Below are 72089 nucleotides of genomic sequence, written 5' to 3'. Positions count from 1 at the left end.
CAAATATAAATTCAATCAATAAATTACATTATTTTTGTTTGTGATACAGTATAACTGAATTTGATTGTGGTTTATTATTTCCGAAATTCTTTATTATAATATTAAATATTACAATGGTTATAAGGAAATAATTATTTTTTCAAATTAAAAACTTAATTTCTTACCAACTTCGAAAATAAAACCGAAGTACTATTAATTAAAACATGAAACACGACATGATTTGAATACCCGAAAAAGGTATTTCAAATATAATTATAAAAATATTTAGAATTAACTATTAATGATATTTATATAATACGATATGTATAATATTATGCAATTTCACTGACGTAATTGACAATAATTGTATAATATTTTTTCTTAATCAAAATATCATTTTAATTAAACTAAATTATTATAGAATATATAAATTAATTTCTCATCAGTTATATACTCCTATTATTTTTCTTCGTTGTTTTAAGGAGTGCTAATTATATATAAAGTATAATTAATTACTTTAGGAGAGATAAATTAAATAAATGAAAAAGAACAAAAATAAAGGAAAAAAAGAGAGAAAAAGAGTATACGGTACATTGCAATGAAGATTTCTACTTTATACACCTGCCTCATTTTTTTTTCCCGTATAATTCTTTTTGGTCTAATTTTTTTGTGAATGCAATTGTAGTTTTTTGTTATTAATTTGAGTTGGGTATATACGAGTAAATATATCTTATAAAAGAAATATACGTGTGCAATGGGAGTTTTTGTCGGTCACATCTTGTGGCAAACGTATATACTATATATATAGGTGGTCAGTCAAATATTTAATTATTTGTATGGTTTAGAGTTTATCTAAACTATTTAGGTAGGTCCATGACGGCTAATGGATTAGGTGTGACTTCACGAGAAAAATGAAAATGGCGATTTAATTACTACTACTAGCTAGTTTAAGTGGTTTAGTATATGTATATATATACTTTCCCAATCTTCTAAAAATAGAAACTATAGAGATATCATAAACTTTAATACAAAATTCATAAAATAAGAGAGAAATTAAAAAAAATGATCAAGTATTAATAGTCCAGAATGACATAGGACTAAGGAGCATTTCATAATAGAGAAAATTAGCCAAAATAAAAGTATGACTAATTTTATGGAATTGAGCAAAATGACAAGGATTTTTTTGTCCGAATGTGGTAAGACGTACTCCATCAAATAGCTAATTACTAAGTAAAATAATTAGCTAAATACAACTTAGCATGTGATATATAGTAAAGAAAATGTAAATAAATACAAAAATTAATTATTTGAAATCGCACAAGAAGTTTAATTTTATTTGTAATAAAGAGTATGATTATGTGCAAATGATTTACACAAATTAATTATTTGAAATTGCACAAGAAGTTTAATTTTATTTGTAATAAAGAGTATGATTATATTCAAATCCACTCCTTATTGCTGAATTGTAGAACTAGACCAAATTAGAATTTTTAGATCTAGTTTTTCATAGATAAGATCTGTAAATGTATAAATTATTTTCGCCTTCATCTGGCTATTTTACTTCACTTAGGGCAAATAAGTCATACTCATAACATATTAGGAGGGTTTAACTACATTCCGAGATATTACTTCATTCCAATATTGATTATTACTTCATTCCAAGACATCTGAAGATTTCTCGTCGTCAGTTTGTCTCTCTGCAATGTCTATCACTTTGCCATAGTGCTAACAATAAATGGAATAATAGCCTAATTGAATGGTGTAATAAGCACATGAAATGATGTAATAAACTATTTGAATGAAGTGTGTGTTAAGCATTTGAAATCCGATGAAATGAAGTAAAAATTATGTCTAATGAATTAATAACGTTTGAATGATGTAATAAATCTCTGGAATAAATTATTTGTTTTAAAGTGAATAAGTTCAATGAATTCGAATGAAGCATGTGTTGAATCATTTAAAGCACTCTTAAGTAAGTAAAAACATCTTATAGTTTCAAGGTATTAATTACCGGAATGAAGTAATAAACCTGCTAGAATGAAGTAAAATGAGTTTGTAATGAAAACCGAAATAATTTACACATCGCAAAATCTCATAAAAACTAGATCTAATGACTCTAATTTAGTCTCTAGTTCGTCTTTAAAGTTAGTTGAACATTGATCACAACTCGCAAGGATTATATATAATTATACGAGCTATGCTATCAAGAAGTGATAAAATCGCACAAGAATTTCAATTTTATTTGAAAAATCGTGAATTTCTAATATTTATATTACTCTATAATAATAATCACATATAAATCATCCTACTTCAAAAATGGAAATATTTTGTAATTTATTATTTCTAGTACTCCCTATATTAGGATACGCCACAAGTCCACAACAAGTAGTCAAGCATAAGGATTAATATTAGCTCTAAAAAATATTAAAATAATTTTCTTTTGCAATGAACCATAGAAATAAATAAAGGATGAAAACGACATTTATCAAATATTGATAGAAATGTAATCTCAGCCTTATCACAATAAATATTTCGATTTCAATACATCACTGTCATCACCACAACACCCCAAATATCCAATCTATACCATTCTTGGAATATTACTATTACAACAACCAAGCCAAATTGTCTCAAGAAAGTTCGAACAAAAAGCAATCACTACAACAAATTTTTATTTAAAAAACTTCTCTTTAGAAAAATCTCTCTTAGGTCTTCTGGTGGTGATGTGCGTAGGATTACGGTGGGTTTTTCAGTGGCCGGAGCTCGACTTCTTCAACGCAGTTGCAAGCTCCCGGTGGCTTGATGTGTCGGTCGACGACGTTTTATGGGCTGTGGTTTATGTGTTTGAGTCGTTAGGTTTGGCTACTATGCTTTGTTATTTCTTCTTATTTTGTGGTTGTACTTTGTGAATACTTATGTGTGAATTAATATATTTCTTAATAGTATAGTTATTGGATTTAATTTGGGTTTTTAGTTCAGAATTTAAGACGAAGTTATATTTTCGGTATATACTTTAATTTCCCAACAAAAAGCTCAAACAGAAAGATTGGGTGAGCAAAATTTATTTCCGGTGAGACTATATAATTCATATTTCATGTTTGAAATGGGAAAGAATAAAGTTTCTATAATTTGTTTTGATGATAAGGGTTTTGGTGAATCAGTGTTATGATCTATATTTTGTGCTTGAAATGTTGAAAGAATAATTTTTCTATAATTTGTTTTGATGAATCAGTGAAAATGGATGCTTGGCTGGTTCTTTCATTCTAAAGCTTGTTGGCTTGACTTTTCCTCTTTTGTGTTAGGTTTTAATTTGTTATGATCTTTTGTTTAATTGGGTGTTGTTAATTGTTATTGCAAACTTGCAATGGTGTTTGTCTCTATAATATGATGATTAACAATAGGTACAAAAGGTATTAGTGTTGTCGGGCTCTATATGGGTAGTTACAGTAAGCCCATTAGAGATTAGTTTATTTTATAAAGCCCATTATATATTAATTTATTATAGGAGTATTATATTCTTGATTCGTGTCCTATTTGATTATGCGTCAAGAATCTACCTTATTCCTCAGCTCTTTTGGCATATACTCATCAAGTCAAGGGCTGTTTATAACTTTATGTAATGTTTAGTATAGGGAATCAACAATAATTTCAACTTTTTAATAAAAAATTAAATAATGATACAATATTTTTTACTAGTACAATACAGACATTTTGTTCTCACATAGTATTAGACATGTTTGAAAGATGTGATGATTTTCGGAAATGAATTGTATTTTTTGAAGTTCTGGCCAGTTTTACAACTTTTATTAAAGTTCATGCCATTTTTGTATTATCTAAAGTTAGAGCCATTTTTATCTTTGAATGCATGCCAATTTTGTTATATATTTTGTGATTTCATGCTATTTTTACAATGACTCGAAGATTTAGACCATGAATTACAGTTAATCACAAAATTACTTTGTTAAATATAGCTGGCTCCGTTGAGACGAGTAGAGAAATAATACTATATTTCCATATCAATAAACTTGTATGAGTGCATTACTAAATTTATTTGGATTAGAAACTAATTGGCTGCACATGAATTTAAAAGTGGTACGGTAGTTCGAAAAATATAAGAATATAGTAGTATTTTTTAAAATGTGTTCTTTTGTCTATGTCAAAATATCTCACTTTCTTTTATGAGTTAGTCTCATTTTACATGTCCTATTTTCATATAGGAAATAATAAAGTTTTTTAATTGTGTAAATACCGTGTCATTGCCTATCAATTTTATTTCTCTATCACAGAACACCTGTACCCATTTTATTTTAGGAATTAATAAAGTTTTTTTAATTGTGTAACTAGTGTGTCATTGCCAATCAATTTTATTTCTCTTTCACAAAACACATTATAATATTTTTTAATATTCGTTTTAAAAATATACTCTTGCAGTGAAACAATTGAGTAGTATTATCGGTGATGAATATAATGAACACAGAGTGGATTAACAAGATAAACACGATTTTAGAACAAAAGACGACTCTAGCATCATCAAGGCGACACCGAAAGGGAGGCAATTCGCCTTCCTCCGTGGTTCCAACGCCATCAAGACGATGCGAAAAGAGATGCAACTCGTCTATATCTACGATCACAACAACATCAAGACGGCACCAAGGCACCCGACTAACTCACATTCAAGTTCCACTATACAAACGCACTTCTCATCACTCAATTAGAGAGCTAATAGCGTAAAACACGCTTCAAAGCGAAAGGGTGAAGATGTCCTATATACTAAAAACGGTTTAATAGAACTTAGCTATGACGCCGTGTCTCACACTCTCTCCAAGAGGCAAGAGCGTCTCGACCTTAATGTACAGATTTCTCCGCATCACCTCTTGCTATGTCTGGACCAAGAACCGGTTGCATAATAACACTGCAAGAAAATCGCGTAGGTATGCTTAGTTACCTCAAAAGTATGGAAAAAACTGAGTCATGCTTAGATAAATCGAGGAAAATGACATACTCGGGAGATCCATTGCTGGTTAAAGGTACACCTGCACTTGAACTCGACTGCAACGAGCCATGAGTAGCAACGGTTGAATTACTCGAATGAGCCACACCAGAAGAGTGGCAACCTATAAATAAACACAACATGGTTCACATTTGAGAACATTCACAACAAGTGCATAGACGAAGGCCTAAGAAATAATGAGCAATCACGCTCTTTTAACGAGACAAACTACCTTGAAGAACGACGACAGCAAAAAAGATGAAGGTGAAAAGCAGAGCCATCAAGCTTCCACTGGATGATGCTGATGAAGACGACAACGCCTTTGCTGCTCTCATCTTCTTCAAGACCTTCATCCTCTCGATCTTGGCACGTTTAATCATGGCTAGCTCGGATAACTCTCTGATGAGCTTCTGGTCGGCTGCATCTAACGAAGCCCTCTTGGAGGGCGCGGAGGCTTTGAGGACTTCTTCTTGCCCGATGACCTCCCCTTCTCCCGTTTACCATTCTTCCCCGTCTGCGGTGAAATCTCATCAACCGCTTTCGGATTCTCGTCCACACTCACAGAAATCGAAACCACATTCCCTAGATTCTCATCTGCAAGAGAAGAAGCTCCTCCTTCTGTACTCGTATCGATGAATCTATCTATATCAATCACAATTTCCCTCTCTTTTGCTGAGATAAAATCCATTTTTTAGCTTCTTTTTCCCTTTCTCCAAAGCTAGGCTTCCATGAACTGTGAAATTAGGTAGAAATTCATCAAGATTTTGAACTAACTAAACTAAGAAATGCAGTCTACTTTTATAAAGCCATAAACAAATTCTAGCTAGAGACAGCCACATAAACTAAGCTAAATAAAAAGAACAAAAATGATTAGTAAGACAAAAGCATTATTAGTCTACGATGAAATAAACAGTAGCTTACAACAATGAATTAAGGGCAAAGAATACGACATTTCATAAAAATTCCACAAATAATTGCTCAGAAAAGAACAAAATGGAACTAGATTTTTAATTATTGATGTGAAGAAGAGAAAAATTAGCAGTCAACCATGTCCATTAATCGGCAAATTCATCGAACTAATCGAAATGGGATTAACTATTAAGACAATCAGATTCAAGAATCAAAAAAAAAACAACATTTGAACTAAACAAAGATGGAAAGAAATTGGATTCAGTAATCAAGATTTGAAATGCAGCTAAATTACAGCAACACAAGAAAATCACTGAGAGAGAGAGAGAAAGAGCACTTGAGCTTTCAAGAACAAAGAGTACCTTTTTGCGAAAAAGCAAATTCAAGAAGTCCCTGATCCAAATAATACAAGATTGTCACATGTAACTTGAAATAATTGAAATCTCAAATCTTGGGGGCTTTCAAGATCCAATTTTTCTCACTCCCTTTCTCTGGAAATGCCAGCAAATATTTCAAGACTCGATTTTTAGCCTCCTCTCTCTCAGTTTCACTTCACCCTTTTGAGCTGCTTGAATTTCCCAGCGACTTTGACCGCAGAAGTAGAAAATTCAAGACGGCTAAAGCCAGATTTTAATACTCTCTCGCAAAAACAAGCATGAATTATTGTTGTTGGTGAGTGTACAGATGAGTTGAGAGCACATTGTGTGTATACATATAAAAATGATAAACAAATATATACACGAATGATTCATCAAGGTCTGAAAGCGACATCCCATCTGAACAGAAAGTGGGATTCTGTGTCTTTCGTTAGAAGTTCAGTTTTTTTGAAACGAAACGACGTGATTTGGCACCGACACATTGTTATTAGCAAAGTCCACTAATCTTGGCGGTCTGAATCTCATCATTCTTCGTATTACTTTTTTTATTTAATATGGAGTATTATTTTATTACGTTAATAATATGTGAATGTAATGTTATTGTCCATGTACACATAACACATCTGGTTTGTGAAAATATGCGTAGCACGTTATTTTAATTTTAGTTTTTGCGACATTTGGGTAACGTGTATTAATTTTTTCATATAGTATGAGTAGGATGTTTGATGGAATAGTTATCTACTACTAGTATATAATAGTAAGAGATTAAGAGATTTTACTTTATTTTTTTATGCGTCATATATAGATAATATTTTAATTTAATGTCAGTTTGGTTGGGGTTGTTTCTAAAATTATTTGGAGTGTTTCCACGAATCACTGATCACCATGCGGAGATCGTAAAAGCAATATTATCCGATAAATAATAGAAAGTAAATAGAAATTAGATTCGTATGAACAAGTGGCCCAAAACAAGCTAGAAGTGGTATTATTTATGTGATTTCTTTGTATGTCGCTTTCTTGTTTTGTCTTGCACTAGCTTTTGTTAAAAATCCAAAATAAACCAATTTACTTGCTTTTTAGTTAGATACATAGTTTTAGCAAGCATCCCTTCTTCGTGAATACCTTTTGTACTACATTACAGCTCAAGAACCGTCGGTTGTGGTTCGGAACCGCGGTTCATGATTCAAATTCCTTGAACCGAATCACCCGACAAGGTATTCGCTGCTCTGCTCGGTTCAAAAACCACCTGTTAAAGTGCATTCAAAATTGCCGCTTTTGGGCCAAACCTACGGTTCGTCCGGGTTCGACGGTTCATTTTTTTTCTTTTTAGTTTTTATTTATCTACAAAAGGCGCATAAATAAAATTCAAACAATAAGGATGATAGTTGCAATTTATTGATATAAATTTCAATGAGACTACAAGTTACAATTATAAGTTATAACGATTGCAATTTACGAAAGACTTGAAGTCCTGAAGTATTAAATAATAAATTAAAACATACTTGTAAATTTTAACAAGACCCTACAAAAAAGACTTGAAGTTTTGAACAATGAATATATAAGTATATACTCTTGGCCGACGAAGATGTTTCTACGACTAAATCAGGACACCTTTAGCAATACAACCTTAAATGTTGAGTTTAGTCTAACAATCAATAACTATGGTAGAATTGTCAAAAGTTTCAAGGATTTAGTCTTATAGAGAAGTCTCATTCATCGACTAGAGTATATACAAATACAATTATTTAATTATATTTGCATATTTTTTAAGTTGAAACAAATGTAAAAAAAGAAATAACGGAAAAGGACTTGAGTTCAACTTAGATTTAAAATTTAAGTTAAGGTGCCTACGTATCCTCAATGCTCAATTGTATTGGGGAATCAAAGCTCACGTAGTTCTTTTACCCGACTTGCCTAGTTGGTGGTAGGGGCATGCCATATTCGATCGTATGAATTATCTTCATATGACGTATGAGAGACGATATCCCCCACCATCATTAAATTTGTAGACTTTGTTGCGTAGTTACAACATGCATTAAACTCCGATGTCATCTCGAGATACGTACGCTACTAGACACTATTGAGACATTCTTGTAATGTTTAACAAATATAGACATAGTTGATGATAACTTAGACTTTTTACCGCTTTGTGGTACGGGTGGAAGAAGGGGATGCATGTCCTCATCACAATAAGAAGACATATTGAAATTGAAGTATGAGAATGAGAGTAGAAAATAGCATTGAGAAGAGAAATCTTTGTCAACACATGAATGAGGTGAATAGAAATGACGGGAAGGGGGTATTTATAGGAGAAAATTGGAAAAAATCATATTTAAAAAAAATTGAAAATTGAAATTTTGGCTTATGATCCGAATCGCGTAACCTGCGGTTTAGTCCACGCTTATGGCCAAAACCACCGGTTCCGACGTAAAACCGACGATTCTCACCACTTTTATGCAACACTACACCGAAAAAGTTTACACTCTAGCCCGAAACCTACTTAAACTCGTTGAACCGACGGTTCAAACCGACGGTTTTGATCCGCCATTTCGTTTCTCAAATTCTTTGAATCGAACCAACCGTCTAACGGTTCGGAATGCTGCACCGGTTCCACTCGGTTATGAAGTGACGATTAACCGCTGTTCAATTTGGTTTTCTATTTGTATACATACAGAAATAGTATCGTTAGGAAATTAAATTTTATTTTATGAAAATTCATTTACATTCTAAAATCTACAACATTGGGCACGATCCGATTCCCTTTATGATTAATGACACTTGTACTTTTTCAATAATTTTAATTAAAATTTAATTAAAATATATAAATACAAATAGTTAGAATATAGTGATTAATGACACTTGTACTCTTTTTCAATAATTTTAATTAAAATTAATTAAAATATATAAATACAAATAGTTAGAATATAGTGATTAATGACACTTGTACCTTTTCAATAGTTTTAATTAAAATTAATTAAAATATATAAATACAAATAGTTAGAATATAGTGATTAATGACACTTGTCTTGTACCTTTTCAATAATTTTAATTTAATAAGAATATATAAATATACATAGTTAGAAATATATACCAGTAGAACAATAAAGATAAAAGTAAAAAGTACTCCCTAACAAAATGAATAACATATGTGAAGTGCTCAATTATATTGTAGTTCGATTGTGGAAATATAAATATAGGTGTTAAAAATAGCTTTGATACCCAAGAATAGCTAGTGAAATTTTAGAATATAGATTTTAATTCGCCGATATTTTATATTTGGATTAAATTAGTAGATCATTCAGAATACATAATCGAGGTGCACGAAAATTTTAGAATAAAGATTTTTTGGCTTTTTACATTTTTTTTCTCTTCTTTTTCTTATTGTCTTTACAAAATATATGATTGGACCAAATTACCCATTTATGAAATCCAATTAAAATAAGCCATAAACGTATATTATTTCCCTCACAAAAATACACACCCTGCCAATGGAAAAAATAATTTAATAAATTTTTAAAAAGAAAAATATTGCATTACACGGCCACATTCTCCCTAAAAATACACGTTTTGCCCGTGAGAAAATTAATTTAATAAATTAAAAAATGAAAAATATTGCATTGCACCACCGCATTCTCTCCAAAAATACACACTTCAATTCTCACCGAAATATACGCGTATGTAGGTCGCTTAATTGGTTCTCCGGTTCTCGGGTACCCGAATCGAATCGAACCGACCGGTAATTGAGAAACGGGAATCAGCTCACGGTTCCGTCCGGCACGGCTTCTAATGTTTCTAAAAGTTTCGGGTTCACTACCCGTAACCGACCGGTTTACCCGAACTCGAATAATAAATCAATTTTAGATTTTCAATTTTAAATTCTAATAATATTATGAATATCAAATATAAATATACTACGTAACTTTCGAATAAATAATAATATTATAGGATCTTAATCTTACTGGTAAGTTTAACTAAATTACTCTTATTTATTATCTTATTGGAATATTGGTTGTATACTAGTTAGTATTTTGTTGTGTTGATTTTATTTTTTAGGTATTAATTGAATTATTATTTTTAGGTATTGGATGATAAATATTATTATCTTGTTGATTTGTATTTTTGTGTGTTTATTTGAATTTGTAGGTATTAATTGCTATATTTCTAGATGTTGAATTATTTAAAAAAAAAAATCAAAAACTATAAATCAGATCTGTTCAGAACGGAATCGACTGTTCTACCCGGTCGGTTCAACTGAACGACTGGATCCGGTTCCGGTTCCGATTCGGATTCATGAAAATTTGTAACCGGTACTGGTCAAACCGCCCGGGATAGAACCGTAACCGCGTTAAGGCCTCTACGCGTATGACTTATTTTAAATAGATTTCACAAATGGATAGTTTGGCGCATTCATACATTTTTTGAAGGAAATATTATTAGAATGAAGAGGAAAAAGAATAAAAACAAAAAATAAAATCCTTATTTGTAAAAGTTCACGTAACACTATCCTATATTCGAAAGATAAACGAATTTAATCTTAAATTCTAAAATGTCGATAATTAGGACTTATATTTTAAAATTCTCAAATAACCAAAAGAGGTCGGTTCACTTTGGTAGAAAATGAGCATTCATATTAATACACACTATATTAAATGAGCTACTCACCCCTTAACGCTCATAAGTGAGAGTTATCCACACTTATATGATTAGATTTATATTATTAGATTGGATCACAACTAAGTCGATGTGGGACATAATTTTTAGAGAATTTAACACGCCCTCACGTGGCGGAAAGGACATCGTCTTCCAATCGAGTAAGATACAGAGTAAAGAGAAAACCATCATCGACTGCCCATTTCCCATACTATATTAGAGATGAGCCACTCACCTCTTAAAAGACCTCATAAGGTGTGAGAGTTATCCATACTTATATAAATTAGATTAATCATTCCAAGTCGATGTGAGACATAATTTTTGAGAATTTAACACACTAATCGAATGTAAATAAACATCACTATATTATTTTTGTGTAAACATCAAGCGATATATTTTTGTAAAATGTTGAAATGCATATTTTTTCTTCTGACATGAGATATTAATGAAAATGGAATCCACGGTCGTTCCATTGGCCAAACACATATGAATATGCATTGAATTATGAGGGACATAAATTATTTAGATATGGCGACAACATTATTCTACAAAACGTATAACATATTTGTATTTAATGAAGGCTAAATCATGCCTTGTGGGTGAGGGGATTATTGGACCCATCACTTCAATTATGTGATGCTCATCAACATAGCACGTGAATTTCATATCTTTTTATTATTTCATCACATAAATAATTTTGGTTGTACTCACAATACATGCACACCAACAATTAATTAATATCTCGGCCCCAAGTTAATTGTGACATGTTTTTCACTTATTTGGATATATAAATTAAGAAAATTAGTGAGTTAAAGTGAAAAATAATAATAAAATATATTAGAGAAGAGATAATAATAAATTCAAAAGAGAATAAGTTAGTTAAACTTTTTAAAATATGAAATGCATCATTTAATTTGGGAAACCATAATAATAAATACAAATATATTACATTGAGATGGACGGAGTAGATATTTATAATCGATTTAAACATGCCATATATCACTACTAGAAAAGATTTCTTAAATAAACAAGGAATATTATTATATTTTAGGTCAACTACTAAAAAGATTTATGAGTTCATATTTGATTTAATTCATTATCGTTAACTTGTTAGCATTTCATTTTCCTAACAAAAACTGTTGTTTACAAAAATGTGAGAATTCCATAAAAAAGGTACACTCCTATCCTAAAGAAATCTACGTAATAGATTGGGGCTATTATGTTAAAGCATTTCATCATCTATTATTAGGAGACATGCAGAAAACAAACCATATGGGTATTTAATTCCCTAAAGTAGGGTATAAATCCTAAATTCAAAATCTAGTTTGAACAAAAACGAAATTTAAAATTTAGTTCGGATCTTTGGTACGGTTCAGATATTTTAAAATATTTGGATCTTCGAATCAGATCGGATATTTTAAAATTCGACGTAATCCAAAACATATTTATCACATATAAAACTCCGTGTTGAACAATTCTAATTATATTTTTGGCACTATTATATTTTTGGATTTTGTTGGGATTAGATTTTCAAAATTTTGGATTTTTAGAATTGGATTTACAGATTATTATATATATTTTATGCAATTTTAGATATATCGGACCAGATCAGATTTCATCGGATTTCAAATTTACACATTCGGATATTCGACAATTAAGATCAAATTGGATTATTTTTTCTTGAAATTTTGGATTTTTGGTTGGATCGAATCGAATTGGGCTAAAATTCGATCCGAAATCCGAATGCTCATACCTACCCTAAAGAATATTGTCATAAAAATACGTAAGACAAAGGGTTTTTACTGTTATAAATTCCATAATCTTGTAAAACCAGAATATTCAGAAAGTTAGAAATAGAAATAGAAATAGAAATAGATTAACTGAAATTGGGCTTTGGAGCTTGATTTGAATTTAAAAGCCCAATAAAAAAATTTATGTACTCCTGTGAAAACACTGGTTTAAAAACGGTGTCGTTTGGTATTCTGTTCATGATTTGGTCATTCTGTCACTCAATTTCTCTGCACAAATCTTCAGCTTTGAAAATAGAGGGTTAGGGTTTTATCCAATTTTGCAAGTTTGATGGAGAAATTCGATAGGAGTAGAGGTTCTGATAGGTATAGCAATAGCAGCGCTCCACCTCACCAGTATAATTCAGGCGATAGGCACTCCGCGGCGGCGGAGCTCCGATACACCGTCGTCAACAGGATAATTATCGAGACGGCGGTGGAGGAGGGGGCGCGACAATACTCATGGTTATACCGGCGGAAGGGAGAATATTGGGGCGTTTGACAGCCCGCCGCCCTACCGGCTCTGCCTAGCGGCGGCAGCGGCGTGGGAAGCGTTGGAGGAGGGGGATTGAGACCAATTGGGGATGGAATTGGGGGAATGAGACCAATTGGGAATGGAATTGGGGTTTCGACCGCCGATTGGCAGCGGAGATGGGTTTGGGCCGATGGGGGGAAATTTGGGGGGAAGAGGGTTTCGACCGATAGGTGGGGTTGATGCTGCTAAATTTCGACCAATGGGCGGCGGATTTGGAGGTGATGGCGGGAGGTTTCCTGCAGATGGGTGGTGGCGGTGGAGATGTTGGAGGGTTTCCACCGATGAGTAGAGGTGGTGGTGATAGTGGAGGCTTTAGAAGGTCGGTTGGCAGTGATGGTGAAGCTGGAGGCTTTCGACCAATGGATGGAGGCGGTGGTGATGGTGCAGGCTTTGGGTTTGATAACTATGGGGGCCTCCTACAGCTCTCGGCCAAAAACGTGGTTACCCTGGTAGAGAAAGATCTCCAGGTATTTTGTGAGTTTGAGTGTGTTACTTTATTGGACTATAGGTCAAAAGTTAGATTGCATCGTGATGTTTGCACTTGTTGTGCGGCCCAGTTTAGATGAAAGAATGGACAAAGGTCAATATGTAATATGTGAAAATATTTGGTAATGAGAGTCTAAAGAGTGGTAAATATTGAACTCTAAGGATTTGATGCTTGTCATAATTTTTAATTATTCTTGGTCAGTTTCTTGAATAGATTTCGGGAGATGTACTAGATTGGTGCTTGGAGATAATGATAGCTGGAATCTTTATTATTCTAGTATATCATAGTTTTCAAGTTTCTTTTCAATATGTCATTTCCTTATGATGGTTGTTGTTTACTACCTTAATGGTCATAGTTTGAATATGGGATGATGTTGTGAACTGTGGATAAAAATTCTTTTTTTTTTTGTGTTGTTCGTCTTGGTCCACTGCCACATATAGTGCTAGTTGAATTAATAAAAATTTCTTTTGTTTTTAGGCAGAGAAGGAGTTAAATTCGCCAAACTATTTGTTGGGTCTGTTCCAGGACAGCCACAGAAGATGATGTAAGTTATTTGTATCGATGATTTCAATTCTTGAATATATGCATTGTTGATGATCATTTAAGGACATGCTCTTGAACTTCTCTCCTGAGCAATTTCAATTGTAAACGAGTTCTATTGTTGTTACTGAGGCGTATTTATTATTTGTTATGTTCTTCTAGATCCGACCTCTATTTGAAAATCATGGGCGTGTGATGGAAGTTGCTATGATCAAGGATAAGAGGACTGGCCAGCCACAAGGTATGTTTTTATGCTGTGTTTTACTACATTAAAATTATTTGCAAGTGTCTTTTCAGGTCCTTTGGAGGGCTGAAGGATGCCATTGTAGCCTTATGTTTCTCGTCAGTTGTTCATTTCGCCTTCTTCTTTTCTGTACATGCTCCATCATCCAAGAAGAAGACTAGTCTAAATATTACATAAGTTAACCATTGTATACTAATGAGGGTGAACAATTTTGGCCTTTGTAGACCTCTTTAGATGTGGCACAGTCTAGAACATGTTAACTTTGCTTTACACTAATCTCTGACAAAAATTATGTTGTAACGTGGGAGACAATAATCTGTTGTTTATCTCATGAATGGGTTAAAATTATTTTTTTACATATCGTGGTAGTTTAATTTTGCTTGAATGCTGTTAAATGGTTTCACTTTATAAGCTTCTGTGCATGGTTTAAGTTAGTTCATTTTGCTTAGTGCATGGTGAATGTGGATAGATTGAGATGAAATGGAATTATGGACGTGATGAGATTTATTTTCTAGTCACAGCTCTTTACATTTTCCCTCTCCAGTAATGTTCATTAATCATTTTATGGATGTTTGGTGTATGCAACTTATTATTCAGTGGCTGTGGTGAAATTTCTCTCTCCCACTCTCTCTTCCTGTCTCTTCTATTTTTATTCGTTTAGTTCTGCAAAAGTACATGTTTGGTGTATGTCGAATTTGGAAAGATTGAGATGAATTGGAAGTGATAAGGTTCATTCTGTAATCACAGCTCTTTACATTTTCTCTCCAGTCTTGTGCATTAATCAGTTTTATGGATGTTTGTGTATGCAAGTTACTATTCAGTGGCTGTGGTGAAATCTCTCTCCCTCTCTCGTTTATTTTTTTTTGTCTAGTTCTGCAAATTACATGTGCTGTTAAATCAAGATATTTATGTCTGCTGGTGCTTAAGATTGGGGCCATTGTCAATATTTCACTATTCACGGCCGCTGGTCTGAACACATAACTGCTTCCGTGCTGATGGATTTGATTAAGTTGTAGCTGTTTCATTGTTGAGACCATATGATTATCCTTGTTATCTTCAGTATAATATTTTTGTTGCGGCTGTGTTTTGTTTGTGAGATTGATTAGCTTTGTGTTCATGTGGTGCCACATAAGTATCTCCTGGATTTTGTGTGTGTTGTATTATTTAGCTGATGGGGATTCATGCTATTAGTTTTGACTCTGATAGTCAGTAAAACTTCCAGCAAACCAACCATTTATGTTGTGTTCAGAAATTGACTTATTTGAACTGTTTGTATGGCCAAATCCATTCGCTCAACTGAACATGTTGGCTTTTTTAACTTTATACATTTCTTGATTGGATGTGGTTTTAGCCATAATGATGATGATGATTGTATGAATGGGCACTTTATATGTAAATATCATGTCATCTACTATCTTCAGTTTTCTCCTCTCATTGTGATGCGAAAAGTATATATGTATGCGATGCAAGTATGGCCAATTTGGTTTCATGCCATAATAAATTACATGAAAGTGAGCTCCTTAAGCAGCTTGGTTTTATTTTCTACTCTGCTGTATCATATTTGCATTAATGATTGGATCTGGACAGTCTCATTTTATTTTTTGTCGACCATGATATTCGGTTGTGAATCTTTTCATTGTATGATCCGAGATCAACCAAAGTAGTACCGCGTACTGGATATTTTAGACCGACAACACTGTTTTATCCCCTTGATAGTAACGTTTCTTATCAGTAATATGGTGGATGTGTTGTGTTGATCTACATTTTATTTCAGCCTATTAGATAAATAGTATTGTGGTATAGGATTTTGCAAGAGTGTATCTGTTTTGTGTCTCTAACATTCTAATGTGATTTAAATAGTGGACCTTGCTGGGTTAACTATGATTAGTTCCGTTGATGCACTTTGTTGAATGAAGATCCTTTGGTTAGTTCCGTTGATGCACTTCCGTAGATGCATATATGTTGATGGGTATAGCTTATTTCAATTTTCATTAGTATAGATATTCATAGCAGAATATGAATGAGATACACTATTTATGTTACTGATCCAATTGTGTGCCCATTAGTTTATGGAGCAGCTGTTGTAGAATTTCACATGAATGTGATGAACCATAGCTATTTCCTATTGTTATATGTTGATGCAGACGGTTGTTCTAGTGGCATTACAATTTCCAAGGTCCCTTTTATTTGGCGCTCCACTTAACCTGAACACTGATTCATTCTTCTTCATCCATTAACGATTTGTTATTTGGTTCTTTTTACCCCCTCAGTAGTTCTTTTCAGTCTGGTGGGGAATGATTCATTTAGGAGTGTTACCTTACTACCTGTCACGATTCAGTTGGTTTTCTGATAGTGTGTATTAACTATTTGCAATAGCAATTTCGTTTAGATCCTTAGTTCTTTTCAGTCTGGTGGGGAATGATTCATTTAGGAGTGTTACCTTACTACCTGTCACGATTCAGTTGGTTTTCTGATAGTGTGTATTAACTATTTGCAATAGCAATTTCGTTTAGATCCTTAGTTCTTTTCAGTCTGGTGGGGAATGATTCATTTAGGAGTGTTACCTTACTACCTGTCACGATTCAGTTGGTTTTCTGATAGTGTGTAACTGTGTATTAACTATTTGCAATAGCAATTTCTTGTAGATCCTTAGTTTTGCCTACGATTATTGTGCTAGTTGTGGTTGTGTTATCACAATCATTTAAATCTTTATTTTATTATTTTGTTGTAACACTACTTGTTCTGTCTATGTCTAGCACCTCTGCTAACTTAATTTAGATTGTAATTGGTAGTTTATCTGATTACTTAAGAAAGATAATCTGTGTTTGTTACAGTTATCACAGTTGGGTGATACCATCTTATTTTAGTACAAAGCTTGTGCATTAATTATCCTTGCAAAGTGCTTATTTTCACATTCCGTATCTGATTGTGATTAATTTAAATTTGTTGTCACAAATTCTGTGTTCATCTCTTGAACAAATTGATGATGTATGATCTCTTGGTTTGTGGTTGACTAGCTGTGCATAAAATTATCTTGTTACGAGTGATGACTTAGATAACGTTTGGTATGTTGGTGATATTTTGATTTTGTCGATGGTTTTGGTAATTATCTGATTAAGTTGTGATGTAATATAACTTATGCTATCCATTTTGGCCCTTTTTACCTTGCTTTTTATTTAAGCTCTTCTTACCTTGCCTTTTTTCTTTAGTTATGAAAGAATAGCTGTTATTGTACCTTGTTCGGTGTTGTCTATGAGTTTTAGCTTTAGAATTATATGGGTTTGTATCCAGATATATTTAATGCTTCTTAATGTGATATAAATGGAGTATCTTTATATTTTTTTTTATCTTCAGTATTTACCTAAAATAATTTAATGTAAGCTTTAAAATTACTGTGCCCTGTTTTTTTCTCGGATAAAGAATGAATATCATTGTAAAATGTTGGTGCCAACTTTGGCTTGTGCAGGATGCTGTTTCATTAAATATGCTTCTCCTGACGAGGCTGACAGGGCAATTGCTGCATTGCATAACCAGTACACGTTACCTGGGGTATATCTTTCTGTCAGTTCCTCAGTTGCCTATAGCTTACACTTGTGCACATATATATATTTATTCCTGGGTTACACAGGGAATGACTCCTATCCAAGTCAGATATGCAGATGGAGAGCGAGAACGTATTGGTGTGTTTTGATAATCTTGTCTTTCTACAATATTTAATGCTCAAAATAGTCTGTTTGTGAATATATTTATTGCCTTAGACTCTTTTATTGATCTTCATGGGTGATTTAATACTTTTAGTTACTTGGTAAAATGTTGGTCTGTAAATTTGATCTCAGGTGCAACCGAATACAAGCTATTTGTTGGGTCATTGAACAAACAGGCTGTTGAGAAGGAAGTTGAAGAGGTATGTTTTTCTGCTCAAAGCTAGCTTTTTTCTACATATATTGTTGCATTTCATTGCATAAATTATTCTTGATATTTTTGCACCTTTTGTGGCTTGTTAGATTACATAATTTATCGTAATACCATTTGTTTGTTACTGTCATTGTTACTTGTTTGAAGTATCATAATGACTGGCATTACTCTTCAGATCTTTTTACCTTATGGTAGAGTTGAGGATGTCTATCTTATGCGTGATGAGATGAAGCAGAGCCGTGGTATGTTGTTCCCTTTCTTGAGGCCAAGGCTTCTCTTTCATCTTTTGCTAAATATGTGATGTGAATATCCTTGAAAATTCTTCTAATTCAGGACTGGGACTTCAATTTACTATATAAGCTAAAGAATATTTCTTTTGCCTTTTACGTCACTTAAAGGTGTTGTTGTATGGTTAGGCTACAGGAGTTAGAGGCAATTATGTTTCTTTTTTTTGATATTTTCTTTTCTCTGACATTGTGCAGGTTGTGGATTTGTCAAATACTCTCAGAGAGAGATGGCACAAGCGGCCATTGATGCTCTAAATGGAATATATATTATGAGGGTATGTTCCCTTAAAATTTCCTCAATGGTTGTTTAATTCCGGATATCCACATTCGTACTTGTGATCAATGATAAACGTACTGTTCGGTTTATGGATCACAGGGCTGTGAACAACCATTAACTGTCAGATTTGCTGATCCTAAAAGACCTAGACCTGGAGATTCGAGGTAGCTTTGCACACTGCTCATTTTCATCTCCTTGTTTAGGGAGTCATATAAATGCACCTAAATTCATCGCACATCTGTTTGTCCTTCTGTAGAGGTGTTCCTTCTTCTGGTGAACCTGGCCCTCGATTTTCTGCCCCTGGGATCAGGTTCTTTCTTGTGACTTACTGCTAACATAAAACTTCTAAATTTCAAAGGCTTCTAATTTTTTGAGAATTAATGGAACTCCATGTGATCATCTGTAGAACTCGGACAGTTCATTTCCTGCACCTCCTGCCTTGTCTGCGCCTATATCTCAGTTTGTAAGTGGGAAAATTAAGCTCTATTGTTGAAAGCATCTTATTTTTGAGGGGCTAACCTCTGTTATTTATTCTTTTCAGAATAATAACCAGTCCGTACCACAAATTCCTTCTAATGGCTCAAAGCTATCTCCCTGGCAGCGACCTCTTCAGTCACCACAGCCTGTGCAGTTACCTCCATCAAACACGACATCGTTCTCCAATCATAGTTTACCGGGCTCACAGATGCAACCCAGTCTGATACAGACCCCATACAGTCAGGCCCCACCATCACAATCTCTGCCAGGAGAGAACAGTCAACCATCTATTCCCTCCCAGATACAAGTGCAGCATAGCTTCTTCTGCTCACAGACAAGCTCCTGGAGTGGGAATCAGCCACAGTATCCTCAACAACTTCAACCTTTTAATCAGCCGCCTTCAGAGCTGGCTCAAATGCTGTCACAACAGAAACAAACTCTACAGGCTACTTTCCAGTCTTCTCAACAGTCTAAATCAGCTGCAACAGCAGCTGCAACAGAGACAACCGCGATTCAAAACCTAGCAACTCATCAGGGTCAAGTAGCTGCTAAACAGCAGGTATTGCTTATATACATATCTCTAAATCGTTGTTACCTTCACAAATTTACTCCGTAAACATATTGTAAAGAATCTTTTTTCTTCCTTCCAGTCTCCTTGGCCTGGAGCGGTATCTCAGCCCATTGCAAACACAGCTAACACGCAACCAGCCAGAGATTCAGCAACGACAACAACTAACCCCTCACCTGCCATTACTGGTGGTACTCCGGCTGCTGCTACAAGCAATTGGTCCGAGCACACTTCCCCTGATGGATACAAGTACTACTACAACAGCTTGACTGGTGAAAGCAAGGTGGAATGTCTCATCGTGTATTATATGTTTGTGCCGTGTTCATATAAACATTTCTCATATCGAATATACTTTTGTAGTGGGAGAAACCTGCAGAGCTTGCGCTGAATGAGCCCCAGCAACAGAAGCCGTTCTAACCCGCACCCTCAGCTGCATTCTCACCCATCAGGACCATCATTGCAACAAGCTCCTCAAATGCAAGCTCAGATCCATAACCAAGCCAAGCCGTTCCAGCAGGCTGCTCAATCATCGGTCAGTTTACATGTATATATAAATGTAGACGCATGGATTTCACAATTCTAAATTCTTTTTTTCTTTCTTTCATTCAATATTCAGTACCATGTCCCTGGATTTTCTGCAAAACAAGGCACTAAGGTAAGGAATGGAGGATCAGATGAGTGGAGTTCTTTTCCCTTTTGGCTATTTAAAAAACCTAATCCACTTTCCTGAAACCACTATCTTCACTATTTTAGGAAATTGGTATGCACAAGCTCCAGCAAACCCATCCTGCACGTATCAACAGGTCAGATTTGATCAAACAGACACCCTTTTAAAAAAAAGTTGAGGATTTAAATATTTTGCTCTTGTCCAGGCGCCTCAGGAGTGGATGTGGAAGAATAAGCATTCAGGTTTCTACTCTTCTACACAATTTTTATACGTTGAGCCTTTTATTAAATCTTTTAAAAATAATAATTATTGAAAGTTTTAATGTGTGTTTTTGCAGGAATGTGATCTGTATGAACAAAAATGATGGTTACCCGTTCAGGCGAAATATGAGGGGAACCGAGTTCCTAACTATAAGATAGTCGGGTGAGCGACATTACCAATATCCCGTGGAGGAGCCGCAGCAGCACTCTTACTAGTCACAAACTCGTCCCCCTCGTATCGCTGTCTAAAGTAACCCAACTGTTATATCATGAATTCGATGATGTTGCAATAATGTATTTCGTTAGCTGTAACAGATTTCTATGCCGTGCTCGGCCTCTGCCCCAGGCTTGGGCTCGGCTGTCGTTGTGTTGTTATTATGGGTAGAGAGCAATTAACTTGCTAGTGTAGTGTATAAATCAATCTGCAGCCTTAGTTGGTGTGGAAAACTAGTTTTAAGTTATCAGTCTCATATACAAAATTTTTTAGGCTGTGTTCTCTATTGTATACTTTGGTCTAAACAGATGGTCCACTCAAACTCAAACGCTTGTGTACACTATCTCATGAATAAGTACATCATCTAATTAAGGAAAGTTTTGTTTTGAATTATTAGGTTGGTAATTGTATTTTATTGGCTTGACAATTGGAGCTATTTGTACAAATGGTAAAGCTTTGATATTTCATGAAAGTTGCAAACTTTTTTTTGCCCTTTTTGAAAAACACAAAACAATGTCATGATGATTCATGAAAGGTGAGAAATGATTTGGAATTTAATTTGTTGCTTGAATTATGTCGTGGAAGGCTCGATGTTTATGTTAAACTAGTATTAACCTACGCGCTATGTGCGACTTAAAATATTTTTACTCTTATTTTGATAGAAAGTAGAATAAATTATTTACAAAACAAACTTTTTTAAAATTTTCCAAATGTTATAAATAGTCAGCTTTTTGTTATTTCTTTATTTGAAAAAAAATAACTATCATCGCAAGATAAAAAAATATTCAAGCAAAATAAAAAAAAAATAAAATATAATACCATTAAAAAAAAATTTAATTATAACCCAAAACACTTAAATAGAGAATGATCTTAAAATAAGATTTAAAAGTGTTATTTTTTTTTTCCCCTTTCGTACCGACCCTCTCTCCACGGACTGCCTTAAAACCCCTTTTAAGGGAAAAATATCTCCACCCCTTGACTTCATTAACCGTTGAAAAAGAGCTCCCGCAATTTCGAAGTTAATCCCTTGAGTAAGCAATTTTAAAATTTATTTAATGTTTTTTCGAAAAGATAACCCCTACAATGAAAGAACAAGTATTTATAGACAAAAACTAAATGCTACCAATAATTTCTAAAACCTTTAAAATTTCCCACTATACATTATAGTAAAAAAATGCATTTTCTGGGTAATAAATAATTTAAAATGAATATTAACTTATGATTTAACCCAATGGATACCTTTAGTCATAGTTTTTGAAAAGTCATTAATTTTAATATTTTCCCCCCTACACAATCGGGGGTTGAAACCACACCATCACGGTCGTTACATGGGGGTTACATATTTATTAATGTATTAACATTAATTTGGCCATAGATTTCAAAAGTCACTAATTTTAATGTTTTCCCCCCCCCATCGGCTTGCATAAAACCATATTATTTTATAAATGACATTTACTCTAGGGGAGTTATTATGTGATTCTATTAAAAAAGACTAACATTTTATGACCCATCACCAAAATTCCTAAATTTTCAAGATGTTACTCAAAAACCCTTTTAAACATTCAAAATAAGGCCAAAACTTGCATATACGTATAAATTGTTGAAAGAAAGTATTGAAGATAATTATCAAAAAAAGCGTTTATTTAATACCAAAGTCATATTTAAGGTATCTACTATGTAGACGCAAATAGGCTTACTTTTTACACTAACTAAAAAGCATTTTCTGCAATGTCTGTGCTGTTATAATTGGATGATTCAAGTAGTGCACAAAATAAATGAATAAATATTTGGGAAAATTTGGGAAATTTTCAAATTTAAATTTAAAAATTAAAAGTAATGTGTTATCTCTGTAAAAACCCCATTCAAGGGATTCTACTTTTGACTAAAAAAAAGATGGTTTTTTTAAACAATAATTTTTTCGGGTTTTATTAGTTGACTGTTTTTTAAATGCATGGAGAAAAATTTAAAAAAAATATATACAGAACATCACTGGTTATAAAATGAAAAAGGGGGAAATATCAGTCATGCTATATTTATTGTTCATGGCATTTGTATACATAATTTTTTTTAAATGATATTAATATATTTATTTTACATATAATACTCGGATTAATTTATTCCCCCAAAAGGAACCCTTTCGATTATCCATATGATAACATCTGATAATTAACATTCAATTCAATGTTGTCGAAATACTACTATTATTTTAAAAAAAAGTATATACTCCGTATATATAAGTAACATTTTTTTATTAAGTCACACGGGTACTTAATTATAAATTATTCATATGGGGAAAGGGGGTGTGATCAATTATTAACTTTCTTAAGTTGCTAACTTGCTAACTCATCAAGAGATTTTAAAAAATTAAATACGATGCTTAAAATGTCCCCAATAATTTTGTTGAATTTGATATAATGTGTTGATATTATGTGTTGCATTTTGATGTCAGTGTTGATTTTTTTAAATCCTATAGATGAGTTAACGGGGTTAAAATTTAAATATTAGCTATCCACCAAAAAGGGAATTACCTATTTTTTTTTAAAATTAAATACAAGCGCAAATTAAAAAATCCGCTAACCATGTGAGTAGACGGCAACATTATAATTTATAAGGTAAAAATATAGAAGCTAAATTTAATTGAATTAGCTCGTCCCCATTAAAAATTTAGGTAATGGGACATCTATATTCAACACATGCTACATAATTTTTTGAGGGGATCATTACTTTTTTTAGCACTTGCTAAGTTGAGGGGGCTTATTTATAGTACATTATATTATTTGAGTAGCTCGATATCGACAAGTTAGTTTATATTATTTGATAGCAGTACGTTGTAAATTAAGAGAGAAAAAATTCCAAGAAATAAAAAGCTAGAAAATAATACAAATAACGAAAAGGTTAAAAAAAAAAAGCAACAAATCGCTAATATTAAATTTTGAAATATATTTCATATTCTAATTAATATGGGCACAATATTTAATATGCAATAGTAAGTAATTCATTATTTTTTTTCCTATTTACTAATAAAATTAGTGCTCTCTGATTATGGTCAACTAGCTAACTGATAAAACTTTTATCAACATATAATTCATGAAGACAAAATCCATCATATGTCAGCTGATTTCATATATACTAAAAAAAACACTCTCCATATAGTAAATCAATCTATATATGGTCGCCAAGTCAAATAAAAGATAAAACAATTTTCTTTGCAATTTTTTGCACCTGCACTAAAATTTAAACTACACGCAATGAATTCACACGATTTTTCACATTCCAAAATTCCCACATCATTTATTTGAGAGTCTTCATTTCCAAGAATGTTATCAATTCCAACTCCCACGCTTATTCTCATAAGCAAACTAGTTAATCTCCACTGTAATTAATGCCATATATTTACAAATCTAAACCCTAAGTTCTATGTATAAATAGGACATGATTCCCCATTCACAAAGGGTGTTTCATATAACTTAAATTAAAAAACTATCCATATGTAGATGAAATTAAAGTATAAATACAATAACAAACAAAAGAACTAATCCCTCCTAGACAAAACTAGTGAAATAATTTTACATGATCAATAGAGCTAGTCTATAAAATGGGATTCACACATAAAAGCAAACCCCAAAATTCCAAAGCTAGTTAGCTAATAAATATGACAAAATGAAAATATGAAATATTCTACCAACTAAAAGAAAATAAAAAAACTTACTCTCTACTCCCCTTTTGGCTCCTTCAACATCTCAGATGGCAGCATGTCTTGAAGGAGACCATGATCTCTCAATCCACTACTTGTTGATGATGGCAAAAATGGAGGTGGAACCCTAGAATTAGTACTATTCCCAAAACTCAAAGGTGATGCTTGTGTCAAGTTTGTAAAATACGGTCGTCGCGTTGCTGTTGCTGTTGTTGTTGTTGGTGCGGATAGTGATGAATTTGAGGCATGGCGAAAAGGGACGACGAAGCGCCACCCCTGTGGAAGGGGGGGGCGGGGAGGGGCTTCGACCGGGAAATGCCAGGCCGACAGCGCCACGTGGCGTGATGGGACAGGAGTGAGTGTGCGTGCCTTCGTAGGTTGTGACAACAATTGATGGATCTTCGGAAGATCTCTCCACTCTCTTCTTCACACCACATGCTGGACTAGTGCAACGATAGTAGCTCCTACACATAAAAACACATAATAGGTGATTTTTTAAATAATTTAATTTTGATCCGATTATGGTATGATTTAATTAATTAATTTAAAGACGACCTACTTTTCTTAACCACCATCCCTTTATATTCACGAGCAAGGGAAATTGACTTTATTGATTAGTGATTAATTAATTAATTATACTATAATTAGGGAAAAGATGAAAGAAGAGTGTGAAAAAATACCTGGGAAAAGGGCTTTTTTTCACAGCTTTTGGCCGTACTTTCTCCATCGATACCCATCGTCCAAATGATCGATCTCACTCTTTGTCATGAAAGCAAATCTTGGTTCTCTTTGCCTTTTCTGATTTTTCTTTTTTGGTTTCAATCTGAAAAAAATAAATATAAAAACATAAAAAACAAAGACAAGAAACAAAATCATCATCACACATCAAATCATGAGATATTTTCCCAATAATCAGATCACGCACACACCACACAAACCCCATTAGTAACCGCAACTCAATCAGTAAGACGCTTCCCTTCTAATCAGTAGGTCGAGAATTCAGTTATTCAGTTCAGAATATTAGAAAATTGTGGGTTTTAATTCAAAAAATAAATCCATAATCGTGATAAAGATGACACTGAAGCACAACTTAAATTTGGTAAGACACTTTCTCCGTTAATTTCCATGAGTGTGAATGTGTGAATTCCAAGTCAAAGACATATAAAAAAGGGTTTTTAGTTCTTACACTTCTTACTCTTGTCTTCATTATTTGCTTCTTCTTCCTCATCCTCATCAGCTCGATTGATCCTTTTCCGGTCATCGTTGGCAGCAGCCTCGGCGGAGGAGGAGATGGAGGAGGCGTTGGGGGTGGCGGCCATCTCGGAGCTCTCCGGCGGCGGCGGCGGCGGCAGGAAAAAACGTCGAATGCAGAAGAAGGGCAGGCGAAATCGTGACCGTCCATGAAGCTAAGATGATCATCGAATAAGGTGTTGGTGTTGCAGATTTGTTGATTGATGATCATCATGGTTTGATTATGATTATTGTAATTGGATATTGATGGTTTAGAATCCTCTGTTGGTGTCGGCTCTTTGCTCTTTTCCTCCTCCATATGTCTTCGTCAAGAGCATCATAGAGAGAGAGAGAGAGAGAGAGAGAGATGAAGTGTGAAAGAAAGAGTTTTTGAGAAGTTTGCTTTCTTTTTCACAATCTCTCTTTTTGTGGGGATACGTTTTTGGATTACAGCTTATTGTTTTTTATATTATCTCATTTTTTAATTAACGACTTAAAAAACATTTCTTCATATGTAACTTCCACATTATTACATGTCTATATATATATTTGGTTTAATTAAAATGAAAGCGTATATACTTCATATTATGAAAACAAAAGGTTTACTTTTATGTATTGATTGATATGAACCGTAATAAATGCATGATCGCCATTAATTAAGAAATTTGAAAAGTATTAATTGGAGATAAGATTAGAAAGAATGTCATAATCATATTCTTTGATTTGAAATATAGTAATATTTAATTTAAAAAAAGAAACTAAATATGATACTTATATAAAAACAAAGGAAGTATACATATAAAGGTAGTGTTTTTAATTTTTATAGTGGGATAAACACGCACCGTCGGTGAAAGAAGGGGATTGGCAAATTTTACTTATTTAATTGTGTGTGATTTGAAGTCATGAATAGTAGCAAAGAAATGAAAGCCAATTACACTTTGACTAATAATTTTATGTTTCAATTTCCCAATACGCTAAACAACATGAGATCAAAAGAATCATTGATCCAAAAGTAAAAAATTGTGTATAGCTAGGCCGATAAAATTGGACATGATTAATTCTAATATTGCACTTCTTAAATTTGTAATCTATAATTTGTAGAAAAACATAGTCAATAAAGATGAGGTAAAGTTGACCGGGAAATGCCGGTAGACAGTTGGTACGGAAAGCAATAGATGGGGGTTGCAATAAATGCAATAGGCCCAACTTCAAACTATTTGTCGACCTTTCCATTTCACCATGATTGACCGGCAACCGGTTTAGTTTAGGTGGGAAATAGTCCGGTAAGAAGGTGCCGATTTCATATTAATAGATTCGAAATGGTATAATCTCTTGATATATTGGTGGATTGAGTAGTTTCAATTTAGAGATGTTCTGTTTGCAACACTATATATTTCATGATTAATATATACTACTATTAAGTACTATATTGAATTTATGAGAGTCAATCTGATCACTATTTAATCTTAGATGATTAATCATGTGAAAATTAATACTTCATCCAGTCACGAATAAGAGTCTCGTTTTTCATTTTTATCCGTCAGAATAAAGTCTCGGTTCTAATTATCATAAATGGTGAAGAGACCTCACATTCCACTAACTCATTTCTTCACATATCATTTAAAACTAATATATACAAGTGAGACCTATATTCCATTCACTTTCTTTCACTCACTTTTCTTAACATTTCTTAAAACCGCATCATTTAGAAATGAGACTCTTAATCGTGGACGGAGGAGTAATAACCATCTCTCGACTAAAATAATCTCACATCTTAATCTGTCTAGATAGATAATCACATAACAATGAGTCATTGCAACCGAATAACACCTTAGTTTAGGGACATTGGCACGTACGTAGGAATAGTTTTGTCTCATGACTCTTGGTATATATGTGTCACAAAATTAATATTGATTTCAAATATTATCGAACTACTTTGATCTCGAATAATTGAACACCACCTAAATGTTATACCTCAGATTAATATCAAAGATAATTAAATGATGAAAAAGAATAATGATGTGTATATATGCGGTGTATTTAGTAGTGTTAGATTAGTAACTAATAGTTTCAATCATTCAAGCTTTTAATATTATAATTTTCAGCTTTAAAGCTCCGAGTTAATAACTAGGCAATAATTGTTAGCATTTGAAATGGTATTTGTTAGCTATTAAAAACTTATGATAATGAAAAATTTGGCGAAAAATGTAACACGTACACTTGTATTTTGAACATATCTCAAGCTATTCCTTGAATATCAAAGTATGAAAGTTTGATTTCATTGACCTTTTCGGTAACAAGATTATTCCCATTTTTATATGGTGTTTCCATTCCTTTCGAAGACTACGTCGACTTTTTCATATTTAATTTGTATTCAATTAGGTGGTGCACTCATTTAATGCCTATAAATGATACTTCATTAATAGAGTTGATGTAACTCATTGGTTCTTCTTTTTTTAGCAAGAAGTTGATCGAGATTGTGACTCAAGAACTAATTATAAACACTTGCTAAATGGAGTAAGAGTTATTTATTAGCTATTTAATCATTTAGCTATATTATTAAAAGGTAAAAATTACAATTATACATATTTGTCAATATTCTTATCTTTGTCATTATGTTTCTAAAAAGGTATAGGAACTTTTTCTCGACATGGCTAAATACTTGAGCACAGGATATTGGCCCCTCACTACCTTTTAAAGATTTGTGTGTGGGATTTAATTAAATATTAGTTGCATGGTCTACAACATCAATTGATTAAGATAAATAACTGTGACAAAATTATGCACAATTAAGCTATTTTTGATGTAGGTTAGATTCTAGAAAACTATAAATTAGGGTTCCAAAATGTGGTTGTTGCAACAGTTAAATGATTTCATCTTGATTATTCCTTATAAAGATTAAAATATTAAATGATGGTAACTCGAGAGTTTGAGTTAAGATAACACATCTTTGTTTACAATAAATCTAAATTAATTCATTTTTTGCATTTGATTCGGAGAAGCTGCTTCACCTGCCTATGCGTTATCCATCATGTTTCTGAAGTTGCTTTTTATGAGCTTGAAATTCAACCAAAACATTTTATTTTAATGTATACAGAGGTGAAATGTTTTAACAAATATTGTATCAGATTGGAGGTTAGAAATTGGTTTGTACAAGAAATCATGAAAATTTTCCTTTGATCTATTTGTTAGTTAAGTTGTTACTAATCGTATCACTTACCGGTAGTCATTGCCTCAGTAAAAATGGGCTTTGTCAAAAATGACACTTCATAAAGAATTTTCTACGCAATTGTATGTGAGGCCAATTACTAAATGACGGCTTAAATCCTCATATTAAAAAGATGTGTTTGTTAATGGAGTATTACAAATAAAACTATTATACATCGAATTTAAAGGATGAAAAATAGAAGAGAAATACAATATTGTATTTATATTATGATTTTATTTATATAATAACATTTATATTTAGTTTTATTTTTAAATTCATCTCGACCCTTTCAATATCAAAATTCTAACTTAATTTGTGACCTTCGAAGTTAAAAGGGGGCAGTATTCCTATTCGATTTTACGTATTTATTCTTGTTGCTAGTTGGTGTAATGTACAATCTCATATATCAATAAAACATCAATATTAGGAGAAGCCTAATAAGAGATTAGAATCAAGAATTGGATTTCATACGCTTGACCGATTTTATGTGCAGCTACATAGTAGTGTTATTTGAATACAAACCAAAGCTGAACATAATTAATATATGATGATTTAATTTATATAAATCGGGCTCACCCATTTTAATTCATTATTTATGTATCAATATATATGTAATTATTATACATAATAAAAAGTACAAATCTAATTTATAGTCTTACAAGCAAATGGGTAGGGGCCCTTGTTCCCAAAACATGAATTAACTGTCGAGGGGTTATTGTCTTGATGAGTCATGAGACCACATCTTTGATGACATTATTATAAAACACATTATTTTTTTAAAAAATTATATACATCGATCATTATTAAATTTGCAAATTGAAAATTTTGCGAGCACAAATTAATTGGTGCTCCGTTTCCCCTTCAAATAAGTTTAACTAATTTTTTTCCGTTTAAAACTTTTTGTGAGCAACACCATGCTCATAAATATAAGTAGCACATTTTTCCGTCATATACAACGAATTTACTAGCACTATGATACTAAGAGGCTTTTGTATGATGGAATGAAATGGTGGAATGGAATGTGATTCCTACTTCCATTCTATTCATTTTTGGTGTGATGGAATGAGCAGTGAATGGATAAAAATGCAGAAATCAAGAAATTGACATTTCATTTCTATCTTCATTCCATTCCACCATCATACCAAGCATGCCAAAAGTTTAAGGAGCACAAACTATACACATATATATTAAGCACCATTTTCGGATATAAAAAGGTGATCATACGAGTTCCGTTTCTTGGATCCATCGTTGGGATAGATTACTGTGAGCATGGTCGGGGACACGCCAAACAAGCCCCATTCAAGTAATTTTTTTTCTTTTATATTGGTACTATGTTAATTCGTGGATATGTGCTACTGCGTGCCCTACTTATAATGATGGAACTACAAACGTTATAATTGCACATAAAAGACACATATACATCCAAGATAAATTATTGAACAGTTGATATTTCCTGAGCTCAAAAGATTTTGAAATCATTGCGCAACACAAAATAATTGTCGACACTAGGAACAAATATACTGCATTTTTGTAACATCGCATTTCTTAATTTTTGCATACATACAACATTTTTCCAAAATTAGGCATCGAAAAATCTAGGTGACACGATTGATATGATGTGGTAACACATGTAAACATAGAAAAATTACTAGTGGTATATACTTTCTCCATTGGTAGCTCCTATTTTCCTTTTTGTCTTTAATTCCATCACTAAATATTCTATTCTATTTTTATTATTTTTAATAAATAGGTTACAAATGAAAAATAATTTTTTATAATTATTCTATAATTTCAAAAGTAGGAAAAAATACCTTGATACTCAACATTGTTATAAAAAATAATATTCTTCCTAGATTTAGCTTAGAAATTGGTTAGAACTATCCACTATTAGACTATTTCACATGGGGCAATTTCATCGATTACCGATCATACTATTGTTCCAAAAATACATATAAAATCATCGATTCATTATACATAAATAATGCCATGATTTATGCATGCTATTAATTTTTAAAAGAGTAAAAAATGACTCAAATTTTACTGCATCAATTTTATTATTAAAAAAAATGAAATAAGCTTATATAAAGCCGCGATGCACGGTCCACCACCTGCAATATATGTCGGGGAAGGTACAGCAGCGCAAGCACCAGTGTACAACCCTTCAATGCATGCTGCGTTTGTCAGATCGTGGGACTTATAAAAGATTTTCAATTTTATTTTTTATTCTCAAAATATGGGCGACACGGTCACATGCGATTTCAACGCGTTTTCGGGTTTAATAATCATAAATTTTTACGCTTCCTTTGGTTACACGCTTTTGTTTTATTTTATGGTATTTTAATAGTTTTATTGTTTCGGTGTTTTTGCTTTATTGGAATAGTGTTTTTACCTCAATTTTTACCTCACATGAAATAAATAATGCGATGACTTTCAAACATAGCCCCACGCGCAATATTTATTGAGATGACTTCACACTAGTGTCATTATTTATATTTGCAATTTAAGGAATTTTATAATTTCAGAAAATTATAGATCTAAAGCTAAAATAAACTAATACCCCTCTCATCACTTAAAATGAAACATTTGAAAATCGATACGAGATTTTATGTAGGGTTGTTTTGTGAGTTAATGAAGAGAGATGAAAAGACAAAGATATAGTTATTTTCATTTAAGAAAACGTTTCATTATTAATGTGACGATTAAAACGAAACATTTCATTTTCAATGGAACATAGGGAGTATGTTTGAGTTTTAGATCTATTATTCAGAATGAGTTTATTAATCATGTTAATTAGTATCGTTTTTAAATAACTTCTTCATATTCATATTCATAAAAAGAGTATGAATATATTATTCAATTATTTCATTGAATAATTATTCAATTTTCGAAAATTAAAGTGATAAATATGAGAGCATAATGATGTGGAAAAAGGCCTGGTTAGTAACGTGTCACATAAATTGTTCATTGTTTTTGGGGTTGACACACATCAATTCCGTCTAGAATGTCAACATGAAAAGTAGTAGTCGTAATTCATTATCATAATTCATAGTCTCTCACATATATATGGTATACTTTTATTGGGTATTTAATTTTCTATTTTCAATTACTTGTAGACGTAGATTTTAGACACAGGTCTTTGTCTGGAATCCAGATGACGATTGTCGATTCACGGTGTTGGAAGTTTCATGGTAATATCCACCAATAAAATAATAATATATGTAAAATTAAGGATTGCGACATAAATAAGTTTTGATAGCAATAACAAGGATTGTGGCACTGGCAATTGGATGATAAACACAACTCAACTAATCAAATCTTTAGTTTCGATGAATAGATCGATAGTGGATTTAAGTTAAATATGCGTGATAATTTTACTTTAATTAGATAGTAAGTACTGAGTATTTTAGGGAAATATATTCCAATAATATTATGGAAATTGTAAAAAATTGAATTTTTTCCACGAACTTTGATCAATTTGACAAATAATATCACAAACTTTACCCAGTCACAAGTTAATAAATTTTGGCTATATTAATGGATTTAAGATCAATTTTGAAAGGTGTGCTTAAAAAAGCTATCAAAGATTGAAAACTAGCTCTCGAAATTATTTCGAGTTAAAATTATGGAAACAAATCTGCATCATGATATTATTTGCCGAAATTTTTTCGCAAGGAAAAATAACAAACTCGAGATAAAATTCACAATATTTTCTATCAACTTGAAAGTTTGTGATAAAAACTTAACTTTTTGAAAGTTCCATGATATTAGAGGTTATATCCCTGTATTTTATCATCTTCTGTGACTATTTTCATCTTTACAATATGAAAATGGATACTTGATTTCATGTATTGAGTCTATTCGATTTAGAAATTATTATACTATTCTACGCCATTATATATCGGTTTTTCATAGGTCTTATTATTAACTTCGATGAATACTTATCAAAGTAGCATAATTAATACTTACTACTTACACAAATTAGAAATTGAATCGTTATCGTTGAAGTATTTTTCTACCTAACCAACTCAAGTTTGAGCTGACCTAATCCACTTTTATGATATTTTAAGGCATTTTGGATTAATTAAATTGAACTTTATAAATTCAAACAACTTAATGCAGATAATCTCAATTCTCAATGTCAGTCACTTTGACTTATTATGCATGGTCATATTGTACGTACAAACATATACATATAACATATTAAACACATAGCGTTATGTATACCTTATATAATCTCACACGCATATACATAAGTAAATGAGATTCTAGTTTCTTAAAAAATTTATTAAAAAATTGTATAACAAGTTGACTGTGATCTAACTTACGAGTTAAGTTTGTGTTTCTCCTAAACGACAAAATGCATTTAAATTAAATAAAATCCTCTTGTAACAAGAGGGGGCGTATTCATCTACTATTATTGTCTATATTTTGAACAATAATTAAGATTACAATTTATTTAATACATTCAGTTTTTATTAAGTACTATTTTAAAGCATTCGCAACGTAACCTCGATACATTCATTTTCGTTATCACAGAACATGCAAAACTGTTTATTGGGAAGCCATCATATAAATAGAGCAACAGTTTAATTACTTATGAAAAATAGTCTTATTTTTTAATTTGCTTTGTCCACTAAAATATGTCCTGTATATCTATTTATGAATATTTTACTATTTTTTCTCTCTCTTATTTTATCGATTTTTTACCCTCTCAACTATTTATCAGTTGTTATTAAAATTCACGTCATCTACAAAATTACACTCTTTTTTAGATTGGAGAATATATTTTATTGAAATAAAATTGTGGGTAACTTTATATTTTATTTTTGAATTCTCATTTTATCTACTTCTATGCTTAGGCATGTGAAATTCCATAAACAAATTAATTGCACCGACGTCGAAATATATTAAATAGTTTAATAGAATGAGCAAATTCCAATCTTCTTGTTGTGTATGTGCACACACAATTATTTTTGTATTTAACAAAACATACATCAGCCATAAGAATTTTTAAATGTTATTGGTTTGGTTAAGAGGTTTGAATACAAAAGACCACGATTAACCGAACATACCCAAAACTTATTTTTAAAAGTGTAATTACTAAACTCCTTAAGTAGAGTTGATGAACTTATGTGAATTTGTTTTCACTTAGTTTTAAGATTATACTCATGTTGTTTTAGATAACAAGGAGAATGCCATTTGAGATCATTATTTTTGGAAATTGCAATTTTCCATTATTTTATGTTGGAATGATGTTTGTATTTTTCTAACCGTACTCACTCTATTAAAAATGAATGGCACAAATTTATTACACAGATTAATTTATTCATATATACACCACAAATTAATGCTGATGATTAAATTAATGTATAGGAAGGATATTTAGGTTTAAAGCTATGAGTAGAGTGGTCCATTTGATCTTCTTTGTATGGCTAATATTTGTGTAAGAAAAAGACCATACACATGATGTTAATTAATAACTCTCACATGGGTCAATTTATCTCCATCTAAACTTTTATTTTTAATTTTCATCCCAAATTGGGGAATCATCCCTAACTTTTATATGATTTTGATTACTCTCAAGATTAATTGCGTTATTTCATCTGCATGCTAACTAAATAAGTAACATTTCTGTCACAAATGTCATAGCCAACCATTTATGTTGAAAATCGAATTACTTAATAGTATGTTTTTATTAGCTTCTAAAAATTCACCTGATAAAATTATTGCAATGATAATAATATTAATCTTTATCTAGTAAAAAAATATTTAAAATCGTGATCACGCTTGCTAATAATATGTAATATCATTTAATTCAATACACAAAGTCACGACAACTCTAAAACATGACTTACTCTCATGACTTGGGATTCTGTAATAATACAAAGTATTAGTACAAGAAAGAAATAAAAAGTTCCTCTGTCTGGTAAGGAATATTGCAGGTGTATAAATAATTTTTTTCTCGAATTTACATTATATACGCTAGAGCCTGACACAATTTTATTGACTTTTGGTGCACCATACAATTTGTTTTCATATATCTATACAACATCAATTTCTAAACATTTTGCAGGTCATTATTTTAATTTTTAAATCCTACTTGACTTGGTCGTGTTTTAAATTTTGTATTATATTATGCAAATTGAAACAAGAATTCATGGATACAAATCATTATATAATTCAACTGACTAAAATTTTGTCAAATACTACTATATCATGCAAATTGAAAAAGAATTCATGGATAAACGACTAATGTTTTTGTCAAACAAAATATGCACGCTTTAGTTAATATTCTTAGTTTTATCTAATTAAAGAGTTGTATTGCAAATTATTCCTACATCGGATTGTCATATACGTGAATGTCAATCGACAGTAGTAGCGACTAGCGAATTCATTAGCACAATTCGATCAATACACTAAAAGCAATAAATACTATTTATGTCAAAAATCAATTACTTAATCTAGATCATATATTCTTATCTCTAGTTTTCACTTCGTATCATTAGATGATAATAATAACGATCTAACACTACTTGAGATAACCCATGTTCTCATAGAAATATCAAGAATTTTATATGTTTTATTGATATTAAATGAATATTATTGTAAGATATTGCAAAAAAAAGTCATATACATAATTTTTAAAATGGGGTGTATCTGATAAAAAGGACTCCATTTCCACTTTATATATGCAGAGTGAATCAGTGAATCTTTTTAAACAAAAAGTTGTCGTCCGAATATAATAAAAGAATATATCAGGGAATCAAGAGAATTATAATAAACTAAAAAATAAATATAAAAAATCAAAGAGGTTGACATTTACTCGTCTAGAAGTTTGAACACTCACCGATGATTGCGGCCATATATTATCCCTCAAAATATTTTTAACTTTTTTTCAATTTTACAGGTTAAGAAAAGAAAATTATTAAATCTGTCAGAACATGATAAAAAGGTCAAAGTCAGCAGCTGTTTCTGTCCTAATTAAATATATATAACTACATAATTCAAAACAATAATAATACTAATAAATAATTCAAAAAATATTTGATCTTGTAAGGGTTTACGCGTCAAAGACATTTGACGACAAATGAAGTCCAGACAAAATCAGCCTTGTTTTGTGTGCTTCTCACTTATATATGCTTATTCTTTGTGTAAAAAATAAAAAATCCAACTAAGCTTTTTTTTGTAAAAGAGTATTTCGAGTGACAGCTATTTTCACCCATCACTTTCCTAGCACTAATTAAAAAGATGATTTTTCCTTCTTATTTGCAGGCGATTTAAAATTCACCAAATTTGTGTTTAGATGATTGCATATAATTTGATTAATATTCGAAATTTGACTTCCTTGACCGTGCGAATTAAAACTTATAGTCTTGAAAATACTTCTTTAACATAAATATGCCAATTAGTTTTATTCCATCTACCACAAAATAGTACTCAATGGCCAAAATATAAAGTTCATAAAATAAATTATACTAGTACTTATATAAATTTTAACTTTTAGAGGATTTATTTACAAATTATAAGAATGGGCCAAACAAATTATACTACTACTAGTTTTGAAGAAAATTCAACCAACCCATTGATTTAAAGGCCCAGGACGGATAAGAAGAAGAAGAAATGCTAATTTGGGCTTTCTGTTGGGCTTCTAATAGTAATCATATGCGATTATAAAGGAATGAACTTTACCTAAAAAGTAAAAAGGCTTTATAGAAATAATACTGGGCTGTCTTGTAGGCTTTGGGTAGGAATATAAATTACTTATGTTTATTAAGATAAGGATGATAATCAGACCAATTAGTTTGGAGTTCAAGCCTATCGTTAGGTAAATGAGAAACCATTATTAATTTGTTTAAAATAAATTCAAAAAATAGCCGATATTACCCAGCCGCTCAGTGATTCGACCTAAGACTCGTTGGTCAAATTTACATTCGATATATTTGACTTCAAGAATACCAACTTCGTTATGGATTATAGTTATTGTTTTGAGTTATACATATATTTTTCTTGTTCACATAGCCCAAAAATTTGAATGAATGATATAGTTTGCTAGTTAGGATGATGCTAGGACTACGTTAAGAGTAACTTTAATTCGTCTACAAAAAAACAAGCAAAATGATTAAGTCTAGGCTATATATCACTTCCAAATTATAATGGCGACCATTTCGATTAGATTGTTATGCTAACACATTCAAACAAAATTTTGACCTAATTCACTAGGCGATAAATTGAAGAGAGACATAGAAAAAGGGATCTATACAGGAGTATCAAATTATTAATCATGATCTTTGAACATGCTAATACGATACGATATGGCTATATAGAAACGAGTCAGAAAAATTGAGGTTGTAACAGCATACTTACAAGTTAACTACAAAGTTCTCATTGTTGCTATAAAAATACTGTATCAAAATAAAAGCAGGGATGTCAATCAGGGAACCTATTTATTTTGGTTGGTCAGTCATTTGGTTTCCGACTATTTTCTTTCAAGTTGTTCGAGTTTGGCCCTAATCCTAACTCATTCAATCGAGCTAGCCCGTTGAACGATAATGTTTACGAAAACAAATTAAAGGTACATAAGTTTTTCATAATTATTTTCTTGTAACAAGGTTAGTTATTGTTTCTCAAATTCAAACATTTAATTTTTATTAGATAAAAATAAATATGATTTCAACATTAATATTCCAAATAATTAATAAATTAAGTAATATGAAGATTTTCGTTGGTGTCATTCAACATAAATAATAATCAAGGGGACGAGAAAATTATACTAACTTATTTTTCAAGTATGAAAATCTTATTCTCAAACACTCCCTCGTCCCGCTCTAAGTAGAATATTTCTTATTGTCACAAAATTTAATGTAATGTTCTATTGTGACTTAAGTGAAGAGATCAAAGTGATTGAGAGAAATTTAAAAAGTAGAGAGAGTGATGTTTGATTTTAAGAAGTTCATTTAGAATTTGATATCTTAAAAAATAAAATGTTGGGCCAAAATGGACGAAGGAGTAAAATCTCTTAGACGAGCCAAGCCACTCGATTTCAGGCTACTTTTGGCTTGAACAAATCGAGCTTATTTATTTTGAGCTTGAAAATTTTGGCCCTAGTCCACATTTTTCCTTGTGTTATTCGGATCGACCCATTTTGGGTTTTTTTCTTTTGGACATCCTTTAGTTTTGATATTAATTAGTTATGGTTTGTTTTAAAATTGGAGCTATCCAATTGGAGCAATATTCGCACATGAATATATCTATATTCGTCAGTGAAATCTAAGTATTAATTATGATTAAAATTAAAATAACTTAGAGAGATAAGTATTATTTTGTCTTTTTAAAATTTATAAAAAAAAATCAAGGTTTATTATTAAGAAAAATTTAAAAGTTAAGTAATTCATTGACATTTTTTTTAAATTTTGTAGGGATGATTGTGTAGCAACTAGGGAAGGCGATTCAAAATTTCCAATAAATTTCGAAATAATATATTTGGGGGTCCGGGGAAAGACAATGTGGGCTTCCCCGTTTTGCATTTTTTAGGCAAATTTATAAATGCAAGGGGTACTTTTTCTCACTGTGTAAGTTATCACATGCAATTTGGTGCTCTAAAGTCGGGTAGTTAATAATTAAATAAAACAAAAAAAAATTTATGCTTTACGGAAAACAAACTAAAGTACCATTTTTATCATTACCATAAATCACTATGAAACTATTTTAAAAATTGTCTGTAAGGATTTATTACTAAATATTATTTTGGGGTTTTTTGGGGTTAGAAAGCCCGTTCTATTTTTATAGTAATTGCCTTTTAAATAAATAAATTTTGATTAACAAGAACATAATTAAAAAATTAAAATTTTTTTAAGTTGTTTTTTTAACCTTTTAAAATTGGTAAAAATTTAAAAAATTAATATCCCAAAAATAATAATGATATAATAATATAATCAAGTCATTGAATATATAGCTTATGAAATATGGATTGAAGGGGGGCTTAAAATGAAAAAACCCTCTTAAAAAAACTCAAAAATAAATTTCCAACATTTTTTTACACATTTGGTAAATTTGTAAAAAGGCCCAAATCAAAAAAAATCCCAAAGAAAATTTTTCAAACAAATCAATACGGAAAACAATTTTTCCCAATACATAAGCCAAAATTTCAAAAAAATTTTTCCCAAAATATCCAATACATGGGAACAATAATCCAAATTTTCTTATTAATTTTTAACTATTGTTTTTTTTGTTTATAATATTTTAAAAATTTTGGTACAAAAATTATTTTAAAGAAAAGGCTTTTAATTTTGTATATTTTTGCATCAAAAATTAAAATACTATATTTCAATACACAATTAAAATACTGACATATTAATTGTGTTTTGTTAATGTAGATATTTTAATTGCATCACATTCAATTTTTTTTAAAGGAAATGCCATTTCTTTAAAGTGGGTTTTTTTGCTTTTTAACATTTAAAAACATGGTTGCCACTAAATCTTGATAGTGAGTGGGCCCATAGTCCGCCTTTTTTTGATTAATTTTTTTTATTTTTATAGTTTCTGCCCCACTGGATTTTAATCACTTTCTTGGGAAAATGTCAAACTTAATATTTCACCCAATTTTTTAATTTATTTTGGGGGCCCAATTTTGGGGTGACCCCCTGTGCCTTTGGGACCTTCTTGTCGACTAAAACCTCTATTTTAGGGTTTCCATTTAGATACATTATATGAAATTTAATTCATAAGTCATAATTATGCAGATAATATCATGCCAAGTGGAGGGGGACAGGGTTAGTGATTATGTCTATCTTAACTTTGTGATTAAGAAGTTTTATTTGTTCTATTATTGACAAGCCATAGGGCATTTCAATTAATATGAATAACTATATAATAATGAAGGATTACAATATTCAGATTTTATGAATGTTGAATAATTTATTGTGTTATACTATAAATTTTGCATCTCTTAGCTAAATAGTTAGGGAAAAAAACAACAAAAATTTTATTTTTAGTGCAGATATATTTATGGGTTTTTTGAACCTTTAAATTTTAAAAATTTAATTTTTATGTCCTGTCATGTTTTATGGAAAATTTCCAAAGTTTTTTGGGGGGTAAAAAGGGTTTTTTTGTTGAAAAATGATGTGAGTTAATTATGCATAAAACAAGGAATTATATTAAAATATATCTTATGATTTCTTTTTGTGATACATGTATTTTTATGCACCTAATTATTCCCATAGCTTTATTTTCAACTCTTACAACAATTTTCTTTTTGCGTTTTGCAAGCAATTAAATGTTTAGACAGGGAAAATTTCCCAACAATGCCCCAACCACTACCATTGGGCATTGAGCACAAATAACAATATTGTTAACTACAACAAATAATATTGTTATTCAAAATTATTTTTAATAAGATTAACGACTCTGTTATCTCTTACCCTACTACCTATTCGCGAGCTACTATAGATCAAGAACTTATATTACTAATAGTGTTATTCAAAACTAATTATAAGTAAAATATTTTAAATAATAATTAATCAACATTTGATATTTAAATAATTATAAATCATAATTATGAAATAAATTTCCCTCTAATGAATTTTTAAATAAAACTTTGTCAGTAAAAACAATACCCCATCTACTCATCAAGTAGAATGAACCCCAAGTTAAAGTAAATTCATATATGTGAAGTAGAATGAACCCGAAGTTAAAGTAAATTCAAATATGTGTGAGGTTTAAGTCGATGAACATCTGAATTCAAATTCGTATAATATTGTCGGTTTTGACCTAGATTTATATGGTTTTATTTTTTGGAACACTTCCCAAAAGATTTTATATTAATGGAGTTGGGGTAACCCTTATCTGTCCTCAACTTTTTATTTATTTTCGATATGCGATATAATTTACACTTTCAACAAATCTCCCTCAAACCAAGAGCACATAGATCACAAGTTATCATATCTCTTGATCATGTCACATAGGAACAGTGAAGAACGTGAAAAACAATCGACCAGCTCGAGCCAAAATGCTCGTTCCAAGCTCGATACCATTATAATGGTTCGTCGATGCACATCGAACTTGATATTGTACACTTTAACTAAATTTTCACAGTTTTATTCTTGAGATATCTTCCAAGATGCCTCATATTAGTGGAGTTAAAGTAACCCTTACATGTATAACAACTATTATTTGTAACTTTTTTTACTTATTCTTTGATTTGGGATGTGTAATATGAAAAAAATAATTGGAGAACACCAAAAGTGAGACAAAATATCTGTACTGAGATGAAGACTCATCGGATTTTGGTTTATTATTTTAGTTTTTCTATTCCTTTCTCTTTGTCACATTATTTTGTCATTGTAATAAGATTTTATGAACTTGTAGTTACTCTCTTCCTTTGGGCATTTTATATTATATTTTCTCTTTTTCATATATATAAAACAAAAATGAAAAGGTAGAAGATTTAGTGTTGCACATGGGTGGATGGAGGCAACATGTGCTTTTGTGGATGAAGAAGGTAGCAACATGTGCTTTTAAATCCCTTTCTCTCTCTCCACCGCTCATTTGTCACAATATCAAATATATTTCCATTTTATGGTCCTGTTTTCAATCATCACTTTCCAAAGTAAAATATAAAAAAAAGTGTACAAATACCTAAATCTAATCTAGTGATCGATGAAATCCACATTAAATGAATCAATCTCCTTTGTAGTCTTTTTCGTACAAAGACGTTTACATTACCCACATTAACGATTCATCATGTCATACAACATAAATATGCCTTTCACAAATTAATGACAAACATGTAAATGTCAATGAAAATCACTAGGTTTGAATTAAACCACCATTGTCAAACACCTTGTTTTATGAAAGCTATCACAAAAATAATTGCAAAAGAAAATTCACGTGTGTCATTTTCAGAACTTCATATGTCAATAATAAAGGGCATGGCACAAAACAGATTTCTTAACTGACTCTACCTCTCTTCATTACCAAAAGGCCCCTACACATTATTACACTATCTCAAAACACATGCATACCCACATTTTGTGCCCCATTTCCATCATTATACAATAATATTATCCATGTAAATTCTGAGTTTTAATTTTGTGTTTTTTAGAGTTAATATGAATCATTTAACTTGTGATTAAGAGAGACTTCAGGTTTTGGAGCAAAGATTGTTACAAGGCTTGTGTTGTTGCTCTTGTTGTTTCTTTGGTTCTTTGGATGTTGTACGTTTACTTGTCTGCTTGGTATTTGATTGAGTGTCATTGATTATCTCTTCTTGTTTTTGGTTTTTGCGTTTTGGCATTTGTGCTTGACTTAACCTTTGCTTCTTGCTGGCCCTTGAGCCTTTCTCGATTTATCCAAAAAATTTGGGATTAAGAGAGTGTGTGACTAATTAAATTCAATTTTAGAGAGTTCATTAGATGTTTCATGAAATTTTAAAGTAATTGGATATTTTAGGGAGGAAGCTAAAATAAAATAAAGTAACTGGATATTAGAAGGAGATAGCTAAAGAAAATAAATTTGGAAGATTATATAAAGGCAGTGTAATATTATAAAAAGGGTAAATTGTTAAACAAATTATGAAATAATGATTTATTTTTTTAATGATCACGTCCTTCCATTTTCTGGCAAATTGAACATTGATATGGAAGTTAGTTTAAAATATGTGGACAAAATGATACTAATATGTAATGAGTTCGAACTAATATTTTGTCCATATACTTTAAATTAGCTACCAAATTATTATATACTACATAATTTGCCAAAATATAGAAGAATTTGATAATTGAGAAATTTTCCTTTTAATTACTACTACTATTATTCATATTTTTTAGACGTCATGTTAAATAAACTGGTAAAGACTCGAAACATAAAGTTGAGGCCATGTGAATAAAGAAGATTAACGTGATTCCTTCCACCTAATCCACATTAGGCCATCCTACTTATCCCCATTTAAAATAATTCTATTATTAACATTATCATTATCTTACTCTATTATAGACACAATGCTTATCCACGTATTCCAAAGTTTATCCAAACCAAAACAAAATTCAGAGAAATATAATTCACATTAGGAATTCAGGATATTCATAAGATGGAAGAATATCCGACTAGTCAGAAAATCAGAAAATAAAAATTAAAAAAATTAAAAAGAAAAAATAAACATTTTAGCTGAGTTGCCGAGCTGCTTGAAGACGAGCCTGAACCGGTTAGGAGCTCGGCTAATGCACTCATGGCTCGCACCTACAAAAATACCAGAGCCACAATTAATTAATTAATTAATTAATTCCACAAATTACTCTTTCAATACAAATCACAATTTATCTGCTAAATTATGCAATAGTATAACGCCATAAATTAGCAAACAACATCACATTTCATAGTTTACTTTGATCACGCATCAAAATATAGCGGGTTTTGATCTAAGCAAACTAAATTTAAATACAAAAGCGAACAATATTATACGTAGGGCGTGTATACCTGCATTTGGAGAGCGGCAATATAATCCGTCGTTCCCCCAAAACCACCGGAAACGGTTGTTTCCGGCAGCCGGAATTAACCGGCTCAGCACCCGCGCCTTCCGCTGAAACGCCGGAAAACACTTAGATTTAAGCCTGAAGACGCCGACCTTGGACTTCCTCCGCGGCTGATAGCCGGCGGCGGCGATCACCGTCATCACCTTGCGCTGGCGCTTGGCGATGTTGTTCTTCTTCATGAACTTGAGCTTGAGCCGGCTCGTCAGGATCGCGCGGCTCCACCGGGTGCGCCCCGCGCCGTGGCGGCCAGGACGCCGTACGCGGCGTCGCGCACGCGGCGCGGAGCCGATGATGAAGGCTCGGAGCCGGATGAGCCGAGCCGGACCTGCTGCAGCGCGTGGAGCAGCTTGGAGGAGTAGATTTGCTGCTGAGCGTCGGATTGCCATTGGATTTTGGGGGTTTCGGGTTGGATTTGGGGATTGTGGTGGATTTCTTCTTCTTCTTTCTTCTGGTTGATGATCTGTCGGGATTTGCAGCTGGATTTGATGATGACATGATCGATGCCATCATTTTTTACCAACTTTTTACAGTTCGATTTGTGATTCGAGAATTTGAGCTGCAGATTCAATTAGGAATTTATTAGAGTTGGAACAAATTCCAAGTAGATTCAGAAAAGTGTGATGATTGAAGTAAATGATCACTACAAAATCAACAAAATCAATAATCACGAATTAACGAATTACAATACGAAACAGAGCAAACAACAAATCACATAGAAACATCTACTATAAAATTACCAGAACGCAGAAAAACGGAATTAACGCCGAGCAGATTCAAATGCGGAGCGATGAATGAGCGAAACGAAATCAATAAAGGAATATCCACAAATCACGATGTCGAAAAGAGTAACAAATCGCAGAAAATCATCTAAAAACTAGAACGAGAAAACGGAATCAATGCCGAGCAGATTCTAAAACGAAACGATGATTGAACTAAACAATGGTGACACAGAAACAAAATCAATAAACGCGAATTCACAAATTACATATACGAAACAGAGTAACAAATCAACAAAACAAAACAGAATGAAAAAAGGACCTAATTCCGAGAAACATGCCGATTTCTCCTCCAATTAGCGAAAATAATGCAAACATAAAAACATAATCGAATCGATCATCACCTGAAGAAATTGAGAAGCGATTTCTCCGATTACGTTTCCGACTGATTCAGCTGCGGAGATGAATGAAATCTGGAAGATATATGTGAATCTATACAATACAACAAATGAAAATGGAGTTATTGGTAGTGATGTGGGGGAGAGTTGGGTGTGGAGAAGATATGGTGGGATAGTGGGAGTAAAGGAGGCTTTAACGGGGAAACCGGAAAATGATTCAGCAAAATGCCATGTTCATCTCCTTTATAGACTTTGCACTGCTTTTTCTGGATTATATAATATATAATTTTTATTTTTATTTACGTATTTTCAGTAAAATACTTCTTTTATTGATTATGCGTACTTCTATTAAACACTTGCATTTTGTTTTAGTTTGCATATTTTGAGTGAAATATATCACTAGCTCGTATGGAGCTTTATATACTTATTTGAATCTCAACTATGTGTAAAATTAACGTTAAGGTGTTTGCTTAATTTTTTAATTAGATAAAATTGGGTTTTATATATTTGATCTGGTAAATAGGGTTCGATACTTAACCTCGGACGATATCACGTCGGATTTATTATGAATTATGAATTTTCACTTTCTCCTTATAATAAAATTAATACGAGTGATCTCAATTTTTTAAACAAGTTAATATTGAGCAATCGAACATAAGAAGACTAGATGATCATCCCAACCAAGTCTATTTCCGGGCCTTATGATCATCAAGTTAACCTTACCAATCATTTTATTGAATTTATAATAGCTAAAAATTTGAATATTGAAATATTCTCATAGGATTACAAACCTTATAGCATAGCAAGATATGTATGTTACAACTTGCATATAATATAGCCAAAAATTATTTGGCTTTTTAGCCCTAAAATGTTACAAATACTATATTAACCTTATATAAAACCACAATTGTTGGGGATTTAAGGCCAAAAATGTTACAAATATATCAACCTTACAAATAACCAATATGCACTGGGCTTCTTAGCCCAAAGAATAATGTTGCTTATCTTAATAGTGTTTCTTTTTTAAAGAAGGATGATTTTTTTCAATCTCTGCAAATTGAAATCCTACCAACGCTAAATATTCTAAAAAATCACGACTTGTAGCCTCGTAGCCTGATCAGCCCGATTAGCTATGTGGGCGGGCTTTTTAGGCCCATTTGTCTATATAGTTTGTGTCTTAGTTTTGGCCCATTTATTAATACTACTATAAGTTTTTGTAGATAATAATTTCCAAGTTCATTAATTTAAAGCCAGTGCTCCACTTAAATGATGTTGTCATATAGTGGCATTACTAGTAACATTGGCTGCCACTATAAATATCACAAAATAGTAACTAAAATTTCGCCTATTTATAACCTCACCTCAATAATATTTTCTATAACACACTAAAAAATATATTCCCTCTCTTACTTTTTTAAGATATTGCTTCTTATCATGAAGAAAAACGTCCCCGTCGTCATGATCCTCGTCTTTTCCTTGATCCTCGCAGCTATGCAAGATCAAGCGAAATCCGATGATACCATTAAGAATCGTCGGTTATTAGGTGACGTGGGTGGGCGTTACTCGGCTGATTTTCATCGAAATATGGTCGAGGCTAACAATGCCACGGGAGACGAGGAAGACTCGCGCCGAGAGAATAACACTCATCGATTGTTTTCAAACCGAAGCCTCCGAGTAATCGTTAGGGTTCATCTATTAACCCTAGCTAATGTCGAAAATTTAAGGAATATATTTATAATGAAGTTTGTGGTATGTATGAATGTCTAAGTTAAGCATCATGCAGTGTGCTTGCTTGTAACAAATTAATGTGTGGAACCAATTAGAGTTCGGTTTGTTCCAAATGTTTTGGTATTTTGAATAGTTGATCTATGTAATTATAAGCTGTGTGTTTAACACAGTTTAAATGTGTACACTTTTATTAAAATTATTGTTGATCCCAGCTTATTTTATTTATGACCCTTGTCATAATTCCGTTTAATTCAATATATTCATTATAGTTGTGGCTTTATCAATCTATTCCATTACAAATCCTCAGGTGTGGGAAAAACTAAGTACCTATCCAAAAACTAAGTATTCTATTACCCAAAAAGCTTTCATATTTTAATGTTTAATAATCAATTAGACATATCTTTCACTTATAAATTTGTTTTAACATTTTTTTATATCTATATATATATATTATTTAATGACACGAAGATGATAGTTGAAATTATTGTGGTATTAATATATACGATAGACATGATTGATAGCATATAATTTATGGAATCATATTGTATAACAGAATCTCTATGATCTAAAATTGATTTTCAAGTTCATGTGTATTTTATTTTATTTCACATGCTACTAAATTTTATGAGAGATTTAAGAAAAATGATTAAATTCGGTGACTTTTTCAAAATTTGGAATTAAATTTATTGATCTTTCAAATTATGGGATCCAGATATACGAATGTTTCAGAATAAGAATTTTTTGTTTTTTTCTCTTTCTTTTTCTTATTATTTTATTTTTTCTGTACGAAGTAAAAGAAATGGATTTGACTATGCGTGGATAATTTGGTCAATTCATAAATATTGTGAGGAAAATAATAAGTAAAAGAAGAAGAAAAAGAAAAAGCAAAAATCTCCTATTCTATAAAATTTGCATAACCCAATCTCATATTCTAAAAAGTCTAAAAATTTAATTCCAAAATTACAAAACATCAGAAAATTTGATCATTATTCTTAAATCTCTCAAATTTGTATGGCTCTAAATGGAGCTGACTTCCGTTAAGTTGACGAAATGCATTTCATTACAGCCATGAAATCGGATACTATTAAAATACTTCTTGTCCCATATGGACAAAATAACGATCCCGATTTCTTTAGATAAGTAAATAATTTTTGCCCATTAGAGCATCTATGATCATTTAATATAAATATAGTATCAAATAATAAATTTACTCTAATTATTAGACTAAATTCAAATTTAAAAGAATGTTCTCTATCTAATTACTACTCTATTTCTTTTACTTATAAAATTTTAAAAAATAATTTGAATTTGTTTTAGCGTAAACCCAAAAGTTGATATATTTTATTTAAAAATAGATTTAAATTTAATGTAAATGCTTGGAGACGTTGTTACAAGGTATTCTAAGTAGGTGAATGACTCAATGTACTATGATATCGGAGCGCGTATGTCGATGATGAGTTCTTTGTTACAACTTGTAAGCGTGAAAGTTTGATGGCCATTATGATTCATAAATGTACATGGACTAATTGAAAACTCCCTGTTCCACGTTGACAAAATGGTGATCACGACTCCTTTTATAAATAAATAGATAATCCTCCTCTCTTAAAAGATCTTTTAACTGGATAATCCTCTTCTTCCCAATAATTTTACTGAACTTGAAAAAAATCTGCCATTAATCACTCTAAATTAAGAGCCTTTTATCCCTATACGTCATCCTTTGAGTGCTCCACCACAAACTGTACTATTTCCAGCAGTGCTTTCGATAAGACCAATGTAGCCATTATAGGCACATTAACTTTTGAGTGCTCCAATATCAATATAATTAATTAATAAGAAACTATTTATATTATTACAACAATATGCAGAAAATATAAACTCATTTTGCAATTCTTAGACACCTTTTCGTTGCCTAGGATTTGCTTTGGAAGCTCATCATAAGACTGATCGAGATCTCATACTAATTTTGCTATTTTATTGGATTTGAGTTTTTATCACTTTGATGAGGTGGTCTCACACGAGATTAATATTGTCGATATATATCACGTTGTTATATACTCCCAGCTACAACTTGTTAAAACACTCAAAAAGTGCTAAAACACTAAAAAAGGGGTTAAAACATATCCAAAATTTGACATGATTAAGAGCAAGAAAGTGAATTACCCTCACTAATTTACTATTTACTCACACATTTAAATGGCGCATTTGTTTTAATTTAGTGCTCCACTTCTCTTCTTCCATACTAGTGGCAACCTACTATAAATATATAACTGTATCCACTTCTCTTATTCTATCAAAAATCACAACTGGTCTGAAATTAAGTAAAATATTCCAAATCAACGAAAATGAAAATCTTGGGTTTTATAATAGTGGGGTTTTTGCTTATGGTAGGAGAATTCCAAGTTGATGCAAGAATACTTAATGGTGAAGGTGTTGAGGGAAGAATCCTGGTTGATGAAGCTTCTGAAGCAGAAGATGGCACGGATCTGGAACAGAATCGCACCGTCTCTTCCCGGAAGAAGGCCGACCGAAATGTTGACTCTCCTCGCCACCGTCGTTAGAGAAGAGTCTTTCTTCCAAAAATATGTGAATGTGAATGTCTCTTTGATTTCTCATAATTGTTGTTAAGTTTATATGTAACATGAGTGTTTGTTCTTTGTTTCATGAAGAGATTAACTGAATCTCTCTTTTGTCATAATTGTTGTTAAGTCTTATAGTGTGAGAATATCAAAATTTGTAATGTCTTTCTTTGTATCTTAATGTTAGTTTCTTAGTACAAGAAGGTTGTGTTGTGTTAACCTCTTTATGGTTACGTATCACTAAAATCGGTTAATTACGGTTTGTCATATAAAGTCTAAATTTAAATGACAAATGTAATAAAACGTTGGAAGAAGCCGAAAGAGAAATATTACTCCCTCTGGATCCTAACATAGAAACTTTTAGCGGTATGAATTTTAAATTCAAAATTTAGTAAAGTTGGACAAAGATAGAAAGAAAAATGGAAAATGAGTCTCCGTCTCACTAGAAAAAAAGAACTTTTCCAAAATGAAAAGTTTCTACTTTTAAATGAAAATTTAAAATATAATAGTCAAATTAAAATACAGATAAAAATTAATAACACAAAGTCGATCCTGTTGAGTTGCATGTCTTGTTGGAACTAATCATTCAAAATCAAAGCTTGTCCTTTTTCGTCAAAGATGGCGATGGCCTCGAATGAAACTTGTTCAACCCAATTTCCTTCTGACCAGTCCTTGAAAGAAATCGAAACTGTTACAAAGTAAGAGCATCACCACACATGGATACAAAAAAAGACATAAATGCATACGACGAAATAAGTAATGTGAGGGAAGTAGTGGCATTGTTCTTCTTCTCTTTCCATTTGTGTGTAAAGTTTATGAAGAGAGCACAGTGTTTGTTAGGTAGCGAGGCGAAAGGTGCTTGTTCCTGATGGAGATTAGATCCATAGAAACATAAGTTGGCAGTCTAGTTGTGATATCTGATAGTAGTAGTAACGCTGGAATCCCAAAGGAATCAATCTAGTATCTTTCTCAACTTCTTCTTCTATCCTTTCTTAGGTATGTGAAGAATATTTGCCATTTGGCATTAAGACGAATGCAACAGAAATGCTAGCTACAAACGACCAAGCACAGGTACATCTTCTAAATCATTTAAATCAAAAAACAGGACAAGCAGGAAACATCAAATCAATGATCTAACTTGATCAAACTTACAAACAAGTTCAGGGTAATTTTAGAAAAAATAAAAATAAAAAAGAGAATATCACACACTTCTTACCAACCTGAAAGCTGAAATCAACTGCATTATATTTCACTGAAATTGGAAGGCTAACAACGAGCATGGCTTGCTAAGCATAAAAAATAACTACTCCTACTCACTAGTCTATTTAGACCAGTACAGTAATTTCAATTATTCAGAGGTTTTGAACAAAAAAAAAGTACTATTTAAATTCTCTAGCTACATAAAACATATTGATTTCAATTTCAATAATATTCCTATTTTAGGAAACTATATTTGTATAAATAAGCAGACTATTTCATGCTTCTGTAGTCATACTAATAAAGATTAGAAATAGCAGGATCTATGTGTACCTATTTCCATCTGGATGAAGCTCACATATCTGACCATCATCAGTGGCAGCCAATAAATATCCAGAACGTGTCAAGCCCTGAGAAGCACAATTGGACAATAATAACAGTTAGGTCACTGTTATTGTAACTTCACTTATTTTACATCTACTTTACACGTTAATACTAGATAGGCAGATATTTTTTGTAAACAAAAATAATAGGTTTCCCATATCTGTGCAGCTTCAGCAATCAAATGAAAGTAATAGTAAACACAAAAGGTTTAAGAAAAGCAAAGAGCTATTGTTAATGGATGCAAGCTAGGATTTCTTAAAATGTGCATTCTATCTTCCTTCAGAAAAGAGCTCTCAATAATGACAATTCAGAGGGGTGGCACTGTTAGGTTGTTAGTTCACTATATTATCTCTGTGAAATTATTCTCACATTAAAGCTGTTCAAGTGTAAATTCGTTGCCGAATTGTACTGAACAACCAAGTTGATTTTTCAAAGAAACTGACATTTACCTTATATTGTTTCATGTAAAGTTAGAGATCATTAAACAAACTTTTCTCAATGAGATTGTAAGAGGACAAAAGCAAACTAGATGCTCAGGTGAATTGAAGAGTTTTTCAAATAAAATCTAAGGATAAATTGGATAATCTTGTGCTTATGTTTCAATAATATTCACCTGGATTGTGACAACATTTTCAGAAACTTGGTCTTCGCTCTCATTCTTTTCCTGTACAACAACTCGCTGTCCCCTGCATGCAAGTTACATAATAAGAAGCAAGAAAACCACCACATCTATTAAATCATTGTTAATAAATATTCAGGCCATATCTTTACAAGATTGGAACCTTTATACTCGTATATCTCTTCTTACGAATCAAAACCTAGGCATAAACTTAGATGAAAACATCAGATATTTTCCTGGTATTTCCTTTTACGTAGGTCATCAATAAGCATGTTATACAACTTCCATAAAACAATTGGAAAGTATCTATATATGCACATTGATGGCAGTCAATCTCTAGTCACAATTATCAAACCTTGTTCAGGGAATATAAGGAAATTTGAAAAATAACATATAAACATAAAAATACGATGACTTTATATTTTTCAAATTTACTGATAATATTATCAACATAATCGCACAATAGACAAACCCAAACATATTTTAAGTAAACTAGATACAAAAGGTTACATGTTATTTCTTTCTCAGCTATAATCGATATGGCTTGGCCAGAATCACCACTTTATAGTCTTACCTGTGAAGCCATGTTTTGTAGTAGAGGTTCTCCAGTGCTTGAAAGTCTACATGACAAAAATAACCATATAATGTTCATTATGTGTCTAGATAAGTTGAATTGATAAGCAGGTGTGAAAGTGAAAAATTAACCCAAATGGAATTAAAGAGTGTCATACTACCATACTTGAAAATTAAATTCTAAACATCAAGCATAATGAAATTCACAAGACCTACTCTTGTGAATTTGGTTGTTCAATGGCACAAAATACATTGTCATTGTTGCCTTTAATTCATTTATTGAACTGAAAACCAAAAACCATGCAGAGATTTGAACAAAGAGATGATTCTGATACCCAAATATTTTTTATGTCGAAACCAAACTCTAGATATAAAAGAATATGCACCTCAAATGTGTAATTCACATAGCACTTTACAGCCACGCAAGATAAAGAAAAACCTTAATAAACTAGCAGAGAGTTAGAAGAAAAATGATCACCTTGGCTGAGGAACATATCATGAAAGACCTCGAATTTATTAAAGAAAGCTGATATGATATCTTCACGTTGCAATTGATTCGCAGCATATCCCAACTCTGCAGAGCAGCATTCAAGCATGTTGTTGGTTTTTGATTATCAAGCTGATATGTTTTTGTAACTAACATTAAACTAGAGACTTTGTGCTAGAGCTGAACTGCTGAAGTACTTGCATAGTAACTGCAATAAGAAACTATTATAACAAACTAAGTTTGCAACATAACGCGACATCTTAAATTTGAATTAGAAGAAAGGATAATCCACCTAAACCTAATTTGGATCTTGATTGGAGCATGCATGAAAATAGTATTTTGATCATCCACTTAGCCTGAAATTCTAATGAACGACTAATTTCAGGCTACTCCTCAAAGTTATCATCATCACTGGTTGCCACCAGTTGATATGCAAAATCTCTATTGGCCTCACTTATTCAATTAGTGAAGCATGATACATGATTCGTGTATCTTTATACCGATGTCAAATTGTCTATATCTATACAGGGTTAAAAGTTGAGCACTGTTTCACATAGCTTGGGCAGCTAAATAGTTTTATCATGTAACTAACTCATAAAGAAAAGGCAATCGGCACATTTCATAACCATGCAAACGATGTTCTATCCTACTTGCTTTTGACAAATGGACACAAGCGAACTCAGAAAAGCACTTACATTTCTTCGACAGACATCATTAACTGCTTCAGTCATAGCCAAAGAAACCACATACTGCACAAGTGGTACCACTCTCCCATCCTCCATCTGTATTGTGAATGAAAAGAAGGCATCCCTTTGGTGATTCCCACACATTCTTCGACCGGCCTTGAAACCCGAGCCAGATGCAATCAACAATTACACATAACATGAACAGATAGATGCATTCCAACGCACAATGTGATCAATACCTCTGCCCTTAAGCTGCACGTCAGTAACACACATAGAGCCAATAGGCAGTTCACCAAAATTACTGCCCAAAAATACGTCAAAACAAAACATCACAATTAGGTCGTCATATCACAATTCACAAACACTGATCGAGAAAGATAATTGAGCTATACTCGTTGATAGGCAGAGATTCGAGGTTTTGCAGAGAGAAAACGGGGGAGGTTTTATTAGAGAGAAGCGAGAGGAGCTGGTTACAAAGAGCATGGTAGTGAAGCGGAAAAACAATTTTCAGCTTTAAACATTCAAAAGCGGGTCGGACCTAGTTAAGCTCTGCCCAATTAATAACGGCCGGCCCGTGGACCCGAAGAAAATAGAAACTGGCATCTGATGACGACATAGAACCGCAAAAACTATACATTACTAGGACTTCTCCTGCACTAGGACTTCACTATGACTTCATGATAAAATTAAATTCACAATTATTCAATTTACGGAATTAAAATTTAAATGACAAATCGGAAAATTCGAATACTTCATTAAAAAATTACATAATACTTAAAAACATAATTAAGATAAAAATTACATAATCAAAAAGTCAGAAATACAACCCTCGCTCTCCTCCCCTCGTCCTGCGTCCTCCGTGCCGTGCGCTGCCCTCCGACGTCCCCGCCCCATTTGACGCAATAATCATCAATGGTGGCATTCCTATGCCGACATACATCGATCACATCCTTGCACATCCTTTTGTACAGGATCGTCGTGCTATACCACTCATGCGTGCTCGACTCGGGGTCTTCGTTAGGCTGCGCGCGGCGAGACGGCCGTAATCATGCAGGGATTCGGGGCCTCGATTCGACCTCGAAGGACCCACTGCGGCTGCTTCCCGCCATCCGCCGATGGATCGGCCGAGGTACCGCCGCTGCCGCCGCCTCCTCCTCTGCGGTAGCATCGATCAATCGCCTCTTCCAGGCGACATCAATTCATTCACTATCACTATCACTATCACTAGCACCTCCGCCACTACCACCCGCACGACTACTAGCCATTCTAGATATACCTGAAAATAGAGTTTAGAGAGAGAAACTTGTCAACACAGTGGTGTGTATGAAATGAAGTTGACGAACCAGTATTACAGACGTATTTATAGAGTTTAAAAAATAAATAAATAAATAAATTTTAAGTCGGACGTCCGACAGGCCACAATGGCGGACGTCCGCCCGCCGCCACGTTACGCGGATATCCAGGATGTTGCGTCCTCACGGGACGTCCGTATCCGAGGCGATGTTTCCAATGGCGGACGTCCGGTCGCCCATCGCGGAAGTCCGACGTCCGCCGTTGGAGATGCTCTAAATACCCTTTCCCTCTGCAACTTTACACAGTAGCGAAATTCGAGTTTCTGCGTCAGTGGAAGAACCTCAACCAAGCCCAATGACGGACTACATAATATCTTTTGAATTATTTATAATGCGATTTTAGAAATGCTACTTCATAGTATAATTAAAATAGAAAAAAATGATTTTACTTGCTCTTAAATCATGATTAATTACATTAAGATTGATATCTCAATTCGAAAATATAAAGTTCCTTAAATTGCAAATATAAAAACAACCATACTGGAAAACCCATCCCAAAATCGTCATTTTTTGAGTTTTTGAACAGTATTACTCCATCTTTGCAATAGCACTGTAGCACGACTCAAAATTCATCCGAAATTGCAATTGAGCCCTTCCTTTTTATGATATTCGAAGAAGACAGAGAGATGAGAGATGCGCAGAACCGGGAAAAATGGAGAAGAAGTATTAGATGAAGAAACGACTTACCTGATTATGAGAGCTGTAGATGGTTGAAGAACTTGTGAAGAAAATTTGGAGATACAGCAGCCACAGAGGAAAATTACACAGAAAGGGAAAATTTGGGGATAAAAAAAGGGGAAGAATGGGCTAATTAATTACATATATGAGATGGGCTAATTAATTATTATGTGTATAATGATATTAGACGGTTTTATCAATATTTAGATCAAAAGGATAATTTATGGAGTATTATTTTATTTTATATAAATTATTAGTATTAATTATTTATTTGTGTTTTAGCTAATTTTTCTGTGTTATCCTATGTTTTATATAATTATATGATGTCTTTGAATGTAGTGTTGAATGTTACTCCTATTATAGTATGTTTGATGTAGTATAATTTCAAGGTGACTTATATTTTATTGAATGCATAATATATTTAATATATATATACATTATAAATAATTGTATCAAATTATTTAATTGTATTTGAAAAATTATTGACAAAGTGTCATGGGGTGAAGCTATAATTTAAATAAATATATAGTTAAAATTGAAAAAGTAAAAAAGTAGAGTGAAGCTACTAAATAGTATCGATCTTTCGACTTCGCGTAAATGTCCGTCTTTATTTTATAACTTTTGATGCACTATAAATCGTACATTTTTGATGCGTATCGATTTCTTACAAATCTTGCCTGAAACAATCGTTTTACCAATTAAATGTATAAAGGATATTTTAGATATACATAAAATAGTACTAAAAGTGATATTTTAATATCTTCTCTCATTCTCTCACTCTTTATACTATTATTATTAATCAATATCAATATTATTATTTTGATGTTATAAATTAATAATTAATTTATTTTTAATATCATTCAAATATAATTAATTATAATTATAGTTATAATTATATTTAATTTTTATAAAAATATTATTGTTATAATAGTAAAAATTAGTAGTAATTAATAAATTATAGTATAATTATATAATTATGAATCATAAAATATTATGTAATAATAATTGTGAATTGTATTCATAATGATATAAAGAGTTGAATATTTTTAGTTAGGTGTTTCAATCTTAAAATGAGTATAAAGTAATTTAATAAAAAATATTCAATTGATTTAATTATTTTAAATAATTAATTTAATTAGACATTTTGTTCTTGATTTATATTATGAATGCAATTGATGTATGTATAAAAAACTAAAAGGAAAGAAGATAAAAGAAAAAGAAAGAAGAAGAAATATAAACTAAGGAGAAAAAGAAAGATAAATTACTATAAAAAGAAGAAAATGAAGAAAAAGAATGAAGAAGAAACTAAAAAGAAATAAGAAAGTTAGAAAAAATAATCACATATTTGATACTATTTAATTGAAATTTACAAAAATATCATCCATAACAAAAAAATCTCATGTTTGGTACCTATGGTTATTTTTGTCAGGTACAAAACGATATAAAGTATATCGATACCATTTATGCAAAATGTCCAATAAATAATGATAAAAATTAGTTATATTTATAAAATGTAAAATATTTAATTATGATAAATTTGACATATATGCTTAAACTCAAACATAAACATGATCAAATACTAATATTTGAGATTTATGCAAAATAAAACATAAACATCAAGAAATTTTAAAGCATGTTTTAGAAATTTAAATACTCCTCCGTCCAAGATAAGTGACTTAAGTGACTTGTATTCCTTTTTGGGTGTCTCACTATAAGTCGACCTATTTCCATTTTTAGAAAAAGTCACCTCTCTTACTTTATTCTCCACCTACTTTATTCTCCCTTCTCTCCTCTATTTTTCCCTCTCTCATACTTTACTCTCTCCACTTTAACTTATTTAAATAAGATTCCTTAAATCTCGTGCCCAAAAGAAGTAGGTCACTTATCTTGGGGTCGGAGAGAGTATATTTTTTAGTGAATTTAAAGTTTCTAATTAATATATCTATTATTATGTTAATAAAAACTTAATATAAATTTAATATATAATTTATATATTTATTATATAAAATTGAAAGTTATTCTTTTAGTAATCTATATTATAAAATAGCCAATGAAGTGTCGAATTAGAGTCAAACAAATAGAACGATAGAAATTTTATCGATTTTCGGCTAGTCTATCGGGTTTTTGGGTCGGCCCTTAACGGATTGCAAGGCTAATCGACTATAATTTTATAAGCTAGAAATTTCACTTCTAATCCTATAAATTTGGCGCATTATTCGTGGCCCACGTATTGGGGCTATATTGACATGTGACCAAGATTTTGCCAAATAAAATATAAAATAGAAAATCTTTTATAAATCCCACTATCTGACAAACGCAGCATGCATTGAAGGGTTGTACACTGATGCAGGCACTAGTGTACCTTCCCCGACATATATTGCAGGTGGTGGCCCGTCCATCACTAAGATTTATATATTGAAATTTATATTGTTTCAAAAGCTGTTACTTTAATGGACTTAAAACTCATGTTGATTAAAAAAATTTATATTTAAAGGACGGAGGATGTAAGTTTTTAACGAGGATAAGCTCAAATTATAAGGTGGTGTTGATCATAAGATTCTCTCATAAATCTTTTCTTCACCTGGTTATTCTTAATATTTCCCATATGATTCTACTAGTAGGGACTATATAAAGTTATTTTAAAACAAAATATGAACTTCGATCCCATTTTTTTAGTTTGAATTTAAAATATTACTACAAAATATAATTTAGCTTTATTTTTTACTCCCTCCGTCCCAACTAAGTGGACATAACTTTTAGGCACGAGATTATGAAATTATATTGAAAAGTAGGAGAGAGGAGTAAAGTAGATGATGGAATAAAGTAAGAGTGATTAATGTTTTGTTTTTTGTCAAAGGAAATGACTCAATTAAATTGGAATATACCAAAAGAAATGCAACTCAACTTATGGACGAGAAGTATTTAATATGGTCATCATAAGATTCTAACTCATCATTCTTTTCATAACCTGCTTATACTTTATATTTCCCAGGTGTTTCTACTATAAAATATACTCCCTATAAAGTTATTTTGTTATAATCTGAACTTCGATCGATCCCATTTTTTAGTTTGAATAAAAAATGGAGTATAATAATATGATATGTATTTATATTTTTTTAATAGCCCTCATAATTATTAGGTATCTTAAAGAGAGGTTTTTGTTGGTCATTTAAGATTTTAAAATACTTTTAAGAATATTTGTGGACGACAGATAATTAATTAATTTTGGTGCTTGTTTCATAAAACCCATCAACTTAGGTTGATTGAAAATTTTAACTTAAACTACTGGGTGAACAACGGATATAATATAAGCTCTATTTATTTTTAATAAATTCGATCTAAAAAATTACTACCAAGAAATCAAAGTCGTGCTACAATATAGAAACAACCCAAATATATACAGCATGCTCATAAATATAAAAAACAACACATATGAAAGAAGCAAATTACTAAATATTCAGAAATGAAAAAAGTTATAAACACAAAGCATGTATTTCATATCTCCTTTTATAGATTAACATCCAATAAAAAACCGTTCAAACCAAATTAAACAACACTACAAACCTTTTGAATTTGTAAACTCATCACCTACCAATTCACATAAGTTTTTCATTTACCTCACAACCAACAACTCTCAAGCCATGCACACATACTTGCACTCAACTTTTTTACATACATTATGTATAAAGTACTTAAACACACACTCATAGTGAAATATACCATATTACATAATAAAATTCGACTTCAACGTCCTGATCCATCGTTATTGATATTCACTTTCACTTCGTAGTCCGAGTTTTGTAGAGCTTGATGGGGTTTCCCATCGGCCATGCAATGGTAACAAGGAGTTGGTCCTCCGGTGTATATCGATCTCTACGTCGCTCATTAATTTACGGTTCTTGCTTATGACTTTTGCATTGACTTCGTTAGTCAATCCAACAATCAAAAGAGAAGCCACAAACAAAATAGCACAAATTTTCTTCATCATCATTTTTGTAAATAATCACCTGAAAATAATTGCTGCAATTGTTAGGCAACATTAGAAAAAAATTGTATAGAAATGTTTACTAATTTCATATCAAAATGTAGTAAAATATAAAAAATTCTAGAAGACTATATATGAACTCTACCAACCTCAAGTTTCTTTAGGTTTGCTATATATGTTGCATCCTAGGTGGGCAGTTTATATAGGGGAAAAGGTGTTAGAAATAATAAATTAACACTCAACTAAATTATTAAGAAATAGACTCGTAAAGACTAAGAACTTAAATTAAGGAATCTTCTTTGTAGTTTCAGCCACAACAATATGTAATGGAAGCCACTCCTTTTTGTTTGATAAATAGTTAATTAATTAGAAATTGAAATATATTCTCCACTAATTCTCTTTGGACGATTTATTAACGTTAATTGCTAGTTGTTACAATTAATTAATGTTGTTTCTTTTTCGGAAAGTAGAGTGGAGAGCGCAGAATGGTTAAAGTTATGTTGTGACAAAGAATTTAAGAAGAGATAATGATTTTTTAGTTGCTAAGTGGACCAATAAAAACTAATGTTTCTCAAAAATGTGACATGATACCTGTCCAATATTAAAGTTTGGTAAAGATACAACACAATCAATTTGAACTCACTTTCTATTTTATGGGATTTAAAAAATCAATTTAATTAGTGGAAAGTATGGGAGATGCTAAAGTATTGGAGTTTGGTTCAAATTTCACTTGTATGTGATGGTAGAAGTGTCAATGTGTCATTCCTATATGGCATGTGATAATTTTCTTGAAATGTAATGAGCATTATAGAGGCCAAATTTGAACGGTCCATTTCATATCACAGCATTATGAAATTACATGTGAAGCTCATGGATTGTAAATAGTAATAAAATTATTGATTTGGATGGTTGTTTGGAAGTGGAATTGGTAATCCAACTATGCATACACAGCACCACTATGTGTGGATCATAAGTCTGGTTGGTTTATTTATGAATTAGTAATGATTTCTCATTTATCTCTATGGAGACTTGAATCTCATCCTATTTAGTAGAAGAGAATCGTTTACCAGCTAATTTGTAGTATTTCAACGTCTATATATAATATAAAATGAGGTTGTCTGAGCTTGAAATTCAAAAACTCTAATTTTTGCCAAGCAAGTAACACATCTCGATCGAGTATTGTGTACCAAATGGAATTGCAACGATCGACACCGGTCATGTGGTTTTGTACTGGATTGGAATCAACACCGACATTCGACCGGTCATTCGCACTAGCCATGTGGTTTAGAATCCACCTGCCGCAATGCGCTTCACATGCAAATTGTGTTAATTGGCCTATTTCTTGCTCAAAACTTAGTCATTTCCTCCATTTTTCTTCAGGCCATTGCTAAATGGTTTACATTAGTAAAGTAACACCAAAATTAGTAAATAAAACACTTAAAAAGTGTATCAAATCGAAGGAAAAATGTACTACAATTTGATTCATATCACAACATCATCTCAAAATTAACTATAGGATCTTATCTGTCTAAATACAAAAACACCCAAGATTAAGTATAGGATCTTATCTGCCTAATAAAAAAACACATTTATAAGTCTCACTCGTATTTAATTTATAAATTCAAACATTAGACTAGTACAGTAGTACGCAAGTGTGCAAGGCCTTTAAGCTTTAACCATGTTTGCCTAGTAGCTCACTACGTGTCATAATGCATAATATAGTAATTATAAATATGTATCTTTGACAGAATATTCTCTCTCCAATGGATGTACAGCAAAAAGTGTAATATCAGTGCTAATATTATAAAAACGGTAGAGATTAGATAGGAATTGCCCGAAATTTAATATCAACAAACACCATTAAAGAAGAATCTGAGAGATCTCTAAAACAAGTCATATTATTCAAAGTAAATACTACTCCACTTATTATTGTTCTTCTTCTTCCTTTTTAATGGGATTTGTATTTGATTACTGAATTCTACATTAGTTGTCAATGCATGATGGAGAGTCAATGTGACAAAATTATTGGAATTCCAGTATAGAATTATGGCTGCTAGCTAGATATTTGGCTTCAAAAGTGTTATTCTAAATTAAAAGGTGTAAATTTCTCTTAAGATTATAATCACTTCATAATCATTGTCTTAAAATAATTTTTAATTAGTTTGAATTGAATATGTTTTAGTTTAATTTTATGTACTCCTAATTAATTAACATATGATTAATTATTTTTAATTTTGTTCTTGCTCATATGTTTGGACCAACTCAATTTGACCCTCCCAATCCTGGAAGCCCATCTAATTGCCTCTACATGCCGTTGTCGCTCCCACGGCACACGGGATCGTGATTCTCATCCGTTGATTATTAGTGAGGCATTTACCAAGGAGTCACTTTTACTTATCATATCTCACTTATTCTGTATATCCATTCACATATGCTCTCACATGTTTTGTCCTATGCTCTCATGATGACTTCGATTTCTTAGCTCGATTCTGAAGTCTCGTGCGAATTTCAAGTTATCCGGCACGGAACTATTTTAGACCGTTTTCGCGTCGCCAAGTTTGCTCGTTGGAGCTACATCACCTTTTCTCTAAAATTTTCTCTAGCACTCTCTTTATTCTATATGTGAGATCGGCTTAATCTTAGGGTAGGTTCGGTAGTACACAATTGGTTTTTTGCTAAATAAATTTGACATAATAGATTGTGGTTGGCCTCACCAAGCTGAAATAATTTAACATCATTTGTTGTACCTCAATTGGGCTAACTAAATTGATGTGACGCCTATGATTGACTTCTGCCATTACGGTTAGACAATAATATCCCCTGTTTTTCAAGAAATTTCCAACATATTGGGAAATGAAATTTTGGTAATCTCACCAAAATATCTTGATGAACTGTAGCGAACCATAAATGCTATATCAAGTTGGTCGCAATAATAATAACATGCCAAAGTCGAAGACAACAGTGCAGGCCAGCGGATATATCGAGGGCCATGTAGAATATTATATGGAACACCAAACCGTCAGATTTTCCATGATTTCTCCCCATTTATTGCCATTTAACGAACATCGAACGATATAATCTCCTTTATACTCTAAGTGAGCATTGAACGGATAATCTCCTAGCAAAGTACACTCCTTGAATTTTTCTTGTAAGTGTCAACGGAAATCTTAGGTCTTATTTGTTAGAGTTGGAGGAGATTTCAATGTTCTCATGTGGAATCAAAATTTTCTCATTGTTTTGTGAGAGTTTTCTTTTGTGGTTCTATTCATGAGCTGTGAAATTGATTATTTCACATCTTGTAAATTTAAAGAAGTTTTGATAAAGGGAACCAAGTGCATTTGATTTTACCTGATTTTACCTTACCAACTAGAGCATGTAATCATTTTTATAAATTGATCAAAATGAAAAAAATTTCATAAGAATATATTTTTAAAATAAGTACTCGTATTAAATTAAAAATACTAAATTTAATCATTAGACACGAGAGATGTTCATCAAATCATTAGCACATTTGATTTTTCCGATTTTATTAGGGTAATTTATTATTGTCGATTCAATTAAAAATATTTGATGCGCAGAATCACATAAGGGGGATCTTCACCGCGAATCCCTGGTAGGATGGAACTCAATCCAACGGTTGCTGATCATCACAACTTTGGCGCCATTTCTATTCCCTTTCCCCGCTTTTCACCTTTCACTCCAACATAATTTAGAAAAGAAAGTAGAAAAGAATATACAATTTGTTTTGTTGGAGGAAGAGGAGATTTTATTCCATGGATTCAGGTGCAGGAGAAAGCTCTGCTGCCGACGACTACGAGTCGTTGATGTCGACCACCGACGCCGAGCTGCTGAAGAGCGCGTGGCGGAACGAGAAAGCGGCGCCGGAGATTCTCAATTACGCCGCTGATTTGGTGCAGAGGTCGCGCCAGCAGATCCAATTAATGGTGAGCGATAACTCTTCAATAATTCCAGACGCAATTGCCGATTTTGAAAGCTTTTTGTAGCTTAATTTCATTGGTAATAGGTAGAAATACTTTTGTTGTGGTTAATTTTCAATGGATTTGTGATTTTAATTTGGGCGCTAGGGTTGAAGGTTTTGTTAACTGAAATTAGTGGAGTTTTTGTACCTGTATTTTGCTCTTTCGTCTACTAATCGGTTTGCGGTCATGATTTTGTGTGATTCTGACTGTTTCAGTTGAATTCCTTTTCGAAAGATTATATTTTTGGATGAAAATAAACGCTATTTTTATTACGAAAGTATCAATTTAGTTTGCTAATTGATTGTGTTCAGTGTAAATTTGGGGCTTTTTTGCTTGATATATGCTATAAAATGGAATTGTTAAAATCAACACTGTGCACACCTGAAATTCTATTGAATAGAAAAACTGTGTTTGTAGTGCTTGATGAAAACTGTATATGTAGATTGAACTTTTTCTCAGAACTCGCAGATGACAAGTTGATAACTCAAAATCTTTTCCTTGCTAAACATCTAATGTGTTGGACATTTGTGGGAATGATTTCCAAACTTGATTTCCTGCATGATGTTAACCATTTGTTTGAATGAGCTAATATTGCATTTTGAAATCAATAAATGATAGTACTATGTTTTGTGTGCATCTGAATCCTACTTTGGATATGAGATATGGAATGAATCAATTTCAACTTAATACTAATATCATTAATCAGCTTGCATTTAGTGATAAACTTGCTTTGCCAAAGAATATAACCATTGGTTGAGAGAACATCACTGAATCTTGAAATTTGAAATGCAGTGGTGTGTGGTTGATGTGCAAATCACTCATATTTTGGATATGAGATATGTATTGAATCAATTTCTACTTACCTATCTGCCTGCTTGCAATTGAGTGATAAACTTGAAATTTCTTGCAAATATAACCATCGGTTTGAAAGAACGGTCATTGAATCTTGAAATTTGAAATGCAATTATGTATGATTTTATACAATAATTCATAATTTTGATATGATCGATTTCTGCTTGATACCAAAGCCATTCTGCTAGCATAGAGTGGTAAACCTGCTTTTCTTGCAAATATAACCATTTGTTTGAGAGGACGGTTGTTGAATCTTGAAACACTGATTTATGGTTGCTTTTAAAATCATTCATATTCTGGTTATGAGATGTGGAATGAAACAATTTCTACTTTATATATCATGCTGCTTGCCTTGAGTAATCAGCTTTCTTTTCATGCAAGCATAACCATTGGTTTGAGAGAAAAGTTGTTAAATCTTTGAAATGAAATTGTTTGAGTAAATGATTCATATTTTGGATACGAGATATTGAAGTAATCTGTTTCTACTTAAATTTGTGGGTTGTTGGGGAATATCCACCCATCTTCTGTGGCTGTTGGTTTGCACTGATGAACTTTCGGCCTATACTTCACATTTTTTCAGGAAGAAATGGTGGACGATTACATCAACGATGGTGTTGATCCACTAACAGTATCTCTTTACCAGATTGACTTGGACAGGACCATGTTCTTGTTGAGATCTTATCTCCGCACTCGTCTTCAAAAGGTGATACTTTGGCCACGCCTTAGTTACTGTTCAGAAGAATGTGGTTCATCTATCACTCGACAAGCAATGACATGCTTCTCGACTAACATTGTTGTTCCCTTGATGCAGATTGAAAAATACGTCTTCCATATACAGAAAACTGCAGAAGAATGGAATAGGCTTTCAAAGCAGGAACAGAAGTTTGCTTCAAGGTGACTTGTTTCCCTCTAGTGATGAGTCTTGCTCGTAGAATTCTCTGTTTCTAACGTTTAAGTGCAGGTTTGCTGGAGACATAAAGAATCATCTGGATCAGTCTGTGCTCTCTAGATTGCCAGATCAATACCAGTCCCATTTGAGGCAATCTGCAGCAAGTGAAGAAGGCGACATGGGTGAGCATGGTTTATATGTTACTCTACTCTTCTCTTTTTCAACTCATTTGATTTTTCCTTATCGTGCACTTCTTTTCATTTCTTCATTCTGTCTTCTTATGGACTATAGCCTATAGGGTTATCATTAACTTATGACTTGAACACGTTTACACAAAAATATCATAATGAGAATAAAGGGTAATTGTGCCTAAGCCTAACTACACAAACTTTCACCAATATTTGATTTTGCACATGAACTAAAAGCCCCTCCTCTGTTTACATGAACTTTGAATTGTTCTTATTTTCTCATACGGTTGTCAAAAGTTCGTGTATCTATGCACCCCCCAAGAAACTGTCATTTCAATAACTTTTCTGAAAAATAACACCGGTTCGGATAAAGACTCTGGCACTGGATTTCTGACTAGGCAGGCCAGAGTTTTTGCAAAATGCTCCAAAAGGTTGGAACTATAAGTTGATTTATCCCTCTTGCAGCACACTTCTTTTCATTTCATTTCATGATCTTCTCTCCTTATAGAATAACTCTACTACCATATGAAGTGATATGAAATTCTGAACACCCCTTTTCCACCTTCATGCTATGTTAGTTCCAGAGCCGCAGCTGGATTCCTATGTCGTCTGCAGAAGCAAGAAATACTTGGGAGCCTATCAGCTCGGCGACAGGTAATATACCAACTACAGTTTTTGTACTCAATTATTCCTTTTTGTAACTATGCTCCTTACATTTCTATGATCCACAAACATGACAGTGGAGAGGAGCTTATTAACATTGAAGCAGACGATTTGTATGCTTTGCCATACAAGTCTATAAAGCCTCTCATCGAGAGTGGCCAAGTCGATCTCGTTTAACCACCCGACCGCAGCTGCTGCCGCCCCCATGTGTGATAGTGAAGGAGGATGTTAAATTGCAAGGACAAGAACAATGCATCCAGCTCTTGTACAATGGCATTTGTTTGTCGTTGCACCTGTGTTTTTGTCTTTGTGATCGGCTGTAAGGTATGCAATACATGAATTATATACGGTTCAAGATTCGGGCACGTGTTATTTAGTTGGATTAAATCTGAAGTAAGTTTGTTTTATTGGATGGTGGCCTCTGAAATCTGAATGGCTCCAATCTAGTTTATATTTATAAATATAGTTTAATGTGAGTCACAAAATCAAAATAAGTGAACTAAAAGAGCCACTCTTAACAGTTTACATTTATTATTACTTATAATAATTCACAATCACGGATATTTTAACTTTTAAGTGAGTCATGAATTTATCTTGTTTTGCCTAATGAGTAATAAATTGATGTTATTTTTTTACAATTCATGACCAAAATTATCCATAAGCGTGAATTAATAGTACTCCCTCCGATCCTAAAAATAGAAACTTATGAAATGACATGAGTTTTAATGCAAAATTAGATAAGAGAGATTAAAAGAAAAGTGCGGTAGTGAAAAATGAGTCATATCTCATTAGAGAGAGAAAAAAATTCTTAAATATAAATTAAAAAGGGTATAGTTCCTATTTTAAGGGACAAGTGGAGTATTATTTTGTATACAATTCACAAATGCGAAGTTTCTTAGAGCATCCACAATAGATGCCGATCGAGTTGAGATTGGGCTCGGGCATGATCGGGCATCCATTGCAAGTCAAGGGCATGCCCGAGGATGACGAGAGTTCGGGCTCCCATTGCAAGCCGATGACCGAGCCCGAGCCGATCATTTTCCGTTTTTATTTTTATTTTTAAATTATTTAAACCCTAATTATACCACTATAAATATTCCAATTTTCTTCACTTTTCACACACCAAACCTTTCACTTTCTCTTTTCTATTCTCTCAATATCTACACTTTTAACAATGGATCCGAGTCAATTCCCAAACCCCCATAATGTCGACGAAGATATGCCCATGTTTTAGTTTTAATGTAGTTTTTTTAACTAAGTATGATGTAGTTTCACTTTTAAATTAAGTAATGTAGTTTTTTTTCATTTGTGGTGTTTAATATAATATATTTTAGTATTTTAGTTTAATTAAAAATAAAATTAAAAAACAATGATTTAAAATTGAAATGAAAAGTGGATAAGAGATAGAGCATCCACTAGGGTCCATTATTGCAGAAAGATAGAGTATGATAATGTGGGTCTCACTACTAGGACATTCATTCATCCATTGTGAATGCTCTTAGTCCTATATTGATTTTATCAACAATTCACAATAGTGAAACTTTTACACTTTTAGTCATGAACTACGTTAATTAACGTCAAAATTGTCCACTTTAGAATTGATTTAGTCGACTGTGATTTCGAAAGTATCTTTTTTTGGTTGAGGAATATCGACATATACCACGCACGCAATAATTTGCACAAAATCTTATGTTAAGTTTTGGAGGTTAATGAGCCTTTTATTTAACAGACTTTAAGTTTTGGGTGCATGTATATTGTCTTTGTTTTCTTTATTTATTTAGAGAATTTGTGAATTGATTTTGTCAAAATTTTGTAGGTATAGTTTTTAATGACCTATGAGCCATGCAAAAGGCCATAAAGCAAACATAGGGCAATTGATCTCTTACTCCGAATGTTCCAGAATCTTCCAAACACATATATGTGGCTCCTCCAACGCCTCAAAACAAAACGAGCATCTAGCAACCGCCCGTGACGAACCATCGAGGAATTCGAGGAATTCACAATTGATCAATTATTTTTTTCGTATAATGAATTTGTATCTCTCATCATAACCTTTAATAGTATAATTTTTTAGACAAATCACGTGTATATAACATCGAAAAGGATAGGAATAATAGGAATTCAATAAACTATAGTATATGATGAATTGAAATATTTATTTTCAATTTTTCATCCTAACGCAATTGGATTTTGAACCAAATAACGAATCCATATTCAATTAATATTGTGAAATATTCTTATCATCATTTCACGTACATCGAATTAAACAAAAAATCAACAAAAATAAAATGCTACACAATATTTTCTCATTAAAATCACGTATAATTAAAAATTTCCCTCCACAAACCCAACACACCTTAAATTAATTTCAAAAAAAAAAAAGGAAACATTCAAACCGCGAGAATTTTAAGCAAACCCTCAAACGTAACGCCGCCGCTCTCATCTCCGCCGCCCAGCCGAATCATGGCCCGCACATCCTCATCCCGGGCCTCCAGCCCGGCCCATTCCAAATACACCTTCAAATCCTCCATCCCCACCTTCCCGTCCCCATCCTTGTCCATCACCCGAAACGCCTCTTCCATGGCCGAATTGGCTCCGCCTCTCCTCTTCCCGCCGCCCAAAACCCGCCGGAATTCGTCGTATTCGACGAATCCGTCGCGATTGGAAGTCCGCGGCGGAGATCATCGACCCGATCACGTCGTCGTCGGAGCCGGAGATCCCGCCGTAGAAGGCGCGGAGGTCGGCGTGGCTGATGCGCCCGTCGCCGTCGGCGTCGAGGACGTCGAACGCCGAACGGAGATTCGATTTCTCGACGCTTCTGGAAAGCTCGCTTCCCGTTGGGCACATTTTGATTTATTGAATTTTATATTTTTTTTAAGAAAAAAACGAGAAGCGAAGGAAGCTTTTGAGAGAAGAAGGTGTAGTTTGTGAGGAAGGAGGGTTTGGCATTGAATCTCTATTTATAGAGGGAAAAGTGTACTTGGTTTGTGGGCTCCATTGATCAAAATTCTACCATACTCTTTTTTGTTTTTTCAATCAAACTACAATATGTTTACTTGGAAATATATGTGAGGTTGTAGTATTAAGGAGAGTATTAATGAAATTTATGATTTGATTGACTTAGTTTCCTAAATAGAGTATGAAAATTGAATGCATGTACATTTCCTTTTATAATAAATTGATACTAGTGTACATCGTAGCATCATTTTTCAATGCGATAAAATATTAGGGGTCTGTTTTGCTTTCATATCGGCCGCACACATCTAAATCATGATAATCTCATGTTATTTCTACATGGTAAGGAATGGAATGTTGATCCTTTTACGGTTATATTTTTAAAAATTACTAATAAATAAATGTTTTGAACTATCATAATTTCGTCGTTTTTATAAAAATTACTAAATTTTAGTAATTTATTTTGTCAAATGTCACACACCTTAATTTCTCCCGTGCATGAAAGGATTTCTGTTATCGGAAATCGGCTTCTGAAGACATGATTTTAAGAATTTAAATAGTTTAGATAATTACTTGTATGATTGTCTCAAATCAAATAATAATACTCCTCCGTCCACAAACAATAGAACTATTGTTGTCATGCGATTTTAATGTAGAATTGGTAAAAGTAAGAGAGATGAGGAAAGCAGTAGGTAAAGTAAGAGAGATAGGGAGAAAAAGTGAGTAAAGTATGAAAGAAGGAAGAAAAATGGAATAAGTATGAGAGATAAACTTACGTTTTAGAAAGTGATCTATCTTTTTATGACGGTCCTAAAATAGCAAAAATGATCTATTTTTGGACGGAGGAATACTATATATACTAACAAAATTTGGAAGGTCCAAATGTTTGGGCAGCAAGTTTCGTCATTTTATAACATAGTCGCATGTGGAAAAGAAATCTTTGGTAGGCGTCGCATGACGTGTGCGCTGACGCCATATTTAACCTCCAAAATATTGATCACCACTTAATTTTATTTGTCTTTATTGGATCATTGGATGTATATGTACACCATTTCAAATGCAAATTTTGATACAATCTTTTTTTTCTTTTTTTAGTAATATTCTTAAAAAAAATAGTACTACTCCATTCCTCTACTCTTTTGCTCTTTGTTATCTTCCATGTCCCCCTTGATTTCCCATTGTTATAAAATTAGTCTGTACTCCTTTGAAAGTGAATCATCTATATTTATAAAAATGAGACATGATTAATATCAAGTTCACAAATAAAGAAAACAAAGATTCTAACAATCCTACGCACATATGAGTTGGAATAATCATGAAAATTTCCACATGTAAGCTAAAGAAATGTATCATCAACTCGTGTTTACTTTGCTACTAGTCACTAGATACAGAATTGGTTCAATAATTGATCTTTTCAATAATCATATAAATGGAAAAGATTATTTAAATTTGTATAAAGAAGACATAATCATTACTAAATCAATATAGAATAAGAATCAAAGGTCCCAACTTCCACTAGTTTGCTATATAATATAGGATTCATGATTCATTAATTTTTTCTATCTGTTTTTAGTTAAATGAGAGTATAATTTAAGAAATGAAAATTCTATTAAATGCCCAGAGATTTAAAAAAAAACACATGATAGGACAGTTTCATTAATTGATAAGTAGTATTTGACAAAGTGGAGAAATATCGAAAATTCCACAATTGATTTGACGTCACGCGACTTTGTTTTAATCACCCCGTTGATTAGGAGCATCATTTACTACTTTGCTAAGACTTATCTTTCTATTGTTTTAACTTTTATAAAACGACATGCCAAAACTCTCAATGAATGGTGGAAAATTCCGAATGTGGACATAAAGGTGTTGGAGAACATTTACTTTCAAAATTCTATTTTATTGGTCTAGAATTTATCCTCGAAATCAAATAAACATCGAAATTACGCAAATACTATACATGCTATCAATTATATTTTGAATTATTTAAAACAAATATGCAAACCATAAACTATAATGAAAAAATGATGTGACTCAACGTCATTTGCACAAGATAAAATTCCCCCTCGGTCCATAGGAAAATGTATATATTTTTTCATTTTGGGATGTCCGCGATTTAAAGTCTCATTTTTTATTTTATTATAAAATTAATATCATATAAATGAGGTCCACTTTTTACTAACTCATTTTTATAATTTTTCTTAAAAATATCAAACAATTTCTTAAAATTCATATTGAGAGAAGAGTATTTATGGCGACGAAGGAAGTACCTAAGTTTAGATCCAAAACCGATTGGATAACTAATTAATTTCAATTATGATATTTCTGCATTTTTTATATTGATATCATTGGTAATAAGGAGGGGAGATGGGACTAGACCACAAAATCGGTGCTATCCGGCTGGTGCGTTGCAGGGGTCTCGGTCGGGGTTCAAGCCGCCGCAACATTCCCATAGCGTCCATTTAAGGGTCCATGTGCGTTGTAGCTCGTTGGACTCTACCACAAGGTGAGATGATGTGGTGAATTGAAAGTGATAGTGAGATATCGTACAATTTTTATATCTTAAATCTTATTTATTGGAATAAACTATGCAATTCATTTCCAATTTCATTCAAAAACATATTCTCAACTTTATTCTTCCAATCTCTCAAATGGATTTCAACAGTCTTGATTTCCGTCAGCGAAAATCGAAGTATAATTTAAATTTTGAATCGTTTAGATAAATAATTATAGATTCCTTCTCAAAACAAATAATTGTACAAATCTCAAAATTTGGGAGGTCCAAGACCAAATGTTTGGGCAGCAAATTTTGTCATTTTATAAAAAATAAATCTTTGGTAGGGGATGAATGACGTCTGTGCTGACGCCTCAAGTCAATCAAAATATGCAAAGTTACTCGTGACCATAATTCAATTTGTCCTTTTATTTCACTACTCTTTCGTGACCATAATTCAATTTGTCCTTTTATTTCACTACTCTTTCGTGAATGAACCAATTTTCCATCAAAATGGAAAATTTGGCACAATCTTCTTCTTTATGGAGTACTCCACTAGTCTATTTTCGAAACATCTTTTAATTAAACACTTTCAAATTAAATTAAATTTATTAATAAAATGCTATGGTTTCACCTTTTGTTTTATATGTTTTATTTTTAAAACATTATTTATTCATTAAATACTTGAAACTGATTATTTTAATATCGAATAAGAAAATAAAGGAATATAAAGAAAAAATACTTATTTTAATAAAACACGTAGTTTTCGATATTGTTAAAAGATGATATTTTGTGCATGAATAAGACCATTAAGGAAAATTTAAAATTTTGCTATTTAAAATTTTAATTTTAAAGTCCATGAAATAGAC

General features: G+C 32.1%; 2 protein-coding genes and 5 pseudogenes across 2 annotated transcripts; 2 read left to right on the top strand and 5 right to left on the bottom strand.

Moving 5' to 3' along the window:
• Window positions 1–4783: 4783 nt before the first annotated feature.
• On the bottom strand, window positions 4784–6631 carry LOC125199485 (annotated as a pseudogene).
• Window positions 6632–13306: 6675 nt separating this feature from the next.
• LOC125199480 lies at window positions 13307–20752 on the top strand (annotated as a pseudogene).
• Window positions 20753–24596: 3844 nt separating this feature from the next.
• Window positions 24597–26176, bottom strand: LOC125199479 (annotated as a pseudogene).
• A 17173-nt stretch (window positions 26177–43349) lies between these two features.
• LOC125199478 lies at window positions 43350–45168 on the bottom strand (annotated as a pseudogene).
• Window positions 45169–49871: 4703 nt separating this feature from the next.
• On the bottom strand, window positions 49872–53564 carry LOC125199476 (annotated as a pseudogene).
• A 9250-nt stretch (window positions 53565–62814) lies between these two features.
• Window positions 62815–66178, top strand: LOC125199483 (DNA replication complex GINS protein SLD5-like). The gene is made up of 6 exons (XM_048097472.1): window positions 62815–63143; window positions 64612–64734; window positions 64843–64925; window positions 64993–65102; window positions 65687–65762; window positions 65849–66178. Exons 1-6 carry the CDS (start codon window positions 62973–62975, stop codon window positions 65946–65948), a joined length of 663 nt encoding a protein of 220 aa, XP_047953429.1. The 5' UTR covers window positions 62815–62972; the 3' UTR covers window positions 65949–66178.
• Window positions 66179–68060: 1882 nt separating this feature from the next.
• LOC125199474 (calcium-binding protein CP1-like) lies at window positions 68061–68718 on the bottom strand. Its single transcript, XM_048097468.1, is given in 2 exon segments — window positions 68061–68437; window positions 68439–68718. Coding segments are annotated over 2 exon segments (456 nt in total). The 5' UTR covers window positions 68619–68718; the 3' UTR covers window positions 68061–68161.
• Window positions 68719–72089: the final 3371 nt, after the last annotated feature.

Source organism: Salvia hispanica, unplaced genomic scaffold, assembly GCF_023119035.1.
Source record: "Salvia hispanica cultivar TCC Black 2014 unplaced genomic scaffold, UniMelb_Shisp_WGS_1.0 HiC_scaffold_516, whole genome shotgun sequence".
Lineage (NCBI taxonomy): Eukaryota > Viridiplantae > Streptophyta > Magnoliopsida > Lamiales > Lamiaceae > Salvia > Salvia hispanica.
The sequence above is the reverse complement of the archived record's forward strand: the minus strand, read 5'-3'. Positions and strand labels throughout refer to the sequence as shown.

Coding starts and splice junctions, on each gene's coding strand:
- LOC125199483 (XM_048097472.1), top strand. CDS start 62,973: ATGGATTCAGGTGCAGGAGAAAGCTCTGCTGCCGACGACTACGAGTCG. Junction 64,735..64,842: donor TCCGCACTCGTCTTCAAAAG/GTGATACTTTGG, acceptor CCCTTGATGCAG/ATTGAAAAATACGTCTTCCA. Junction 65,103..65,686: donor AAGTGAAGAAGGCGACATGG/GTGAGCATGGTT, acceptor ATGCTATGTTAG/TTCCAGAGCCGCAGCTGGAT.